This window comes from Cyprinodon tularosa, unplaced genomic scaffold (genome assembly GCF_016077235.1).
Source record: "Cyprinodon tularosa strain WSP-4 unplaced genomic scaffold, ASM1607723v1 ctg284, whole genome shotgun sequence".
NCBI classification, from domain to species: domain Eukaryota; kingdom Metazoa; phylum Chordata; class Actinopteri; order Cyprinodontiformes; family Cyprinodontidae; genus Cyprinodon; species Cyprinodon tularosa.
Genome location: NW_024038990.1, coordinates 621056 through 693144, shown reverse-complemented (window position 1 = coordinate 693144; position 72089 = coordinate 621056).

Below are 72089 nucleotides of genomic sequence, written 5' to 3'. Positions count from 1 at the left end.
TTTGTATTAGAATGACAATATCTGTAAATATTAAACTCATGATTTCCCCCACACATCCATACAGGATTTAGAAGCTTAACAATAAGGTAAGTAACATAAGGGCTAAAAGAGTTTGTCAACTGTCTCCACTAGGGATGCACGATATTGGGATTTTGGCCGATATCCGATATGCCGATATTTTAAAACTCATGTAGCCGATAACCGATATCGATACCGATGTTAAAGCTGGACAAAAATAAGTAGTCATCGAAAATAGCAGTTTTATTATCCATTTCTGACACTGTGAAAAATGATATACTCACATATGCTGATATCAAATTGATTTTTAAAACGCGGTATCGATCTATTTTACTTTCAAAATCTCGTGAAATTTCATCGTTCTGTTACAAACTCTCGCGATATTTTGCAAATTCTTGTGAGATTTTGTCAGTAAAATACATAGATACCGTGTCAATATATCAACATATAAAAATATGGCAACATTTTTTGAATTTTCGGGGGATTTCGTAGCATAACGATGACATATAGCAATATTTCATTAGTAAAAGAGATCGATATGGTGTTTTTAAATGGCAATATATCAGCATATGAAGATATTAGGATATTTTAATGTATCAATATTTTTTCCCTCTTCTTTAGAAGTTTTTAAGTCTGTAAAAAAGAAGTTTTTGAGGAAGAAGAAGAAGTAGTATTTTATTTTTTTTTTTAGACTTTAGAAACTCAGAAGCTGATCAAATATCGGGTTAAATATCGGTGGGGTGGCCGATGTCCGATATTCAGTTTTAAGGCCGATACAGGCCGATACCGATAGGGGGGCGATTATATCGTGCATCCCTAGTCCCCACATATTGGTATGTTGGAACAAGGTGCAGGGATTCTGTAATGAAAGACAGGAAACAAAGGAGCTGGCTGATATTCCGGAAGAACCAGCCTACAGCTCATTGAGCAAAGTTTGGATATGTTACTCAGTCCTCTACTTGCTCAAAAATTCTCAACACTTTTCAAACTACACTATATTGCCAAAAGTATTTGCTCACCTGCCTTGACTCACATATGAGCTTAAGTGACATCCCGTTCCTAATCCATAGGGTTCAATATGACGTCGGTCCACCCTTTGCAGCTAGAACAGCTTCAACTCTTCTGGGAAGGCTGTCCACAAGGTTTAGGAGTGTGTTTATGGGAATTTTTGACCATTCTTCCAGAAGCGCATTTGTGAGGTCGCACACTGATGTTGGACGAGAAGGCCTGGCTCTCAGTCTCCGCTCTAATTCATCCCAAAGGTGTTCTATCGGGTTGAGGTCAGGACTCTGTGCAGGCCAGTCAAGTTCATCCACACCAGACTCTGTCATCCATGTCTTTATGGACCTTGCTTTGTGCACTGGTGCACAGTCATGTTGGAAGAGGAAGGGGCCAGCTCCAAACTGTTCCCACAAAGTTGGGAGCATGGAATTGTCCAAAATGTCTTGGTATGCTGAAGCATTCAGAGTTCCTTTCACTGGAACTAAGGGGCCAAGCCCAGCTCCTGAAAAACAACCCCACACCATAATCCCCCCTCCACCAAACTTTACACTTGGCACAATGCAGTCAGACAAGTACCGTTCTCCTGGCAACCGCCAAACCCAGACCCGTCCATCAGATTGCCAGATGGAGAAGCGCGATTCGTCACTCCAGAGAACGCGTCTCCACTGCTCTAGAGTCCAGTGGCGGCGTGCTTTACACCACCGCATCCGACGCTTTGCATTGCACTTGGTGATGTATGGCTTGGATGCAGCTGCTCGACCATGGAAACCCATTCCATGAAGCTCTCTGCGCACTGTTCTTGAGCTAATCTGAAGGCCACATGAAGTTTGGAGGTCTGTAGTGATTGACTCTGCAGAAAGTTGGCGACCTCTTCGCACTATGCGCGTCAGCATCCGCTGACCCCGCTCCGTCAGTTTACGTGGCCTACCACTTCGTGGCTGAGTTGCTGTCGTTCCCAAACACTTCCATTTTCTTATAATACAGCTGACAGTTGACTGTGGAATATTTAGGAGCGAGGAAATTTCACGACTGGATTTGTTGCACAGGTGGCATCCTATCACAGTTCCACGCTGGAATTCACTGAGCTCCTGAGAGCGACCCATTCTTTCACAAATGTTTGTAAAAACAGTCTGCATGCCTAGGTGCTTGAATTTATACACCTGTGGCCATGGAAGTGATTGGAACACCTGATTCCAATAATTTGGATGGGTGAGCAAATACTTTTGGCAATATAGTGTATTTTCATATTAGACAGAAATAATCTTATTATTGTGATCTACATGCTGAGTACTACTAAAAAGGTTGTCTTAAGAAAATAAGGATAAATGTCCTTTGAGTATACATTACAAAAAAGTAGTTATTGCAATGTAAAAAAAATATTATACTACATAAAAAGAGGGAATATGTAGTATAAGGATGATAGATAGATGAAGATTTAGGCAGCTACATTTGCACTCCAAAAATATTTCACACATTTTATTTGGCGATCCAGCAACAGCGTTTGATTTTTCTGGTTTTCAGAAGACTGCCTCAGTACAACAGTGGGAGTGTGAAGCTGCATCTATTACAGCATAATATGCAGAATCCATTTCTCAGGTTAAGATGAAGATGAATACTTATGAATAACCTTGTAACTCTGCAACAGAGAAAAGAACATTGCATATTTTTTCTTTGAGGAAGGAAATGAGGGAAATACTTATATCCAGCAAATAACTGTTGGCTGATGGTTTACTCTCATTTTAGAAAATTGCCATGAAAGCTAAAAATAAGTAAACCAAGCCATATAGGTGTTAAATATTTATAGGTAAGATGTAATAAAGGTACCCTTTGAGGGTATAAAGTGAATAAACTGTGACTGGAAAGCTTAAAAACCTTTTTTAAAATAGTTTGTGTTGTTTTAGTTTGCCTTTAAATGGATACAGTGAGAAAAAATTTAAATTGCTAGCCTAAAGTTCACCAAAAGCAGTAGTAGGTGTGACATACAGGCAGCACATTTGAGCAGAAAAATAAAAAATAAAAAAACTGACAGAATCTGAAAAGATTATCCAATGAGCTGCTGTCAGTCTGGGTTGCTGCTGCTGCTACTTTTAGACACAGCAGGATAACCTGTTGCAAGCCGGGCGATGGGAAAGAAGGAGAAGATGATGAGAAAAAGAGAGCAGAGAAAGTGTGGACTGCTGGAAGAACTGTGGTGAACTGGTGAAATGGTGCTCAAAGATGACCCTGAACATTTAGAGGATGTTTGGCTCAACCTGCTGCTGTGAAGCAGGATTCTCCACCATGAACAGAATCAAAAATAAATATGGATCCAGGCTCAAAATGAGCTCCTTGATATGTGCTTTAGAATGACTTTGTCTCCATTCAAACCCAGGTTTAAAGCCTTGCAGAGCAGCATAAAGCCCACTGCTCTCATTAAGCCAGAAAAAAAAGAAGAAGAAAAAAGTCAGGAAATTGTCTATATACCAAACTGAAAGAACAATTAAGTTCTATTTTTTTTATTAAAAAAGTCAATGTATAACATGGATGCATAAACACCTCATTTTATTTCAGTGTTACATTCTGTTTAAAGTAATGGATTTTAATTAAAAATGTGTCTGGAACTTTACTGGTTGTTGATTTTTTTTATCCGGACTGCAATGATTTCTAATTGCTGTAAAGGTACAGTATAGTGGAGGATTTTCGTGAATTTTTCACCCGCTCTCTCCACTTAAAAAAAAAATATATATGTATATACATACACAACCTTGTACCTGCTTCATAGAGGGAATGCCTTCTAAACGTGTGCCAGAGCGTGCAAAAGGCCATTTCACCCCGTTCTGTTTAAAATTTGCTGTTTGCATTGGTCATACAAGCTTACTTTCCAAAAGCAGATTTGCAATCTTTCCTCTATGTCAGACTCACCATGGTAAATGAAAATGAGGACAAGCACGTAGGACGGCCTTACATAAACATTGTACACGAATGATTGAAAATTGGGAGGACCACTAATTTTGATGATCCACCATGAAAAAGAACATCCTTCACTAAACCTTTAACTCTCCTCTCTTCACATCTAGCGATAGGACTACAAAGTCAGTCATCAATTTCCACTCTTGGGTGTCCTGGTGCCAAATGCATCGATGGATATCCTTATGCTTGGGCTGCAGCTCAACCCTATTAGACCGAGTTTCAAATAAAGACTGCTGTTCCAGTCTGCAATCATAAAAACTTTCCCAAGGATAAAAAAAAAAACAATCTGGCTTGATTGACAATAATTAGACCAATAATGTTGAGTAAGTGCAATCTGAAAACCTTAACACGTTTTCAAAGCCCATATATGTATTGCTTTGGCATACAGCGAAGCATCCTTCTAAAAGGGGAGGAATATTCATTGCAAGTTTATTTTCAGCTATACTTAGCCTTCATGTTTATGGATTTGTCTAGATTTAATTCATAAAATGATCATAAAATGTTATTCAGTTTAATGAAAATGAGAAAATGAAAGAAAAGACTGCTTGATATGAAATTAAAACCACACAATCACTTCCACTCACAAGTGTTCATTGCAAGACAAAGCAGTATGATACAAAGGTATTGAATGATGAAGGACGATGAAGATGGAGCAGAAATGTGAAATGTTTTTATTATATTTTAGATCACTCTAAAAAGTGTTAATTAGCTGTTTGTTTAGTCAGAAAATCTACTATTCGGATCACCAACAGTTATGCACTCTAAATCTGACCTTGTTAGAAGATAAGTAAAAGAAAGTAGTTGAGGAAATGGTTGATAGTTTTTTGTCAGTCGAGATGATTCAGAGATGGTGACTTGAGTTTGATATTCTCACTGGAATATCAATCAAGTCATAGAAATAAAAGCAACACTTAAAATTGAAACTGACTCATGAATATCTCTGAGAAAACATTATAATAATGTGGAAGCATGTAGTCTGTTAAAAATGGACGAAACTGAAGTATTATCCTTCCCCTCTGCTAAATAAGGTGGTGGCAGCATCATGCTGTGGGACTGTGTTTATTTATTTGATTTATTTTTTTGTTTTAATCCTGGGTCACAGTTCATAGGAAGATGAATAAACCTAAATAAATCAAGACCTAAATCCAATTGAGGCTTTTAGGCAGAGTGTTAAATGCTGATGGTCATCTTATTCAAACTAGGAGAACAATGTCTATGTTCTTCTATAAGAAAACAAATGGCAAAATGTGGATTTCTAGATGTGCAAAGCCACTCCAAAAACATGCAACTATTACTACATTGATATGTTTTTTGGGTTTTTTTTTATGTTGACTTATTCTCTCCTCCTATATATATATGATGAAATCACTTTTCTTCTAAAAGGCTTAAGACATTATTTACAGAAACTGGATATAATGCTAACAAACATACTTCCTCCTTTAAAAAGAAAGTGTCACTTTCACTATCTCCAAACATTCAATCTACGATTTCTAACCCCATTTAGTTCTTGAGCTGATTTGTGATGAAAAGAAGTTATTTGTTTTTTTTTCTTTCACAGGGAATACAGTTCAGATAAACATCCTAAATAATGTACTCAAACGTCTGTTCGATGCAACGATCAGTGAAGAAAACGAAATAAGCATCAAAGCAAAAAGGAAAGAAAAAAAATTAACATGGCTTTTTTTTAACCCACAGAATTCAGTGTAAACATTAGTGCAGTTTTGACCTAAATCAGGAGATTTTAAGATACAGACTGTAGAGTCTTTTTAAAGACAGACAAGCTTGCTGCTCAGTTGATTTTGGATTATTCCTGTGATGCAGAGGGATCAAAGTTGGCCTCTTTCTCTGCTTGAAGTCTTCCCATATAATGTCCTTAGCTTAGCAAAGACAATGTGCTTCAAAGACGGTCCGGCTTTGACCAGAACTAATTTTCTGTTTCCTAATCTTTAGCTGTTAATGGTGTTAGTCGCTACTTTTGCCATTTGACTGTGGGAGAAATTTATAAGTACAGCAGAATGCTTCACTTAAGGAAAAAATCTTTATCCTTTTTAGACTAGTATTTATGTCACAATTTCTGATAACATTTCAGGCTTCATAGTTTGGCTTTAAAGATATTTATATGCTTGTGGCTGGTGGAAAGTTTCAATCTATATTAGACCCTTTTCAAATGCAGCAAGAAGAAACCAGAAAAGAGATATTTTCTGATAAATTCTCAAGCATTTTTTTTATCATTAACCTAAATAGAAACTAAACTGGTTTTAGCCTTTTAAACTTTGTATTAACAGAATAAAAGCAGAAATAGAACTAGAATAAAATTCTGAATATTAATATTTAAATTGGCAAGGACAGAGGAAGTCTCATATTAATCCTAATTAAATAAATAAAAACTTACCCCAACTTTTTCTGATTGTTGCTGAACCTTAACTAAATCTGACCCCAAAGCGCCTTTCACACCTTGACAGTTCAGACCAGCGTATGTCTGTCGTACGGAAAATATGGCAAAAATGCTCGCATATGTAGGATAAGTTATGGGTACGTTTTTTAGGGACAGAACAGTTTATGAAAACCGTCCGAACCGTTCGACTGTCTCGGTTCGGTTCGCGTGTGTTTCGTTCGGTTCATGCACTGCTCCTTTTTCTCATAGGCGAAGCGTTTACACTCCAGAGCAGAAGGTGGCGGTACTGCGACCAAAGCCAACCACCAGTAGTAAACAAGAAGAAGAAGAAGCGAAGCAGCTTAGCCGGGTGTAGCAGGGGAAAAAATCAGTTGTTGTGGAGAATTGTGTGGGTATGGCGAGTGGGAAAGAAGAGGAGTTGGAAAACGCGCCAGCAGCACTTTATAGGTCTGCTGTATGGGAGCGCTTTGCATTTAGAGTGACCTACAATGACGGTGAAGTTGTGGATAAAAGTGCAACAGTGTGCAAGCATTGTGCAACACGTGTTGTTTATGCTAACAGTAACATGACCAACATGTCATGCTAACCCCGAAATCCCACATGCTCCATCAGCGCTCTGCTTTGCTCCGCCCCGCTGCGCTACAGACCCCCTGCTCAAAGCAAAGCCTACAGCCCCCACTGCGGCTCCCTTCCGCTCCGCTCTGAGTTCCTTGGAGATCGTAGAGGGCATGCGCGAGATGATTAAATTCAAAGCAGCTAAACATGCAGAAATGATCCATGGTTTCCGCGGATCATTAAAAATAATTACAATTCATGAATTTTTTTTGATTTTTTCATTAATTTCATACAAAAAAAAAACTTTTCATACATTTTTATAATTTTTATTATTTTGTTTATATTTCAGTGTGAAAATAATCATGTACCGAACCGAACAGTGACCACGAAACCGTGAACTGAACCGAACCGTGGATTTTGTGAACCGTTCCACCCCTAACGTTTTGTATAAGTTATGAGCACGCTGGCACACGTCGACATACGTACTAGAGGTGGGTATTGGCAAAGAGGTCATGATTCGATTCGAATCACGATTCACATGCATCATGATACTTGAAATATTGCAATGCATTGCGATATTTTCACTGAACACTAAGGAAAATATACAGCCCTTACCAGTGGCTGACCGGCTGGGTATGATCTGGATAGTGTCTTCAATTGATACATAACTGAAAGCAACTGAATTCATACATAGCTGTATTTATTGAAATGACTTTTGGAGGTGTTGCCATGAAAACAAATACTAGACATAAATATTACTATTACTGGTGTGGACACACTGACCAAAATATCTTAGGATTCATCAAACTTAAAATAACAAAATAAGGATAATCAGTGCCGTTTACATGGCCTCAGTGGTCCTTTAAACCAATGAAATAAAAACATTCAAATCTATATTTCACCTTTTGCAAATGACGTGCATCATATCAATTTCATTTTTACCTTCTTTGTTTTTAAAGCCAAAATGCATCCAAGCATCTGACTTGAAATGTGATGGAGCCGCGGGGCGAATTTTCATAGTGTCCTCCATGTTTTATTTCATATGACTCGTCACAGTATCCCACGGCCGGAAATGCTTGTGACACAAAGCAGCAAGCGTCAACACATCCGCAGCAACATCTGCTGGACTGGAAGTTGTATTCCACTTGATTTGGCTGATGTGCGCCAACCATTCACGTATTTTATTTGCTCATTTTTTTTTTTTTATAATCGATTCTTGCCTTCAAGAATCGATGCAGTAGATCACAAAAATTAGAATCGCGATGCATCGATATGACGATTATTTTGCACACCCTTAATACGTACGTAGGCTGAGCGGTATACCAGCGCTTGCGTCAGTTTGTTATTAAACAAGGCACATATATCTATATTTACCATAACAAGACATGCTTGTACATCCATCAGATAGAGAGAAGGGATCTGAAGTGATGTGCAGGCGGCAGTCGCGTGGATGACTAGGTCAAATATTTGCTAATACTAACCTCCGTTGATCTGGCAACTAGCTGGAAAACAATAAAATTGAGATTTGGAATGAGAACTGGCAGTGTGAATGTGCCAAGAACTGGCCATGAAGAGTTAATCGTAGCTATCTCCTTTAAAGGTCAAATAGGAAGGAGTATGTCAAGAGCAGTTTTATCATGTGTGATGGTAGATTAGCCTTTCTTTTCTCTATGTGGCTGGTCTAAATCGTGCTGAAAATGCTCCAAGTAATAAAAATGGAGAGAATTACACTGATCTATTATACTGCGGCCAATTGTAGGAATGCCTTTGGAATGGGAAAAGCAATGTTTAATTATCTGAAGGACATGGTTTTGCGTCAAATTTCGATCCAGAAAGTCAAAAAATTAACAGGACAATCTGTGGCGTCCAGCTGATACAGCAAACTATGTTCAGATCACTTTACGGCAGATTATTTTATCATCAATCCTGCTCTTGCAGAACCAGTTGGTTTCAATATGTCAAAGTTGCAACTGCTTGTTTTCTCTGTTGTATAGCTTTAATAAAGTGCCTGATAGAAATAAAGCTGATTCAAAGCATTTTTTTTTTAATGAAATATCTTATTTTATAAAACAAGAAACCCAAGCTAGTTGCACAGTTTAGTATAGCCGCAGCTCCAGATGGATTTCCATATCATTATGATCCGGGCTCCAGAACACTAAGAACTGTGATGGATAGCAGTTACTGCAGGCGGAGACTCACAGCTCCAACCCCACAGGCCAGGAGCCGTGAGCTGAACCGGGAAAAAACCACATCCAAAGTGCAATGTTTCCCATCCTGACAGCAGAAAGGACCCGGTGCTAATGAGGGACCACCTTCCCTGTCCAGGCACAGCAGCGGAGCACAGCCTGCTATCCAGAGCTGCCAGCATCGCTCACAGGTTTAAACTAATTAAAACACAGCAGCATCTAGAAAATGTTCTGAAAGATAATTAACTTCCACCTGCTCTGTATAAGATCAAAGAACATTTAGCAGTGGTTATTAAACCAGCAAGCATTAATAAAACCAGTAAGACTCTCATTGCTTTGTATTTGTCCTGATTAAAGTATTAAAAACTCAATCATAAAGGTGAATAAATATTAACTCGCTATGTTAAATGACTACTTCCTGACTAAACTGTCGTCACGGTATCCTAGTGGGTCACGTGACCGAATGAGGAATTTAACAAAATGCTATAAAATTTTTCACTTGTGATGTATTTAGTTGTGTACATACTATCGAATGAGTTTGTTTTCTATTTGAACTTTAAGTTGAGTTAACATGCTGATCCAGAAAAGACCAGCAATGTTTTGTATAAATTAATTTAGTGCTGCATGGTAGAAGAAAGAAATCAACATTATACCTATATGAAAACTATGCTTTTACCGCCCCAGGATTAGGATCAATCTTCCCGGGCCGTTATAGACACTCTAAGGTGCATCTAGTTTTCATGGAAGGAGTCATTAAAATGTTTGAAAGAACTAAGGTATTTTCTTGTGACATAGGCTGACTTGGATCCTGTGTCTTTATGGCCTTTCCAGTTGTCACCAACGCTCTCCATGCTGCAGCTACCCAGAAGTGTTGGTTGACACTGTAAACATATGAGTAGATGGATCTTGAAGCTAGAACATTAGCAGAATCTGTTCAGGCTACGCAGACCTTAAACACATCCTCAACGTTCTCTAGCAAACAGTAAGAAAGTTACGCAAGCTTACCCACTGTCCTCCATAGCTGTGTTTTCTGTTGACTAGGAACAGTTGGAACCACATGTGAGCAGGCCTCAAAATATAGTAACGGATCCCTGCAATGGTTAGTGATGAAAACCTCAAAAAATCAACATGAAAAATAAAATTGATCTGTAATGTATCGTTCTGGGTTGGTACTAGTGGAAAGGGGTACTATTGACCTCTGCTGCTCCTCCACAGTTACCATGTTCCTCTTACTAATGCTCTGCTACATACTGACATCAAATCACACACTCCTTTTCAGATGTTCCCAACGTTTTGGGATTCTGACCTGCATATATAATATATATTACCAAAATGGACACATGAGCAAAGCAATTGTTTTGAATACAAACATTTAAAGTTTAAAATTTTAAATATATAGAAACACTATCAAAATCACATGTATTTCAAAGTGCAGTTTCCATGTCTTTCAACACATAAATATGATTTTATGATTATAATAATATGTTATTGTGATTATCATCTCAAAAGTCCGTACATATATATCTGTGACAAGTTGGTCCACTGCTGCAACATTGGGAATCACTTCTCTATTTAAGATATAGTTGACCTGCAAAGGAAACATGTTCGATTTTAGTCACCTTAACCTTTGCTTCTTTTTCAAAATAACGTGGAAATTGTTAAACTTTGTGTGATTTGATATGAAATTTTATTGAAATGAAAAAAAAAAAAGGTTTTGGCACATATTGTATTTTTTTTCATCATTATGCTTCATTCTATCTCTATTCTCCCACTCTGCAGAATCTGTTAGTTCAATCTCTAACGTTCTGCTCTCTCTGCTTTTTCTCGTATTAGCAACACCTCATCTGTTCCTGTTCGGCTGTGACTTTATCCTGGAGAGAAATATCAGCTGTGCTGCTTCCATCAATACCTTTGTTTATGGATGTTGGAGATCTGCCTGTTTTTCAGTGTAGTCCTGTTTCTCTGACTGTGATTGACTGGATGTACTCTCATCCTCCTCTGACATGGGAGCTGGCTTGCAGCCTGTCTGCCTTGCTGTGGAGCTGGTTTACAGTTGCCTTTTGTATCTCTGCTTCTGTCTCCTTGAACCCCAGTCGGCCTCAGCAGATGGCCGCTCACACTGAGCCTGGTTCTGCTGGAGGTCTTCTTCCTGTTAAAAGGGAGTTTTTCCTCTCCACTGTTGCTACAAGCATGCTTAGTGTGAGGGATTGCCTTTGAGTCAGGGTCGATGCAATCAACTGGTTTTCCTTAGATAGAAAACTTTGAATCAATTTGGCTGGATGATCTGGTTGAATTGTAAAGTGACTTGAGATGACATGTGTTGTGAATTGGAACTATATAAATAAACTGAATTGAATTGTTTTTAATCCAAAGTTATATTGACCCAATTTTAAAATCTAATTTTATTTCTGCTTTGTCTGATTTATAAAGCATGGATTTTTCTATGGATATTATATATGTTGAATCATTTCATTGTAACATTTAGTGTGGTTCTCCGCTGCCTTTATCAGTGGAAAAGGAACAAAACGAAGTGGCATGACACCAATTTGTGTCTGAGCTGTATGTCCTGATTCTCCATTATTCCGTCTCACTTTGAGCAAGGTTCAGTCACAGCAAGTCTGGCCTCACAAGGAGCCAGCAAATCCTACAGCCACAGCTAGCGTCTTTTAGCATTCATGTATTCACTCAGAACTCCGTCAAAAAGGCAAACGCTGTGAGCACAGCCAAGTGGGGATCTTCAGGAAAAAGGTCCCATCCCATTTCATCCTTTATAAATCAAAGCACACTCCAGGCCTTTGGAATGAGAACAATGTCCCTGGAATGGGCCACCATCCATCACGCCGCTTAATGCAAATGGTGCGCTCTTGTTTGTATGGGTTTAAATGCATGACTTCGAAGTGTACGCGGGGCTGCTGTGGCGGTGTAAAATGTGGTTTTGCAGGGTGACAGCCTCTCTGCTCATTACGGCAGAGATTTAGCTGGAGAAGTCAGCGATGGTGAGTATTACCAAGAGGATGGAGCTTTGTCCTTCCTCCCACACTCAGCATCCCTCACCCGGATTCCCCGCTATTGTTCTCTAATAAGCCCGGCTCCTCGCTGTTGCTCACATGCCTGTTTGTGTGTGTAACATCCATCCATAACAACATCATTATCAGGTTTTGTTTGAAGCTCCTCTTCTCCCCTCTCCAGCCTGCCTTCTCCCCACTCCCCTGCCCCTCCTCTGCCTCATCTGCTCGTGTTGGCAGGCTCGGTATGTCAGGGGCTGAGGAGAGGAGGCTCAGGGAAGGTGAGAGAACCGGGAGATGTGGAGAAAAAAAAAAACTCAGTTTGCATTAGCATATCAGACACATGGTGAGGGCTGGAGATTGGGTGCTGGAGCAGATGTCGATTTACATATTCAAAATCGGACCAGAGGTGCCTGTGTACATAGGTGTTTGGATGAGGGTTGGTGTGTGTGGGGGTTGGTAATAGATATCATGTGATTGAAAAAGCCATGGGTGGAGGAGAAAGTGGATAGATCAGAATGAAATGAGGATGGATTCATAATGAAGAAAAGCTCTCCCAACTGGACAGGTGAAAGCTTCATTTCATTTGAAATCTCTGCTGCTCTTTTTGTTTTGTAAGGGTTCAGATTAGTTTAAAACCCCACCCCCAATGGCCGACTGACGATCGGGCGTGTTCATGCTGAATCCTGTCGCCTTTGGAAGATCAAAGACAGAAGGGTTGCTTGACGGTACTGATGGAGTTAATTAGAACAAACACAGACGCTCGCATGCTGCATGCGGTCGCATTCAAACTGTTGTTAATGCATCTTGATTAGTCGAGTAATGAGATCTTCTGTTATTAAAATGGCGAAATATTTCTCTGTCTGGCAGAACGCAGTCTAGTTCCTGTAATTATATGACTTTGGATGAGAAGGTGACCTTTTATTCCTTTTTAAGGATTATTCTGAAGTAAAAAAGGACATAGTTTTTGTCTACCCTGATGTGTGGAAGAAATCATAAAGTTGTTCAATTCAATTCAGTTTATTTATACAGCGCAGATTCACAACAAATGCCATCTGTACAGTTCACCAGGTCATCCAGTCAAATTGATTCGAGGTTTTCTATCTAAGGAAAAAAGGTTGATTGCAACGACTCATTGACTCGAAGGCAATCCCTCACACTAAGCATGCTTGTAGCGACAGTGGGGAGGAAAAACTCAGTGTGAGTGGCCATCTGCCAGAAGCAGAGACACAAAAAGCAGCTGTAAAAGGCGGCCCTGTTGTTCAAGTGCAAATCGTAAAAAAGCACTAAAAAACTTCAATCATAGTTTGACAATGGGGCGCGGGATATACATTTTGTCATAGCGACATATCGCTATTCATTAATGCTCTCTTCTTCTCTGCAGGCTGTAATTGACAGGTGCCTCTCAACAGTTGTTTCCAATGTTCTGAGTTTCTCCTACATAAAGCCTGCCCTTACCTCTCTCAGATGTCCTGGATCAGCTCCGGTTTTCTTCAAGCTCTGAGACGGACTCCATCGGATGAAGTGAGCATTAGCTTTCCTTCAAGATTGAGTTCTCTTTCTTGGAAAGCCTTGTCCTCCTCAGCTCCGTTGCTGTGAGAAAACCTGCCTGGACACCCTCCATCAGTCTGCAGATCATGGCCGAAACCTTTCCGGCCGACCTCAGCTCAATGGATAGCTCAACTCCTCTTGGCTCCCTTTTAATTGTCCAAAACCCTTAGCCAAAAACAAGACAGGAAGTCCTCTGTTAAAGAAATGTGAAAACATCCCCTTTAACTGTGATCCTGGCTGTGGGTGGGTAATATCACCATTGTATATTTTTAATAAATGTTTTGTTAAAGCCAAATTATTCTAACACGTTATATAAGATGTTCCACTGGACAGAGTTGAAGACTTTTTTTATTACAAGAAGTTAAATTAGTTTTGTAAAAGTCCAGGGTAGGAATCTGAGTATTGAGTTGAGCGGTTATTCAGATCAATGAACTAAATTGGATGTGTAAAATTAAATCCCACATTCTTAGGAGTTGGATAGTAATTGATTTTGGAGAAAAGTTTTTTTTTTTTTAACAAGGGAATGATAAAACCATCCACACAGGAAATGGATCGATATCTGTTTACAAAAAGTTATTAATGTCTGTATTAATGGGTTCTTTATTGTTTTCCTCTGTTATCATACATGCCAATTACATGCAAATGTCCAGATTATGTACAGATGTATCGATTTGCAAAATAATTGTTAGTTGCAGCCTAAATTGCCAGATTGGGAAACATCCCAACCTGGCAACAATGCGCGTAAGACGGAAAACGTTAGCCTTTAGATGCACAGCAACATATTTTTGCAAAATATTCAAACATAAATTCACCAAATATAGGAGGAACATCGTAGTTTGGTTTAAAGAAAGCCTTTCAGTTTTATTATAATTGAGTTTGTTGCAAGAATTTTACAGTTTGAAGAAATAAAAAACTACACCATATGCCAACCGTCACAAGGATGTGCAGATGTGCATACCAAGGATGGGCTATATGTACTGCATGCATCATTTAGGTAGTTAACATTGTATTACTTCTTGAGCTCCTTGAGTTATTTACTGTCACAGGTAGGAGCTTCGACCGGAGATTAAGTGTTGGGGCCGGTATGATTTAAGGAGGGCCGGCCCTCGCACGCCGAAATTAGGACCGGCCCACCAAGCAAATGCCCGGTATCACAGATTACCAGTCCGAGCAGCCACAGTGTCTCTGCTACTCGTTTCTTCTACTTTTCTTGAAGGGAGAGCTGTAAATGCAAAGGAGAATGGCAGCTGTTTTTTGGTGAATGAAGCTAAATAGCAATGAAGGAAACTGAACAAATGCTGGGTTGACATGCAGTGCACTTTTCAACACACGGTAGGCAGGGTTCAGATGCATGCGTGCGTGTCTGCGTATGTTAGATCCAGATGAATTGTGGGATTCTAAGCAAAGTAAAAAAAATAGGACAGAGGGGACGCACTAATGGGCACACACGCCTCACTTGTTAACTCAGAAGGAAACACAGCCAACCATGCACAGCACTCAGATTCATGCACATAACAACGGTATGGTACATATAGTACTCAGCCATGTGACAACAGGTTCCAGTCAGGCAGAAAACGGAGGCCAATGTGAAAGTGTCAAACTGCTGCATTTCTCATATTTCTTTTCTTTTTTATTGTTTAGTGAAAAGGTTCACTGCATGCTATTCTGCATTCCATCTTGTCTAAACATAGAGATTATATTTAAGTGTTGAAAAGCAAGTAAATCATAAAAAATGTGTACCGAAAACTGGAGGATTTTTAAACATAAGCAGTCATCAGATCCAATATGGTAGCTTGCAGTGTAGAAAAGCTAGCAAGGAAGTAGGTACCGCTGGGTGTGCAATCGTCTCGATACCTCACCATATGGGAGATTTAAATGCATGTATTTCAGCCAATTCTATCCACATAACTAAATAGCTAGTGCTTGGTTTAAATCACTTACCTAATTTGCTTAAAGCGTGATTCAAGCCAAACGAAGCTCCTATAAGAAGAAGCTGCAGGTTTGTTTCATCCCACATGCAGATGAGGCAGGGTGAGGTTTTACTCAAAAACAGACGGGAGTTCAAAAACAAAGTTTAATATTTAAAAAAATATCAAGCTGTCGATTTAGAGCACCTGGTGGTTAGTCTCAATTTTAAACTTCCAAATTTCGCAATAAAAGGAAAATCACACTTTTCTTAGGATTGCATTTGTTTTTGCAGTTTATTCTTGTTTTCTCTGCCAACCTGTTCCTAAATTTCATATGGCATGACATGTATTTAATTATAGTGCCGATGTCTGGTAAATATTTTGTCGTTAAGTCTTTTAAGTCATGCCACAAAATTCTTAAACATGTCCAAACAGGCTTTATAACTTAGCTGGATTTGGAAGTACCAATTGCAAAAAAAAAAAGAACAAACTTGAACTTTCTACTTCAAGTTCTATATTTTTGTAAGCCATTAAAACAAAAGGCAAACATGCAATAGTGTGGGATGAATACTTCCAAGTGGTAGTGAACACATCTTTGCTGCTTACACTGACATAATTCACTTGTAATTATAAGTCAGAGAGATGGAGCGAATATATAATACTATCTAAGGTACAGTACATTGAGAAATATACAAATTGGGAGATGCGAAAATAACATGATGTTTGGATTTGTAATGAATAACAAATTCCTGGTTCTGGACTACAACTCCCATGTCAAAGAGCATCAGATTCCGGATTTTTTTTGACACAGTCTGCCCCTCTGATGTGAAATCCTGGACCCTCCCCCACAGCTAATTTAAATCAGTCAATATATCAAACAATCCATCCATGCATTTTCTGTCATGCTTATCCCCACTGAGGTCGCGAGGGGTGCTATTGCCAATCTCCAGCTGTCAATAGGCGAGAGGCGGGTTGCACCCTGGACAGGTCGCCAGTCTATCCCAGAGCTCCTTTAAATCCACAGAATTAAACTCTTACCCTCTTGGACTGCGTCCTGGACACTTGGAGAGACCCAACAATCCCGCTGGTCATCATTATATACATGGTGCAATTCCTGGAAGCTCAGTCCATTTTTGCAGGAAGAAAATGAAAATACCTCTTTTGAAAGCTCTCAACAGAGATCCCAGCATTGCAGCAATTAAAACAAAGAGGAGGAGGTTAAATTCTTATTTACAGTGTATAATGTCTGCCTGTGTAACGTTTCTGCACTAACCCAAAGGACCACTGAGTAGACTCAGGGCAACAAGTCTGGGGTTATTAATAAATTAGCCACTGTTTAAGTGATGGAGGCTGCAGAGAAATTAAAATGTAAGACAGAAAATAATCTTGACAAATGATAAAGCGAGGAACGCTCTTATGAGTGGCTTTTAAAAAAGGCCATTTTAATTTAGCCCTAGCAGGACTGTTTCTTATCCTACCTCCAGGTAGGAGGTAGGATAAGATCAAATACGGTCCAGCTGTTGCTTCTCTCATCCCGATCCGTTGCTCATTCCGCCTGATCAACAGCAGCCCTCTGTCCATCTCTAGCAGTTAGTCTCCAGAGCCTAGCCTTGGCCTACCGTTGTCTCTTCCTGCTCTGTTGCCCTGGCGGGCTCCTTCGATGACCCGCCATCCTCCTCATTGTAAACTGCAGCAACTTTACCCTGCTTTTGGACCTCGTTTCACACGGCTGACTAATGTGATCTTCCGCCATTCTGCTTTAATCCTCAGTGGTTAGCTTTTAGTTAGGCTGCGCCAGCTGTAACCTCTTCCAGGCCATCTTCCTAGTAGGCTTCTGGGGATCCCACTGTGCTCCTTGGCTCTCTTCCTGAGCTAGCAGCAGCGACCTGCCGTCTTTGCCGCTGTGGTTCCTTATCCACAGACGGAGGCATAGCTGTCATAGCTCCATTATGCAGCTATCTCTCCCGCTTTTCTCACACTGATCCCGCCTGAGCTCAGGAACGCTGTTTCACCTTATCTCTGTCGTCCAGGTGATTCATCCCCCTGTTTTGGGCACTCTGACCAAATCAAACATAGACCGAGGTCAGGAGAAAGATGCAATTTTTCACAAATATAAACCCACTCCTATTAAATTATAAATTGCAGACTCTAAGACAAGGCAAACATAAAGATGGAGACTTTCAGTTCATAGGTGATAATAAATAACAAACATACTGATAATATATCACAATGTCAGTAAATTCCCGCAATTATTACAAAGTTTACCTTTAATGTAACAGCAAATTTAAAATCTTTCACATATCAAACAGTATATTAAACTGTAACTCATACATATACTGTAAGTAGCATTCTCTGTTATCAGAAACTTCCCTGGGGAAGTATGCATTCATGCCCATAGCTGTAGAATAATCTTGCCAGACTGACCACATCTTAAACGCCACAGTCATCAGCTGGTGTCAGTTTGTATGTTTGTGCCTGTGGCTTTGCTGTAGACTGATATTGCTGCCATCCACAAGATTGAAGCCACCTTCAGGGCTTACCTCCGTCTTTTCCATTTTCCCCTTTTTTCATTCCTTCAAACATGGCTCACAGTCTCAGACGTGTTTACCCCCTATTTGCTTTCTTGGTTCATTTTTTTTTTTCCCAGCACAGTAGTTTGTAACTCAGCTGCCTATTTTCTTTTCTCTCTTCCTGTCTTCCCTCTGCATCAGACTTCGGCCATTCTCAGACTCAATATGGTATTGATTGGTTTCCCTACGCGTTTCCTGACCTTGCTGTAATCGCGGCTGGGAGGTCACAGCTGATAGATTTCACTGAAAAAGATACTGTCATGTTCGGTAATCTATGGCTGCAGCATGCCAATTAATAACAAATAGACCACGGACAAACTCTGTAAGCTTCTCTCTATTCTAAATGGCCCCAGAAAAAAAAGAAGTTTATTTAGCAAGTTGCAATACCTTGTAAAAATATAAAGACCTGCTGTTTATTTAATTTTTTCCACTGACAGGGATCCTGTACTTGTTATTAGTATAAGTTTCTGACATAATTGTGAAAAAGGAGGAAAATCATCTACATTGTTTTCAAACTTTTGACAAAAAAATTAGTGTGCATGTATAGCCAACAGCTTATTGTTATTATTGTAGTTCAGCAAAAACCTGTTATCAGCTGTCAATGGAAATCCAATGTGCTAAAGCAGAGAAACCTGTAAACCCTGCAGGACAGCAGCCCTGGAGGGCTGACTTTGGGCAGGCCTCCTTTAAAGGGAGCGGCTGCATCATCCGAAGGCCAGATTTATCGGCCGATTAAGTCATAGCGTGGCACCGAGGTCTGTTCGGATTGGAAGACTCCTCATTATGCGGCTAAAAAATGCATCCTTCTTTTTGCCTGTTTTGAAGGACGGGTCCAGTGTATCCTATGTAGCCTTGGATTCCCCATGATTCATTGCGAGTCCAAGCAAGCCAGCTTCTCCTTGCTCAGAGGAAAAAGGGAAATGGAGCTGAACAGTGGTGATAACTGTCAGTGCAGTTTAAAATAATACAAGTATGTCTTATTGAGTATGTATTATCTGAACTTAATGATTTTTTTTTGTTTTTAAATGGTTATTGAGTCAGATATGTGGCGGATAATGTTTGGTTTATTGGTTTGGTTTATTTGGTTGGTTTATTACAAACCAAGAAAATCAATATATATGCCAATGTATCCTCTAGTATACTATGCAGCGTTACATTAGTCTGGCTATCTTGGACAGACTCCAAGATATTGACTAAATTTGCCATTGAAATTGTGTCTAACATTAGAAAATAGATAGCACAGTAAATAGAAAGTAATTCACTGTGAAATGTCAATGTAGTAATTCTATATTAAGTGCATGACGCTGTCATTTTTGTAGTGTTATGTAAAAAATTAATGTGCTGAAATATATTGCATGTTATGTAGGAGTCAAATATTTGAGCTGCTTTTTGTCCGACTATATATATATATATATATGCTCCATTAACACATACATCTTATTGTGATTGATTTGTATATGTTATATTACATGATTTATAGACTTCATTGACTTCATAATGACTATGCAATGTGATCTTCCTGTGTATTTATTAAATAATCTAACTATGCAATGGAACAGCCAGTATGTGTCAATGTGATGAATTTATATTTATTTTAAAAGTCTTAAGCCCCCCTGAAAATGAGAACATCATCCTTGTTCGAGGCTGTAGCGCACATATTGTATACATTGAGACCGGTCTAACTAGGGAGTACCAATATGGCGGCGGGTGGCTTCACTTCAACCCCATACTACCAACGGGCAATCAGCAATCCAGTGAATTTATGTCAGTTTTTAAATGTCAGTCTTGTATATTTCTTGTATATTTGTATATTGCAGAGAGTAAACGTAATTTCATTTCCCTTGTATGTCTTGTACATATGTAGAAAATGACAATAAAAGCTGACTTGACTTGATCTCTACAAGGAGAATAGAAGTATTTTAACCATCCTTGACATGTCAGCTAAAATAAATTATGAAACAATGGAAAATATCCTGCGATAGACCGGCGACCTATCCAGAGTGTACCCCGCCTCTCGCCTTTAGACAGCTTAAAAGAGGCACCAGCGCCCCTCGCAACCCCAACTGGGATAAAGCGTGATGGAAAATGGATGGATGGAAAATCTATTTGAAAAAAGAGCTGAAAGGAGCTTATGGTTGGTCGCTGGTATGAAATGTGTGAAGCATAACAACAGCTTCAACAACAACAGCTGATTACGGTTACAGCCCATCCAGTGTAGGATAACTAGGGTGACCAAACGTCCGTATTTCCCGGGACATATCCCTATTTCACGTCCCATCCCGGGTTTTTTTTAGAAATTGAGGAAATGTCCTGATTTTTTAAATTACCTTTATTGGACCATTAAATTTACAGGCACTAGGGCACTGTGCACGACGCTGCGTGTGACGTAATCCCTGAGCCGTGTCAGTGCGGGCAGCCCTGTTCGTAATCAGAATGTAGATTGCGTGGCTGTCAGTACGCCAACAACATGCAAAAGCGCAAATGTATGTTTACCGACGATTTACAAAAGAGTTTCCCTGCTTTCAGGCGGGGCCGAGACAAATGGGAGGCCTTGTGCACATATGTCTCGGTGTCCAATGGAGGGGCAAGGGATCTGAAAAGCCACCTGGTCTCCGAAAGTAAAGATAGTCTATTGATATGTTTGTTCGTTTTTGGTACATTTTGAATAATTTTTGCTACACAAGAGGTATTTTTTGTTAATTAGCCCATTTGTTAATTTTTTTTTCCAATAGTCTGCAGAACAGACATTATTTAATTCATTACTGAGGCTGAGTATCATCTGTTATTGGGAGTTGAGAGTTATTGTTAACTTTTGTTAATTGAGGGATGTTTAGATGAGACATTATTTCTTTCATTGTGCTATTCATTCATTACAGGAATTGTTAAGCATTTTAAATAAATACATTTTGAATGAAATTATGGTTTGTTATTGCTGTTGACTTTTACCGAAAAGCATTTTTTACTAAATCAACTGTAGATATCATGTTATTGTAGGATTACGTAGGTCTATGTTAAGTGAGTGCATGCCACAGACATCTCTATGCATGGGAACAGAAGTCCCCCCCACCCCGCCCGCTCCAAGGTGTCCTGGTTTTCCCAAATAAAAATATGGTCACCCTAGGATAACAAACAAACCAGCCATCTCTGCCTTTGGAACAGACTACAGTAGTTGCTGAGCTACAATGTCCTGATTTTAACATAATACCTGAAATAAACTTCACTATTGTATTAAATAAACTCCAGCATATAGCCTGAAACTTCCGTTTTGAAGCCCTGCTCCATCTGAAATTCTCTCTACCTGATAAAAGCTGTATGAATGTTTAATTTTTTAGTGGTTAAAAACTCTAAAACCAAGTATTATTTTTCTTTTCACCATTATTTGCTATTTAATGATGGTCCATCATGTAAATCCTAATAAATGACTGAAGTTTTGGGTTATATCGACACAAAATACAAAAAAAAAAAACTTTAAAGCTGTGTAGCACTTTTTCATAGGACTGTAGGTAAAGGTGAAGGCAAAGAGATCCTACAGCTGCTGTGGATTTTGCTTTACAATAACACGAAATAAGAAACGAGGTTTTACAAGGTGAAATGTATTGCAGAGCTTCAGGACATGAATTATGCTGTAGGAGCGGGAATACTTTCTGTCTAGTTCTCTCTGCTTTTCTTCAATTTCTGTCTCCTTTTCCCCCCTCTGAATTCAATGTTGATATGTGAATTACTGAGAGCAAGCTACCGGTCCAGACAGACGTCCTGTCCTCCAGTCCCCAGAACACACAAACCTCCATTGCACACCAATGCACACAAGCTTTGCACCAGCTGCCCCAGAGGAATCCCTCTAATCCAGTGCCTCCATTGTGATGAAAATAAAAACTTCACCCCATCTTCCCGCCCTTCTTTTCTCTATTGCTTACTCTTACAACTAGCTTGTTCTTGTTTCTTTTTCAGTGTCCATGTCGCCCCTCCCCACACACCACCTCCTTCACCAGTTTCCAGCTCCCAAACTCGTCTTCTTTAATTTAACCACCCTTCCTTCCCTCAGGCTGCTTTTTCCTTTCCTCTACTTTTTCCATGCATATTAAGGTCAGACAACTCTCTGTCGTTCTGATACATTCTTCCTACATCTTCGGTTCCTTTCTCCCAACTCTTTTTTTTTTTGGGCACAGTACTGTCACTAAGTCACGACTCTCTCGAGGCAAGAACCGGTTTGCAGCCATGCCACTGCAACTTATTCATTCTAATGGGCTCAGCAACCGCTTTCCTTTTGTGCATAAACCCAGGCTTTTCATCATAGATTGCAGAAAGCACCATTAATGCAGCCATGAATCAGGAGAGCAACTGATTTCTTCTGCAATTTATGTTGAATGTGAGACATCTCTGGTGGAGATAAAGGCCTAATCTGTGTGCCTGCGTGGGCTGAATGGCAGTACATTAGTGGACCTTTATTTTTTTGCTGCCCGGGACAAGCAGCTAATCCATTCCGAACTTTGCAAACCGAGAATAAGGGAATCCGGATTTTGTCGATATAAAGTAAGGTTCATCTTTGTAGCATCTGCACCTGGACAGTCAGATAACCACAGTTAAACACATTTCTACCTTCAATAAGTTCAAACTACAGCTGAAACAAAACACAATAGAGCCATGCATCCTAACATAGTCATGTTCTTAAAGACTTTCTTATCTCTCTTATCAGTTACTATATCCCAAAAACTGTTTGGCAATATTTTAAATTTTTTGTTTGTTTGTTTTTTTGTGTGTAATTACCATACTAAATCCTTTCCTTTCTCTTCATTGTGTTTAAGTCAGTCATTTTACCCCTGTGCTTCTCACATTCCTCAAATATTATTTGATTTTATTTCTTGTAACAGAAACTGATTATTTTCTGTTTTTTTTTGTTTTGTGTTTATTCTTTTTTTTTCAGCTATTCCTTGCTGGTTTCCATTGTTTTTAGTTGTTTCTGGTACCATCTCTGCCCTTCTCTGAACTTATTTCATCTTAGCATCTTCTAGATTCCTGAATAAATCACTACCAGTATGACTCTGCCTCTCTCTAAATCAATCGATGAACACTAGCAAATAACATTTGACGTATACCAGTTTTGCATATCTGCCTTGGGCCTTATAGATGTTGGGAGACATCTAGCTATAAGTAAATCACATTCGATAAAGTGAATTTGTTTCTGTTTAGGGGTGCACTGATTGATCAGCCAGCCGATTTATCAGCCTCATTGTTTCCTTAATTTTGGGAGATCAATGATCGGCCGACACTTAGATGTGAAACTGATCTTTTCCAAAGATCTTATCTGTCTCTGTAAAGGTCTGAAAATGAATGCTCTAAACTTAGATTTTTATTTGAGTGCAGTAATTTTAAAAGTTTTTATCGTTTCACAGGTACTGATTGCCTTTTGGTGAGATACGATTCATATATTTAAGGGTTTTTTGTGATCTTATAACAACTGACAGTTTTGATTATTAAAAAAATGAATCTGTACTGATCAAAATCGGAATTGACATTTCAAAAAATGAATAAATAAATAAATATCCAATAAAGATATGAAACTAAGAAAATAATATTTCGTATTTTACTTTTACAATTTTTTCAAATTTAGGACTTTTTAATTTTTCCGATTTCTTGAAACATTTTGCATTCTTTTCAAGTTGCATTTTGCAGATCACTCTCTATTCATTTAAGAGTTTCCTCTGGAGCATAAAGGCATTTTTATTGGTCTGCATGGCATTAGCAATTTTTTTATTGGCCAAGATGTGATTGTTTGTTTGGGGATTGAAGTGAGGAGAAGTGATCTGGAAAACACCATAAAAAAAGGTAAACTGTAAAACTCAATTAAAAGACATTGTAAAAAAAATTAAATAGATACCACTTTAAATAAGACAATACAGAAAGGACTTGAATAAGGAGTTTTTCTAATATGCACTTCTGATTTTTCATTTAAATTTTTTTCCTCAAAACATGTTTTCTTTGCTTGCAACAATGATGAAACAAATTTCACTCCATAACATTCCAGCACCTTCCTTGCCTTTACGCTCTAATATTTTTCAGCAGCTATTGTGGTTTACCAAACCATCTATATTCATGCCATTTGACCATATAATTCATCCTCAGCTTGAATATTGGTCAGTGGCGGTTCTAGACCAAATGTACCAGGGGGCCAGGAGGGGGCCAGCATTGATTTCATGGGGGCCCAGAAAAGCATGAAATAAAAAACAGGGCAAGGGATTCAAATTTATGAAGAGAGCTGCATGAAGATATTTTTTTTTTATTCAATTAGGTTTAATTAAAATTCTATGTCTTATTAGGTCAATATATATTCATAATTTAGGAAGTTTACATATTTTTGACTTAATATAAGTAAAAATGACGTTTTCTGTAAAATCTGAATTAGAACTCAAGAACAACTGATAAATTCAGCTGCAAAAATTTGTTTTGTTTTTTTATTTGTTTTGAAAAAAATCGTTTAGCAGATGAAAACTTGGATTCTATTTCAACGCCATTGAAGCTATTGCCTTGTTGTTTTTAAATAATTAGTAAAGCAGAATTTGTAAAATAAAAATAAATTTTAGAAAAAAGAAAAGAAATAGATCCAAAGGACCCTGTGTGTTCCAGCCCAGATCCAGTATTATGTCTTCGGTACAGGGGCCAAGACATGAGCTACAGGGGAACAGGCCCCTGTTGGTCCCTGTCTAGAACCGCCCATGCCTTGGTCCAATCAACACAAAGACAAGTTCAGACCTAAAGGCAAAAGCACTTTACCAAACCAGACCATCATCCACAAGGAGGCCACAAGTTGTGGGGCTTCCTGCGAATTAAAGTATGTTCCTCAGTGAAAGTATTTCAAAACTGTTTATGTTTCCCTGGTTACTGCCTCTCTGCCTCTTTGCAACTTTAACTAAGATGCACTGAAAAAAAACAATGCAACTTCTTTTTCGGCATCTACTTAAACATATTTAGTTACTTTAAGACAATGGATTTATGAGCAACCCTGCTAACCTGAAAAAATATGTTAGCTCTCACCTAAATTTAAGTAATCCTGACATTTTTTGCATACCCAAATAAATATGCAAATAACTAAGGAACTATAATCCCAAATTACATGTGTGATACATAATTTGAAAACTTAAATCTAGTTACTGAAAATATAAAAGAAAATGGTGAGACTAAAACACAGCAGTTAAAACATGACTCATATTTGGTTTTTGTTCTTTTTTTGAATAGCAGTAACAAAGACATGCTTGAAAATAGGTATTTGTCAGTATTTTACATTTATTCTGCATTCTAGGTCAAAAACAATTGCAGATCATTTCAAACCTCTACTGTAGGTAGAACACTTCCAGAGCTATGGGACTTTTAACTTCTGGTGTCAGCAGCCTCTCCAAACATGTCCAAATCTGCTAATTGCTTTTAAACCATAATTTCACCCCAAAAAACAGTTATTTTGCCTCTTGATGGTCACAAAAAATTTTTTAGGCAAATATTTTTATTTATTTATTTTTTTTATTCCATCTAATTATCTAACAGTTTGCAATGATTCAGGATTGAATCCGCCTCTGTTCCATTTATGCCTAGCAATCAGGGCTGCATAAATCAAATTACAAATACTTACTCTTGTGTTAAAGATAATTTCATTGGCTAAAGAGCCAAACATTGAGTGCAGACTTAAGCAGTAGCAAACAGACTTTATGAGGAACGATATGAGGGGAAGTATGCATAAAGAGGGCAGCTGAGAGGGAGCGCTTGTGTAGGACTTTCCCCTCAAGGCCGCGGGAAGTAGGGGTGCTTTGTTCTTATGAAAATTTTGGGACACATGTTCACAGAAGTCACGTTGTCAAGGCAACGTCAACCAAGTTAGTGGTCGCCTAATAAAGATCCCGAGATATCCCACTCGTGGCAGCAGTCTAGTTTGTTTTGTAGGCTGGAAGGTGAGGAAAACAAACCCACCCAACATTGACCCGAAATAATTGTGTAAGCTATGGTAATAAGCAAGACAGTTAGGATTGGCTTTAAGGATCGAACTTCTCTGATGGTAAAAAACTGACTTTATGTAGCGATTTTTTCATCATGGAATGTTTTTTATTACGAATATGCTGAGTTACTTATTACCTACGGAGCCTTACGGACAAATGAAATATAAACAGCCTCTTAAAATACAGCCTCAGGAATGCTTCAAAGTAGGAAGTTGAAGCTTTATTAAAAAAAAAAAAATCTGATTTCACATGCTGCCATATCTTTATTAATTATATTTTGGTGCTCATGGCTTACATGAAATGAAATTGGCAGTTGAATTGTGGAGAATCAAAGCTTTCTAAAGATGTATAACATGTCTTTAAGTTAAACTAGTGTTACTTTCCAGCATTTTTTATGCAAATATACAAAAGGGTGAATGTTAAAATAACTTATTATGAGTAAACATAGGTAAATGCCAAATAAATTTTGCACCATGTTTTTCATTGTGCCCACATCATCAGCCTACCTCTAGACAAATATGAATGCTTGACACTTAACAAATTACAGAAACAAAGATACTGTCAGTGTTCAGCACATGCCGAGTTCCATTTTTAGCTTGTTAGAGCGCCACCAATAGGTCGGGCATTATTTCATAACCTTTTCAGGCGTATTGGGTCTATTTATGCCCCAGTAGACATTAAGTGGGCTGGCTTTGTGCTTACAGAAAAAATAAGTATTAGTATTAGTTAGTATTAAGGTAAGTTAATATATAAACTGCTGAAACCGTATAGAGTAGTGATTCCAAATACACTGGAATTAGCCAAAAAGAAATAAAACAAAAACAAACGGTTTGTTTCATAAAAATGACAGAACTTGATCAAATAACGTGGTTTACTCTTTACAGAAAAGATTGTAAAATTCAGCTCTCAAAGAAGAAAAGTTTATTGTTTTTTGTTCTCAGCCCTTATTTGCGCTTCTAATATTAATTGATTTATTTTTCCTTCGTCAAAATTTTAACAGAAAAAGCTGAAACATATAAAAATGCATAGTTATTCGCTTTTTTTAATTAATGTGGTTAACGTTGTTTATGAGCATTTTTTTTTAGCAGATCAAATGACTTTTTGAAACTTGGAACTAGAACACAGTTTATCAAGGTATGATGCCATTTCTCCAAGTATGGAGGACCAAGAGAGTCTCAAAAAAAAAAAAAAACGCCATTTCAAATTAAATCAGGCAATTAAAATATAACCCAATTTGTAAAGCATTTTCTTATTGCTCTTTTTTAACTGAACTATTAAAGAGTAATTGTTAATTGTATTTATAAACCCATTATTGAATACGGGAAAATGTATTTTCTAAATGGAGATTTAAAAGCCAAAATTCTATCGTATTATAAATACCTTTCCTATAGGATTTCCTCTTTAAAAAGGCTAACAAAGCTTGCCAGATACCAGTGTTAAAGTGCCAACAGAAATAAGTCACAATGTTTACAGGCTAAAAAGGGGTTGCATTTGATATTAATTCTACCAAATACATTAACATCAAATTAAAAGTCACAAAATTTTACCGAGCTAAATATACTGCAGAAATGAAATTATTGTATGACAAAAAAACTAAGAATTGTTCACTACGAGTTCTCACTCCTTTTTATGCTTTGTAAATATAATTTACTGACTTCTATCCCCATTCCCATATCTGCTTTCCCTTGTTAATACAAAATCCTGATTCTGCTGTAGGAGTGCGCTCTTGCAGGGGTGCGTCCGTTTCACATAAATAAAGATCGTTGTTATTAAATATAGAAGAAAGAATTAATTTCTTGTGCTCCACTCATCTGGTACAAACTCCCAGAACTCTGTAAAAATGCTTTTATCTTGTATTTATATGAACTTCCTTTTATCCTGCTTTTTTTTTCATCTATTTTACTGTTTAATTAATCTGAAGCAGTTTTAACTTTCTTCTGTACTAAATTGTGCAATGGATGCATTTCAGAAGTGTGACGTTATGAAGCATTCCACCTTAAGACCACCATATTGAGTAGTGAATGCTTAGCTTTGCTCTGTGGCTGCTAAATAAAACTATTAAATCTGTAACAAAATCTTCAGATCTTAATATAAAAAGGCACTTCTTTCTCAAGGTATTTAATCGGTAATCACTAAATTTTCTGCAAAAAGAATTGCACAATACATTACAGTTGGCAACAGCCTAAGCTAAATCTCCAGACTTGTTTCGAAACTCACCTGATACTAAATGTACACCGCACACAGACTACCCGCTGTCAGCATCCAGTCAGCCCTTCTGATCGCCACCTTTGATGACATTCATTCTCTTTTAGTAAGCAGTAAAAATAAATACTTGGGTCACCTTTTTTATAGTCGCTCTCAATTGTTCAACATACAGAAGTACCCATTAAAATTTTCCCCACTTTCCTTGGCTGGTCCCCTACAATTCCTTTTTAAACATCAATCTTTGTTCTAAAATATTCTTTCTGTTATGATTTGTCGACATTAATATCTAAAGAGAAGCACTATCTCTGGTCAGACCCTGTAATTCAGTTAAATGGTGCAGTTGGATAAAAAAAAAAAGCATGCCTAGGAGAAGGCCGGTGGCTGGAAGTTGGAGGGGATTTTGCTGGAAGTCGCAGGGAAGTGGGGGTTTGACTGGTAAGGGCCATCTTGAAAGGCAGCTACTGAACATATCTCATATGCAGGAGACTGGAGCAGTTACGCAATGTGGCCACGGCTAGATTTGAATGTCTGTGACATCACCTGCAAGGCATCTTTATAAATAAACTTGCCTTTCCTGATTGGTCAGTGCTGATAAGCCTCTATGATTGATTGACAGGTGGATCCACACCAACATATTATCACTCAGGTTTTAGTAGTTTTGGCATCATAATGACAGAAGTAAAACTAAAGCGTCTTTGTGAAATAGAATTTTTTTCTGGTCTTTAGTTATATAAGTGGACACCTTCGTCTTCAGCTTTAAACCACAGTTCTATTCTGAAGCACATATCATTGATTTTGTCAATACCATGGAAACGACCCTTCTTTTAACAGCTGACATATAAAGATATGAAAATTCACAGACTTGGGGTGACAAACCACACGTGTGAAAATGTGCATTATTTTCATATTTAAGGACACATTGTCATTTTATCACTTACTCCCTCACCAATCTGCCACGCACAGGGATTTTTAAGGCAGAGAGAAACCTTATATGCTGATCTGATCTTGACTTATTTGAACAATCTAAAATCTCCTGCTCAGCCCGATGGGTCACAGAAAGCAAAAGGGCAGAAGATGGGGTAAAAGGTGGGAATACATTTGAGACGGTGCTTTCTTTTCACACAGTTCAAACGCAACCATCTAAAGGGGTTTGCATTTGGACAGCTGGTGAGGGAGGCAGCTCAGCTCGATGAACGAGGTGCCGCATTAACCTGGCACTGAGAGCCTCTATGTCTTCAGAAATGCCCCCACCAACTGGCAAGGTTAGGGACGGGAGCATATTAGAGCAGGCCTTAGACAAATCTTTTAGAGCCAGATCCACAAGTGATGACATTACACAAAAGGAAGACGGATGGGTGCATTGTACGTGGTCGGCAGGGATTACTACATTAGGGCTGAAATGTTTCCAGCATTGGAGCTGGAAACCTCTTAGAGCCATTTACTTTCTCCACTTTACACTGCGTTCAGGGCATCTGCATAAATTGTTCCTCCCTGTGTGTGCCAGCATCAATAAGCCACACAGGTGTAGAAATAAACCCATTAGGAAAGAGGAAAATGTCTGTGGGCTGCTGTAGCCGTCGGAAAGAAAAAGAGGAATATGTTGTGCTAAAATAGATAGGGCGGCGCAGAAACCTTCATTTAAGCTCGTATTAGAAGGCCTGTTTAGTGTGCACATGTACCCCTGCATACCATGAATGTGTACTTTGATCTATTTAATTTTTTGTCCCGTCTTAATCTTAGTGGAAGGCTGTTAATTAACCCTGCCGTCAGGCTGGCAGACAGCTAAACCATGAGCCGTCACTTCTCCAGGGTCTTGTTACCGCTGTAATTAGTGGGTGATGAGAAATTACAAAAGCCCCACCCCACCCCCACCCCCCTACTGGTAAGATGGCAACACCTTGTTGTTTGTCATTGTGATGCACGATTGAAACAGCCACACGTTTGTATGCGATAGACTGATGATGGATGTCAATTTAAAGGGAAGCCTAATTACCCCACCGCATTAAGTCTTCCTACTGGCAAAAGTTCTTCATTTGTAAATTCTCCCCCCTTGATGCAAACACTTTGCCGGTTTTGCAACTCAGAGGTATAATCAGCATTGCCACAAACACTATGAAAGTATAGCAGCTTTGCTACTACTGTACATACATTACATGTGTTCCAAATTATATGATGAGTCATATACATGAATTAAATGAGTCATAACCCTCCAAATACACCTTTATACAGGCAGCCAAGGTTTCCCCATTCACAAAGCAAGGAAGAATTATACTTATCCTGATTGTGTCTTATTTGTGACATGGAATTTTTAAAATGTTTGGAAATAAGTATTCCTACTATTTGAAAATTGTCTAAAATAAAGAAGTAGATAGACGTGGAGGGGAAGGGGAAGTAGTATAACAAATTACATTAAGCATTATTTTACATTAGGTGGAGTATTTTCTACAAGTAGAAACATTCTAAGGGAGCATTTATTTCTAACTCCTAAACTGTGATACTTCTGGATACAATGCAATACAAATCATTGTCGGGTCACACAATTAGTGAAAATCCATCCTCAGTAAAAATACTGCTGACCTTGGAAGGCCTCAGAGGTATTTTATACATATTAGTGAGCAACCAGATATTAACAAAAATGATATCAAGAGAACCAGTGAAGGCCTTGATCTGGTCAGAATAAAAAGGTACTACAGTATACAGGTGCTGGTCATAAAATTAGAATATCATGAAAAAGTAGATTGATTTCAGTAATTCCATTTAAAAAGTGAAACTTGTATATTATATTCATACATTACATACAAACTCATATATTTCAGATGTTTATTTTGTTTAATTTTGATGATTACAAATGACAACAAATGAAAATCTCAAATTCATCATATCAGAAAATTAGAATATTACTGAAGACCAATAAAAACAAAGGATTTATAGAAATGTTGGCCAACTGAAAAGTATGAACATGAAAAGTATGAGCATGTACAGCACTCAGTATTTAGGTGGGCCTCCTTTGGCCTGTATTACTGCAGCAATGCGGCGTGGCATGGAGTCGATCAGTCTGTGGCACTGCTCAGGTGTTATGATAGCCCAGGTTGCTCTAATAGTGGCTTTTAGCTCTTCTGAATTGTTGGGTCTGGTGTATTGCATCTTCTTCTTCACAATACCCCATAGATTTTCTATGGGGTTAAGGTCAGGAGAGTTTGCTGGCCAATTAAGAACAGGGATACCATGGTCCTTCAACCAGGTACTGGTAGCTTTGGCACTGTGTGCAGGTGCCAAGTCCTGTTGGAAAATGAAATCTGCATCTCCAAAAAGTTGGTCAGCTGCAGGAAGCATGAAGTGCTCTAAAACTTCCTGGTATGTGGCTGCGTTGACCCTGGACCTCAGAAAACACAATGGACCAACACCAGCAGATGACATGGCACCCCAAACCATCACTGACTGTGGAAACTTTACACTGGACTTCAAGCAACGTGGATGAAGTGCCTCTCTTCTTTTCCTCCAGACTCTGGGACCTTGATTTCCAAAGGAAATGCAAAATTTACTTTCATCAGAGAACATGACTTTGGACCACTCACCAGCAGTCCAGTCCTGTTTCTCTTTAGCCCAGGCAAGACGCTTCTGACGCTGTCTGTGGTTCAAGAGTGGCTTGACACAAGGAATGCGACAGCAGAAACCCATGTCTTTCATACGTCTGTGTGTGGTGGTTCTTGAAGCACTCACTCCAGCTGCAGTCCACTCTTTGTGAATCTCCCCCACATTTTTGAAGGGGTTTTGTTTCACAATCCTCTCCAGGGTGCGGTTATCTCTCTTGCTTGTACACTTTTTTCGACCACATCTTTTCCTTCCCTTCGCCTCTCTATTAATGTGCTTGGACACTGAGCTCTGTGAACAGCCAGCCTCTTTAGCGATGACCTTTTGTGTCTTGCCCTCCTTGTGCAAGGTGTCGATGGTCGTCTTTTGGACAACTGTCAAGTCAGCAGTCTTCCCCATGATTGTGTAGCCTATAGAACTAGACTGAAAGACCATTTAAAGGCTTTTGCAGGTGGTTTGAGTTAATTAGCTGATTAGAGTGTGGCACCAGGGGCCATCAATTTTGAACCTTTTCACAATATTCTAATTTTCTGATATGATGAATTTGAGATTTTCATTTGTTGTCATTTGTAATCATCAAAATTAAACAAAATAAACATCTGAAATATATGAGTTTGTATGTAATGTATGAATATAATATACAAGTTTCACTTTTTAAATGGAATTACTGAAATCAATCTACTTTTTCATGATATTCTAATTTTATGACCAGCACCTGTAAATAGCACCAATTCACAACACATGTATTATAAAAGTGCTTAAAAGAAACAATAAAATCAAATCATGAAACCTGATTGGTTGAAAGTCTTCTATGTAAGAAACACCAGCAGATTGTCTTTGACTTTGCAGAATTTGCTCCTTCTGGATGAGCATGTAGCTACAGTAGACATTTGCTTGCATTTCTTTCTTGACTCTACAGCAATCCTTCACACCTAGCAAGCATGGAGTGACAGTGGAGAGGAAAAACTCCCTCTTAACAGGAAAAAAACAGGAAAAGACAGAAACAGACATACAGAAGAAATAGAGATGGGCCCATGCATACTTGTAGAGTATCTTTGAAAAGATAACAGTAAACAAGCTCCAGAAGAAAGAAACAGTTATAAGCAGAAAAGTTTGAATTCAGTTTTCATGCTAAAAAAGATGAATCAAACACATGTAGTTGGTCACACAAAAAGCTGAGATTCATAAATATCTAGAAAAGAAATTGGATGAAACACTGGAAAACAGACCTTGATGGCTGAAGCTCAGTTTATATTTCTCTCCAGGATGGAGTGACAGCCAAGCAGGAACAGACCAGATGAAGGTAGTATGACAAGGAAAAGCAGAGCGAACATAAAGTTAGGGGGTGAACTAACTACCACTGCAGAATTGGTGAATATAGAAAGAATGAAGAAGAATGATGGAAAGGCGTCCCTACGTCCTCCAGCAGAATAAGCCTATAGCAGCATAACTGTAGAGATAGCTTAGGATAACCTGAGCCACTTTAACTATAAGCTTTATAGAAACTGGAAATTTAAAGCCTAGACTTTGAAGTAAGCGGCGTGTCTGCCTCATTGACTTAAACGGGGAACAGGTTCCACAGAAGAGTAGCCTCATAACTAAAAAAAAAGCCCACCATTCTGATTTTAGAAATTCTAGAAAACACCACTAAACCTGCATATTGGCAGTGAAGTGTTCAGTTAGGAACACGTGAAACAATCCAACTACTTATATAAGATGGGGATTGGTTATTTAAGGCTTTAAATGTGAGAAGGAGGATGTTAAAACAGGAAGCCAATGGAGGGAAGCTAAAATAGGAGAAATATAATCAAGCTTTATGTTATTTTTATCAGAACTCTCTCTGCAGCATATTGGATGAGATGAAGGTTTTCAACTACAGTTTGCACCAATTCCCAACACATCATCTAAAGGCTTTTTACAGAGAAAACTAAATCATATCATACAGTCAGACTGATACTTCTACTTCCTGATAATAAATAAATACAAACAGTCACCACATGTCAGCATTGGGGGAATAAACAAGGAAAAACTTAACTTATTAATGGGATTAAATACTTTTCTGACCAATCATTTTGACATTTAAACCAAGAAAAGTCAAATTCAATAAATCTTGAATTGAAATGAATAAAATTAAACTACCCTTTAAATGACAAATCTTTACCATTACAAACCTTGTAATAGCTGTGTGATTACTTTGTTTAACTTTTTTGATTGTACAGCAATCACTTCTTAAACTACCTCTCAAAATTGACCAATTATTCACTTAATTTCAACCATCTCCCACCTGCAATTACAAAGAGCCCCCCGCTTTGGGAATCTACAGGTGCTGGTCATAAAATTAGAATATCATGAAAAAGTAGATTGATTTCAGTAATTCCATTTAAAAAGTGAAACTTGTATATTATATTCATACATTACATACAAACTCATATATTTCAGATGTTTATTTTGTTTAATTTTGATGATTACAAATGACAACAAATGAAAATCTCAAATTCATCATATCAGAAAATTAGAATATTACTGAAGACCAATAAAAACAAAGGATTTATAGAAATGTTGGCCAACTGAAAAGTATGAACATGAAAAGTATGAGCATGTACAGCACTCAGTATTTAGTTGGGCCTCCTTTGGCCTGTATTACTGCAGCAATGCGGCGTGGCATGGAGTCGATCAGTCTGTGGCACTGCTCAGGTGTTATGATAGCCCAGGTTGCTCTAATAGTGGCTTTTAGCTCTTCTGAATTGTTGGGTCTGGTGTATTGCATCTTCTTCTTCACAATACCCCATAGATTTTCTATGGGGTTAAGGTCAGGAGAGTTTGCTGGCCAATTAAGAACAGGGATACCATGGTCCTTCAACCAGGTACTGGTAGCTTTGGCACTGTGTGCAGGTGCCAAGTCCTGTTGGAAAATGAAATCTGCATCTCCAAAAAGTTGGTCAGCTGCAGGAAGCATGAAGTGCTCTAAAACTTCCTGGTATGTGGCTGCGTTGACCCTGGACCTCAGAAAACACAATGGACCAACACCAGCAGATGACATGGCACCCCAAACCATCACTGACTGTGGAAACTTTACACTGGACTTCAAGCAACGTGGATGAAGTGCCTCTCTTCTTTTCCTCCAGACTCTGGGACCTTGATTTCCAAAGGAAATGCAAAATTTACTTTCATCAGAGAACATGACTTTGGACCACTCACCAGCAGTCCAGTCCTGTTTCTCTTTAGCCCAGGCAAGACGCTTCTGACGCTGTCTGTGGTTCAAGAGTGGCTTGACACAAGGAATGCGACAGCAGAAACCCATGTCTTTCATACGTCTGTGTGTGGTGGTTCTTGAAGCACTCACTCCAGCTGCAGTCCACTCTTTGTGAATCTCCCCCACATTTTTGAATGGGTTTTGTTTCACAATCCTCTCCAGGGTGCGGTTATCTCTCTTGCTTGTACACTTTTTTCGACCACATCTTTTCCTTCCCTTCGCCTCTCTATTAATGTGCTTGGACACTGAGCTCTGTGAACAGCCAGCCTCTTTAGCGATGACCTTTTGTGTCTTGCCCTCCTTGTGCAAGGTGTCGATGGTCGTCTTTTGGACAACTGTCAAGTCAGCAGTCTTCCCCATGATTGTGTAGCCTATAGAACTAGACTGAAAGACCATTTAAAGGCTTTTGCAGGTGGTTTGAGTTAATTAGCTGATTAGAGTGTGGCACCAGGGGCCATCAATTTTGAACCTTTTCACAATATTCTAATTTTCTGATATGATGAATTTGAGATTTTCATTTGTTGTCATTTTTAATCATCAAAATTAAACAAAATAAACATCTGAAATATATGAGTTTGTATGTAATGTATGAATATAATATACAAGTTTCACTTTTTAAATGGAATTACTGAAATCAATCAACTTTTTCATGATATTCTAATTTTATGACCAGCACCTGTAAGTGTTAAGACTAAAGGACATACAGTATTTTACTTAAGGTGGCCAGATGGAGTCCGGTTGGTGGGTGGCATGGGAACACAATCTTTGGTTCAGTTAAACCTTCTTTTCTTCTTTTTAAGTGCTAACAATGGTTTACAGTGACATTTAATTCAATTAATCTTTTAAAAATGTTATATTTAAAAATATCAAACAAAGGTTTTGTGAATAACTATACAGTTTGTTTCATATTTTGCATTTTTTTTATATTTGTTATTTGTCATTTTATTTGGTCAAATCTTAACTTTTAAAACTTTTATTTATAGATTTACACTTTTAAACTTGAATTTTTTTTATTTTGTTCTTCCTTTAATACATTTTTTATAATTTTTTTTTGTTTTCATATAGTTTTTAATTGCATTCTTTTAAAATTGCGCTTTACAGATTACATTCAGTTCCCTCTCTAGGGAGGAGAGAAGATGCATCTCTTTTGGTCGGCATGGGATTGGCAGCAACATTGTTATTGGTTACTGTATTGACCCTGAAGTGAACACAATGTGACTTGCAAAAAAGAAAATAATATTTCCTGAAAAAAAAACAAAAAAACTTTTTCCGATCACAACTTAATCAAAGCATCATTTCTTTTATTTGTTTTTTTATTCAAATTTCAATTACACATTTACAAAATTGGTACAAAAAAACTCCATACAGATGGATTAGAACTTAGAAGCAGAACTTTCTTAGCACTTCTTATGATTTCTAAAGCAATCAGAGCCTATGTGAGATGTGAATTATTCTGGCTCCAATACGACGGCTTGCCTCAAACCTGCCAAACCAGTGAATCATGCATTTTGATGCCGATCAATAATACAAGCGAAGAAAACACATCAATAAGTCAGCATTTCTAAAACATGCTCGCAGAGTTTTGCGTTCTAGAAGTACAAGCGAACATTTTTAATCACCAGACAATATGAAAGTTGATGTAGAAGAAGAAAGACGGGTTTGCATGTTAGGCTCCATTTTAATTACTCTCCTCACAGTCTTGTTTGCCTTAAATATTTTATTAGAGTAAAAAATGTTGAAAAGAAATGCTTTAATTTGCTTCAAACAGAATGACATTAGGAAGTACGCTGAAGTCCTCAGTTGGCTTCTGCCTCCATTCCGCTTACTTCCACATGGGGGGATAAAACAAACAAAACCCATGCTGGCCCATCATCCAGCTTGATGGCTCGGTAAGGACATGTTGAAATGTGTCATGCCTTACAATTAAAAGGCTTCGCTAATAGGAGAAGAATAAGGAGAGAGTCTGAGTTTGATGCTGACTTCATTAAAACATTTCTTCTCAGGATTTCTATCAAAGGACATGTAGAGGAAAGATTCCAGATGCAAAGTTTGTGTGCATCAGTCAATTCCTTGGACTGGTACTGAAAGAGAAAACTGATTTTTTTTCCTCATCACAGTTTTTTTTTTACTTTGGTAGAAACTCCTCTGGTAGGATGAAAATGTAAGCTCCTTCTCCAGGTTTGTTTCAGTCAAACTGAATCCCTCTCAGCGAGATCATTTCACCTCTGATTCTCACAGAGGGAAAAGACGAGAAGTAAGTCGAACCTCAGAGGTGTTTGTCTTCCCTTGATCATTTGCAGGCAAGGAAATGACATTTTCCATCCTTTCAGGTGTGACAGCAGCTGACAGGTTAAGGCAGTAGAAGAAAAAAAAAAGGAGAAACCCTTTTTCGTCTAGCAAAGGAGGTTACAGTCACCTAATATAAAGCAGGCTGCTTTACCTTTTTTAGTGTTTTCTGACTTATAGGAATCTAAGGCTATGTTCACACAGCAGCCTGAAGGACCCCAAATCTGATTTTTTTTTTGTCCATATGTGACCTGGATCTGATCTTTTTTAATGACAGTGTGAACATCACAGATCCCATTTTTTCCAATGCGACCCAGGCCACTTGGCTATGTGGCCCTTAATCCGATACAAATCTGATCTTTTCAAACGCGACCTGTGTTCAGGTCGCATTCATTCGACCTGAACATCATTAATACTTGACAAAGCTCACTATTCTGCGTCTTGCTACACTGAAGCGGGAAGAAAAACAACCATGGCGGATGATGATGCGGAGAGCAGTATTTATTTTCAACCCTCTCGAAAAGATTGTATTAATGCACTGGATGAGGTTGGGAAAAAAAAAGATTGCAAGATGTGCTCCAGCACTACATCCATGTATACTTCAATAAACACAGAGCACCCTCGCTTGTGGCGTCATTGCGTCCTATGATGCACATACGGGACATTTAGGTTGTGTGAATGCAGTTCACACAGAAGATCATATACAAGTTGCATATATTTGTTAATGTGAACAGCCACACAAAAGAATAAGATTTCGCAAAAAAAATTGGAACTGAGCAGTAACGCCTGCAGCGCGAACATAGCAAAAGATTGAGTTTAAAGTCGTAGGGAAACGGCCGTTCCAAGCGTTGCAGATCGGATTTCTCGCGGATTTCTTGCACGACTATAAATGAGTGAATAAAGTGAATTTGATTGGTTGTTTATCAAGGGGGTGGGATTGTTGTGGCGGAAGGTAGTGTTGCGCCGATGCCATTTTTTGGCCCCGATACCGATACCTGGCTGTGCAGTATCGGCCAATACCGATACATAATAATGCAAAATAATTGCCATCGTGGCTTTGTCAAGCTGCTGCCTACCTTTTTGAAGCAGGAAAAAATCTAATACAAAGTGAAACAAGTAGAACTTTTTATTGCCTACCAGGAGTAGGTGACAATAGTTGAATAAACTTATGGCTCTCAAAATGGTATTGGTGCCCTATTTGTTGGTACTTGCCGATACCGATACCACCATTTTAGGGCAGTATCGGGGCCCCGTCTGATACTGGTATCGGTATCGGTGCAACACTAGCGGAAGGTTGCAAGCAAGTTTGATTGTGGCCGGTTTCTCAGAAGCATCTTGCTAACCAGGTAGCAACTTAGTGCTAGTAGGTTCCCAATGGGAAATTCCACTGGGACCAAGTAGCACTAAATTGGTGACTTAGAAACGACACTGTCAAGAAACTCTATGAACAGCGGAAACATGCAAGAGGAGGAGAATTTTGTGCCGGAGGTCGTGGATAAGTCTCCTCCGTCCCCATTTTTTATGTAAAGCAGGGACGAAGATGTTGTGGAAGAGGACGCCAGGGCAGCAGAAGCTTGGTTTTGTGTAGAAGGCTTACAGCCGTACATGTTTGAGCCCTTGCTTTGCAACACTGCCAGTTCTGTTAGCTCTACGTCTGCCGAAGACATAGACGTCCATCCCCGTGGACACTGGGACAGAACTCAATGGGAAAGGAAATTATTCTTATTTCTTTTTTCAACTGTTTCGTATATTAGCTGCAAATTATGAATCAAGATGCTATGACCAAAAAAAATAGATTGACAGATGACCGTTGATATATGATTGGCCGAATTTAGGTTTTCAGGCTGACGTATAACTAACTGGCCTGTATAAGATAACGAGAAAAAACACAGATTTTAAGTCAGCATTTTCTCTTAAACTAGAAACTTTCTAAATTTTGGGACAGTATCGTCTGATAAAGAGTACATTTCATGGGCGTAGGTTTGCATAGGGACCATAGGGACATGTCCCTACCAAAATTTTGAACCGACCTAATTGTCCCGACCAATAATTGGATGTGAGCAACATGTTTATCATTTACAGCAGTAGTTGTTGCAGCAGTGGCTTCTTTTCCTCTCGCAGCTCCTCTGCCTGCTCTCTCCTGTCCCTTTCACGTAGCAGCGCATGGAACTGTGCTGCGCTGTTTAACTCCACTCTCATTGGTTGTTCTGCCTTAAGTTCCGCCTTCTCTCTCTCTGATTGGCTGTTTACTAGTCCGCGTGTGCTTGGAGCACAACATTGAAAATTTATTCACAATAGAATGCAGCGGTTACAACAATTAATATTAGGCTACAAAACTAGTCCCAATAAAAAAATGAATATCATGTACACTAAAAAACAAAAACCTTTTTTTTCTTTTATAAAACGAAATATTCTGAGTCAGCCAGGAGTTCTGAAGACTGCTGGAAAAATGGGCAAATAAAGGCTGTAAGCCATCAACATTTCTGATTCTTAGCCACAGCCAACTAAAAAAGAAAATGTGAGGGTTTCCTTTTTATTGATATTTAGTTGATATTACTGTTTTCATTTTTTTGTTTTTATTTTTACAATTTTGCTTCATTACCAGTAAAGAGCGAGTATCCTATCAAATGTGTTGTGGAGTGGGAGCTGAGAGATAAAGACAACAAAGACCTGTTCTGCATCCGATTCCCAGTTCAGATTGTGAGCTAAACCACCATAATAGAAGAACCTCAGATGAGCTGCTTTTAAGAAGGGATTCAGCTTTGAGTAAAAAAAATAAAAAATCTAATATCCCTGGTTCTTGAGACTTTTATCTAAGTGGGTTGCTCTGTGGGGAAAGACACATTTTACATTTATATTACTGTATGTTTTAAAGTCTCTATACTCCAGTTAATGATGAATCACTTACTAAATTAGTTGACGATTATTGAAATAATCAATTAATATGATTAATTTTTTTCAGCCCCAGATGAAATACATGAAATTGGCTACACAGAGTAACTACAGCCCAGATGTTAAACTTTTATAGTGAAGTTAATATTTTAATGAATGTATTATTTTGCTTGATACAGAGAGAGAATAGTAGGTACAAATATAAGAGTGGGGTTTAACTCTGCACAATTCTATATCTTCAAAAGAAAATACTGTATTTACCTTCTCTCTTAGTCGTTCAAATGAAACCGTTTTCAAAGTGGAAAACAGTCCTAATTCCACATTCATCAGAGCCGGTGATACTTCAAACATTGATAAACAGCATCTAATGAGTGTAGAGCTTATAACATTTTTATTAATGGAGCAAAATGTTGCTTTTCTCTTTTAACAATGAATTCCTCTTATCAGTACGGATGCTCACATCGAGCATAAAAAAGGGCATGCATATTGCATAGCACCAATGACACCCGACTAATAGTGTCCCTACCAAAGTTCAAATCAAACCTACGCCCTTGGTACATTTATATACATGTTTAAGCCAGAATGATTTGACATTTAAACGATTTCCGTACGACCTTAATAATACTGTTCATGCATATCCTCTAACCTTATATGCTTGGTCATAAAATTAAGCAGGACTCACAAATTCCAGGAAAAAAACAACAACAAAAGAAAAATACAAATGAATGTGAAAATTATACACATATTTTGTGTGTTTCATTCTTTAGTTTAAAAATAAATATAACACCAAAGACATAATGCAATGCATTAGAAAAGCATCCACTTGTCATTGTTGTTTATGAGGGAGACAATGTGAAGTGCCTGATTACATTAGAGCAGTTTGAAACTGATGTAAATAAAGTAATTGTTTCTGAAGTGGTACTGAGAGAATCACTGGAATATTTATTTATCTCAAATGTTTTCCAGTATAGGAAAGCTATCATTGAATCCGCAGGCTCTCAACCATCACTTTATCTCTGTCCTCTCAATGTGTAGTTGAATCCACGTTACTGCTCCTCAGCCCACATTATCCAGGCCTCAAGCTCAGCTCTAGGCTATGTTCACACAGCTGGTCTTAAAGCTCAATTAGGTCTTTAAGACTACTGATTAAATGCTACCGCTGCCTGACTTCAGTGTACGATTCAGGATATCAAATCTTGTTGGGTTGTTCGATTGAACGAATCATTATCATCAACTAATTCATTAATTTCTTATATTTTTTATACAAATCTATAACTAGGAGTTTACGATTGAAGTTAGCCTGGAATACCTCAAGTTACTAAAGTTGACTAAAGCTTCACCAGCCTAACCTCCTAAACACAGGGAAATACTGCAGAGGAGTGAGTTCTCAGTTAGTATTCTTCAGAAATTATGAGTCTTTCTTTATTTTCTTTATATCAGACGTCAACTTTTATGGCGGGTCAGACAACTGCCAATTTATATAAATATAATCTCAATTAACCCTAATAAATGTAACATTTGTATTTGTTACTTGAAGTCAATTAATGGAAACATGTGACATCAGATATTTAATCTGTGATAATACAACTTTAGTTACAAATTTGCAACCAAAAAAATTTAAATCAAAAATGTACATGTAGGAATCTAGAAACCCCTGACGAAGCTTTTAAAATCAGTGTTTCCATCCTACTGAAATGTGAATTTTAAATGAACTTTTTAAAGTTTTAAACAAGAAAAACAAATTTGTGATGTTTCAATTTGGTTTAAAGCGAATTAAGCTGGTCATATGTCATCCACATTATGTCATCATATATTATGTAGAGGCTGCAATCTAGCGCTGACCAAAGATCACATACGGAGAAAAGTTTTAAGAATGTACTGCTATCAGATAGCAGCTATCAGGCAAGCTGATCTTATGATAAGATGTCAGTTAGTAATGGCAATGTTGCTTTAAGCCATGTCTAAGGGGTGTAATAGGAACATCTGGGGAGATGCAGTGAGCAGAAACAGCTGAATCAGTGATGTGAGGTAAAAGTTCACTCCATCATACCTTTGAAAAAGGTATTTCCACCTACCTTTTTGTACCTTAACACTTTTTCTCAAAAACTCCTTCAAGCAAACATAAAAAAAGGTATTTCCCGAATTTGAGGGCGTTTTTTTTTTCAAATTATGCCTTTTCCATCGAACATTTCTGCTGCGATAATTTGAATCAGAAAAAGCTGATGGAAACACACCTACAATCCTTGCTAGTTCATCGCAGTAATGCACCTGGTGGTTGTTAGCCAACCACCTTTAAAGAAGATGAATAGGAGGAGGAAAAGCAACACTGTGCAATGCATGCAGTTTAACGTTTCTCCACTTCCTCTCCTTTAAAGCTACTGTAGTTTGCCAACAACTTTCAGCTGCATTACTGCCACCAGCTGATAGGAATTTTAACAGTTTCATCAAGGGTTGCAGAATTATGCTTGTGTATTTGTGATTTATTAGTTTGTTCTCAACCAAATCAGAACATAGTGCTGTCTCTAAAAGTCAACTAAAGCGGCAACTGGAGAGACTGAATCATAATAAGTCACCAGGTCCTGATGGTGTCAGCCCCAGAGTCCTGAAGGCCTGCGCAGAGCAGCTCTGTGGGATTCTACTGCACCTCTTCACCCTTAGTCTAACCCAGGAGATGGTTCTAGTGATGTGGAAGACCTCCCGTCTTGTTCCAGTGCCAAAGAAGACTCAACCACCAGTCCGTGGTGACTATTGGCCTATTGCTTTGACATCCCACATCATGAAGAGCCTAGACAGACTTGTGTTGGTTCTAGGGTTGTCAAAAGTATTGATACTCAAAAAAGTATCGATACTGAAATGTTGTATCCGGATACAATACTCGTTTTTAAAAGTATCGATACAGAGCTACCACCAGTGGCACCTAAGCAGTCATTCATCTAAAGTGCAGAATAGAGGAAAATGCACTTTCAGAACACTGTGTGGTTAAATAATTCTGTCCACTTTTCAGTTTTCAGACTTTTTTCTGTAACAGGTGCAGCTGCTGAGAATTATTTTTGTTTCTTAACCGGTTTGGCTAGCGTTATTGTTATGTGTGCAAAGCATAGCCAAGGAAGGAACACTTGGAGTCTTTGTTTTTATCCTTGTGGTATTGAACATGGTATCGAGTATTGAATATTTTCCTTAGTATCTGTATCGAGTTGGAAAGTTTAGTATCGTGAAAACCCTAGTTGGTTCACCTAAGCAAGCAAAAAAGCAGCTATCAGGACACCCTGCAGTTGCTTAGCTGTGGAGTTGGAGTTGAAGATTACAATGTACAATATATATACACCTGCTTAAAAAAAAACACACAAAAAAAACACTGTCATTTAGACATGGCAGACAGTACTGTCAGGATCATATTCTTTGATTTCTCCAGTGCTTTTAACACTATTCAGCCTGATTTACTTTGTGACAAACTTCAGAAGACTAAAGTGGAGGCATCAACAATCGCTTGGATCAAAGACTACCTGACAAACAGACTGAAGTGGTCATCAGTACAGGAGCACCACAGGGGACGGTACTCTCTCCATTCCTTTTTACTCTGTACACTTCCAGCACTAGACAGAGTCCCTTCTGTCATCAAACAACAAATGTGTCCATGAGTTTATGTCAAACAGAATGTTTACTCTGTACCAGCAGCTTTCTGGAGCAAAGTCTCTTTACTTTAGGTTCTTATAGATTGTTGTAAAAAGCAATACACCTGATGGAACACGAGTTAGGTTTTCACTTTGATGAAAGTAGCAGAACTAAAGAAAACGTTGGATGTTCATAACCCCTTATTATCCCAGAACAGAGGTTTTCAACCCCTAGGGGTCCACAGAGGTACTGCATGTGGGTCATGAAAGTCTTGGTTGATTAGACCTTTTTTGATATTCCCCACTGCAATTTTTTCCACTAATGGAAATGTCTTTAAATCCACATTAACATGAATTCAACACACTGTAGTAAACAGATAAATGGAGGCAGAAGATGTCTTTCAGTCATCAATGCACACATTCAGTGACACACAGGAGCTCTTTCAAGCTGGGCACCGTTTCATTCACAACACCTGTCCCATCAACCAGGAATCAGAATCAGAAATACTTTTATAATCCCAGGGAGAAATGACTTTTATTACATTACTCCATCTGTTTTAGAGTGACTATAGAACCAGTTTGATATAACACAATTTCCTTCAAAATATATATAATTGGGGGGTCCCCGCTCCATCTTGCCATCAGTTTGGCGGTCTTTGGCCTCGAGAATGTTGAAGATCCCTGTCCTAGAAATACACCAAACATAAGACACAAGTGACTTTTCTGCATAAGAGGAGAGTGGAAACTGATGGAAAATGTCATTGGTCAACTCTGCCTGGACCTCTTTGCCCCCTGCCTTTATTATGGGACTTCAAAGAGACGTTGGGGAGGTGGGTCAGAAGATGGGTGCAGATTTATTGTCGGTGTTGATCAGTCACCTGCAACCGCACAGCTGGATAAGGCACATTACTATTCCTGGGAGAAACATTTGTTCTCCCCGTTTTAAGTTAAAACAACACAACATTGCTAGCAGGCCAAATGCCTAGAACTTAGTACAAATAAAATGATGACATTTACATTTTTCAGACAAAGATACTCCTGAAAACAGGTCTTAGGAGTTAGAGACAATATCAAGCACTAAATCTGCCATTTAAAGTCCTTACATATGGCAAATGAATTTCTTCTGGAAGACAAAAAAAAAATGCATTAAAAAACCTTCCCAGACAGCGAGTTATGTTCTAATCGACATAAGAAACCAGAAAGAGCAACCAGTGTGTTTATTTATTTTTTCTTAAATGGCAGTGATGAAGACCATGCAGCAGAGATAAAGGTTGAAGCTGGCGCATTGATTTCTCCTCGGATGCGTGACCAGTTAGCCGCAGCAAATTAACGTGACGCAGCGCGATCCGGCCTTCCTGTCTCCCGTTACAGAAGTCAGGCAACCTGACAAGCCGCAAGCTGATAGATAATGCATGAGGGGAGTAAGAGCCAGATTAAAGGGGTGTGGGGTGGGGGGGTACCCATAGGGGAGTGGTAGTGGGATGAAATAGATGAGCGAAAATGAATTACCTGAGCTAAACCAGGAACAAAAAGTGTCATAAAAGCAGGAGGAAACATAGAAACAAAGCTGGAGAGGAAAAGAGCAATAAAGCTGTAGTGAAGAGATACAGGAGGTGAAAGAGGCCTGAGGGCACTCAGACAGGTCGATCGACATTTACCACAGACATGAAAAGCACTGGATAAGAAACCAGAAGATACCCCGCTCTAAGTCAAGTTTAGACATTAATGATACACATAAATATGCAACATAACACCTCACATGCACCCAAATACTTCAAGCTGAAATTGACTGTGCTAATACATGGATCACATCATCATGATTAATGGCTCTTTACTCCATGGTCTGACCTACAGGGGGGAGGGGCAGAACTCCAGCGGCTGAACACAATTTATTAGGTAACACTTCATGTTATGTGTGGTTATTATGTGTGCATGTCATGGCTGTTCCACGAGGCTTTGGACAATCTGCAGGTGGAAGGCCATCAAATGTGTGTGTGATGGAGACAGTGGATAGATGTGTGTTTCTATGGGGATATGTGTCTTAGTTCTGTAAGGAAACTCTGTCCCACATGGATGGGTTGGTAGAAAAAAATCCCAAAAAAAGGAGCAACAGCCACCTGCCTCACCTGGAGATGAAGTCTACACGGAGAACAGACAGAGAGAGAGAGTGAAAGGAGAGACGTCACCTGTGACACGTCTCATTGCAGACGAAGAAGCCCTGCAGCTGCTCTGCTGCCAGGCTGCAGACACATCTGACCCTCTCCTTCTGAGAAAAAGGCGGAGGACTAAAGGTTGGAGATGACAGCGAGAAGCTAATTTCAGATGCATGTCCTGAAGGGAGAAGGTTGCTTTGTTTTATCAGTAACATGAATATAAACAGGTGTAAATTAGGTTATTAACACCTCTGATGTGATTTAATTTTTCTAAGCACATATTTTCATGTTTTTCTCCCTCCATCCTTTCATGGCGCTGAATATTTTCTAACAGTATGGAGGGATTATTTTCCCCATTGTTACTGCAGACAAATTTTTGTAAGGGAAAAAAATGGGATTTAATTTTATTTATAATTTTTTTTTCATCATACTTAATATTTTTAAGTTTTATTCATTTTCAAACTTAATTTTTTGTTGTATTTCTCTTTTCTACTTTGAGCTTTATGAAAAACACTCTTTTTAAAAAGTTTTTTTCTTAGATCACCTTCTCTGTTGTTAATATCCATGCAGACCAATAAAAATGCGTCTTCTTTGCTCCAGATGAAACCCCGCCAACAAAAGAGAATGTAATCTATAAAAAACTATTTAAAAGATGCAATTTGTAAAACTCTGTAAAACAGGGAATTCTGCAATATGAAACCTGAAAAAAGCAAAAAAAAACTAAAAGATGTGGTGATTTTGTCAAGAGCTCTGACCCACATGCAGATAAACCAGTTCAGAGAGACAAGGGGAAAAGTTTAAGAGGTTTATTGATAAGTTTTGTGGAGATTCCAGTGTTGCTCTGAACACTGCTCAACCGGAACTGAAAGGTGAGGGGAAGACACTGCGGTTAGTTCAGGTTCAGTGGGAAAATTGATTCTCGAACTTGAAGAGGAGGAAAGGTAGGCAGACTCACGTTTCCAGAGAATTGGTTGACTCTTAGAGTCCAGTAGGTGAGAAAAGTGTTCCAGTGTTTGTCTCATACGGTGGAGGGCGGACAGGGTTACCCAGAATGCGGTTGCTTGTAGATGAATGGAGAAGACTGACTGCCACTCAGTTTTCCTGCGGTACTTGAATGGACTGTGGTGCAGATGAATCACTTGCTCACTGTGAAGTAGAGACTGACATTTTTTCCCACGGGTCAAGGGATTCCCGTGGGATTCCCGTGGGATGGGAGTCAGTATTAGTAACGATCACGTGATTGGGACGGTACAGGATTAAACATTAACGGGAGCAGACGGGAGCGGGAGCAAACCATTAGTAACTAAAAAAAAACCAGGATCGATGCCAAAAAATAAAATAAAATAGAAAGAAAAAAAATGGCGCGGCCATTTTGTAGTTTTTTTCCTTGAAGCATACACTACAATGCGAGTCAAAAAAAACTACACGACCCAAAAACCAACAGTGCTTCCGCTCTGAGTTTTTCACCTGCGCTCAAAAACAACAAGAATGGGAGTGGTGCAGGAGCAATTTCACCAGGAGTGGGACGGGACAGGATTTAGATTTCTACTCTGGCCCGGGATCGGGATGGGACACAATTTTTTTCTGTGGGAGTGGGACGGGACAGGAGTGAAAATACACTCCATACTGTCAGTCTCTAGTGTGAAGCTCAAATGATTCCTCGGGGGGGAAAGTGGATCCAAACCTCCAGTTTGTTTCCTCAGCTCAGTTGAAGCTCAGTAGATCCTTCCAGGGAGAGAAGGTCCGAAAAATCCACGTTAAGACTCAGGTTGACAAAAACTCAGTTTGACTAAACAAAACTCTGCTTGGCTAGAGTACCCAAAACTGGCAAACACTCTGGCGTCAAGGTAGTGGTAGTCAGCAGCTTAAGAGCACTCCGTTAACGAGGTAACCTCTTGCAGGTGTGTGAGGAGGAGGAGGACAAAGGACCAGGCGCCGCTTGGTGGAGGAAGGAAGACAAACACACAAAAACACAGACCACACAGACTGGAGTCCTAACAAAAGATATTAAAAAAACAGAAACAAATTTGATATGACAAAAAGGTAAAAAAAAAAAAAAATTAAGGAAACAGCAAAGTAAATTTGTACATTTTTTTTTATAAAAAATTTTTTTGTTTTGTTTTTTAGAGTTCCATTTTTTGAAAACATGCTTTTTAATATTAACAATCGAAGAACATTCTCTCCATATAACAGATACACTATATTGCCAAAAGTATTTGCTCACCTGCCTTGACTCACATATGAGCTTAAGTGACATCCCGTTCCTAATCCATAGGGTTCAATATGACGTCGGTCCACCCTTTGCAGCTAGAACAGCTTCAACTCTTCTGGGAAGGCTGTCCACAAGGTTTAGGAGTGTGTTTATGGGAATTTTTGACCATTCTTCCAGAAGCGCATTTGTGAGGTCGCACACTGATGTTGGACGAGAAGGCCTGGCTCTCAGTCTCCGCTCTAATTCATCCCAAAGGTGTTCTATCGGGTTGAGGTCAGGACTCTGTGCAGGCCAGTCAAGTTCATCCACACCAGACTCTGTCATCCATGTCTTTATGGACCTTGCTTTGTGCACTGGTGCACAGTCATGTTGGAAGAGGAAGGGGCCAGCTCCAAACTGTTCCCACAAAGTTGGGAGCATGGAATTGTCCAAAATGTCTTGGTATGCTGAAGCATTCAGAGTTCCTTTCACTGGAACTAAGGGGCCAAGCCCAGCTCCTGAAAAACAACCTCACACCATAATCCCCCCTCCACCAAACTTTACACTTGGCACAATGCAGTCAGACAAGTACCGTTCTCCTGGCAACCGCCAAACCCAGACCCGTCCATCAGATTGCCAGATGGAGAAGCGCGATTCGTCACTCCAGAGAACGCGTCTCCACTGCTCTAGAGTCCAGTGGCGGCGTGCTTTACACCACCGCATCCGACGCTTTGCATTGCACTTGGTGATGTATGGCTTGGATGCAGCTGCTCGACCATGGAAACCCATTCCATGAAGCTCTCTGCGCACTGTTCTTGAGCTAATCTGAAGGCCACATGAAGTTTGGAGGTCTGTAGTGATTGACTCTGCAGAAAGTTGGCGACCTCTTCGCACTATGCGCGTCAGCATCCGCTGACCCCGCTCCGTCAGTTTACGTGGCCTACCACTTCGTGGCTGAGTTGCTGTCGTTCCCAAACACTTCCATTTTCTTATAATACAGCTGACAGTTGACTGTGGAATATTTAGGAGCGAGGAAATTTCACGACTGGATTTGTTGCACAGGTGGCATCCTATCACAGTTCCACGCTGGAATTCACTGAGCTCCTGAGAGCGACCCATTCTTTCACAAATGTTTGTAAAAACAGTCTGCATGCCTAGGTGCTTGAATTTATACACCTGTGGCCATGGAAGTGATTGGAACACCTGATTCCAATAATTTGGATGGGTGAGCAAATACTTTTGGCAATATAGTGTAAGTTGATCTTTCATTTACAGTAGATTGCTAATATTTTTCGTATTATGTCACAAACTCAAACTTGTTCTGCCTTATGAAGATATCATGTGACAGAGCAACATAATTTAGAGCATAATCAGAATGAAAATGATAAGTGATTTTTAAAAAGTTCAAAGAGCGTGGAGTGTATTCATATCCCTCTAAATATGAGCCAGCAAAAACATAAAGAACTTCAGAAGGCAGTTTTGTTAGGTTGACAGAGCTTTATTCTAATTATGTACAAACCAGGTGGAAAAATATGTTTCTAAAGGGACAAGCATCTCTGAAAAGTATGTAAAAGGAGTGTCAATAAAAAATAAATAAAAATGTATGTTTTGGTATTTACATTTCTTTTAAACATCAAACATCCTTTATGCTCTTTTTAATAATCCGATGAGGAATCTTAATTGGCTTAACATCAGTCAAGCCTTTTAACATGTTTCTACTTTTTTTCATTTTTGTCACACGCTCCAATTCTTTGATGTTTGAAGCCTCAAAAGCCTCTTAATCAGATTAACGTTTGGACTGCTGTTGGACCACTTTGAAACATGAACCTTACCTTTAATTTAGAAGCAACATGTTTGGGAAACCAAAAGATGATCTTTAAAGCCAACATTGTGGTTATTAATATTCTTGGGAGAAATTCTGGAAGATATCTTCCTTGAGGCATCATAAGTGAGTTAATTTAAACAGGACAACATGTACTTTAAAAACAAATACAGAATGTGATACTGGAATGATTTAAATAAAACTATGTTAACAAAATGTAAACTATGGTTTAACAGGTCTTGTACTGCACTTCTGAATACAGCACTTACGCTGTAATCAGACTGAGGAGCTTCTGACATTGCAGTGTCTAATTCAACTGCACTGAACTTATGAAAAAGACCCTTAAATGATCTGTGAAGGCCTGATATGTATTTGCTGAAAGAATGAAACAATAGGTTAATAGGTTGCCCTTTTATTTTTTCTCTCAGTTTTAATATCCTGCATCACAACGTGATGTTTTTGATGTTGCTGCCAGTCGTGTATCTCACCAGCCTTATCATGATACGATATTATATTGATTTTTTTTGGATAGCAATACAATGTTTACCGATATCACAAAGTCTTTAACGATGCAATATCAAGGAAATTCAACAGTTGCAGGCATTAATTACTGAAATTAAAAATGGCCCTTAATAAAAAATTAAAATGTTCACATTCTGGCGTGGTACAGCTGGATCTGGCCTTTCCTATACTCCACTCTGTGGACATAAATGTAGATGAATTGTTAGTCATATAATCTATTAATATTGTTCAGCGTATGTTGCAACCCTACTATGGCACCATGACTTCCTCTGTCACTGAAATGTATTTACTAGTCAAAGTCTAGATTGGAATACATTTGAAACCCGTTCATCCATTTTCCATCATGCTTTATCCCACCTGGGGCCGCGAGGGGTGCTGGTGCCTATCTCCAGCAGTGTGCGGATGAGAGTCGGGGTACACCCTGAACAGGTCACCAATCCATTGCAGGGACTTTTGAAACCATACAAACACATTTTTTTGAATGTTGAAAAGATTTTTTTTTATAAGTATTCAGAATATTTTTGGTTGAAGAAATCAAAAAACTTTTACAAGCTAAAAGACCTTTGTAAAAAGCTTTAGTTATGATACTACAGTCAGGATATGATGGTAGAAACGAGCACAATGTATAAATCCATCTCTTTAGTTTCTCCTGCTTTAAAGGAATAGTACACCCAAAACATGATTAGCCTTCATTTTCTACTCACCCCCATGCTGAACAACACTCTGGAGCAAGGGCGTAGGAATATGTTTACAATTGGGGGGGACACATGTCGGAAATCTGAGATTCGTAAATATTCAACAGAAACATATCTTAAGTACGCTACTTAAAAAAAAGGCTATTTAATCTTTTACTTTATTCCTTTATAAATGTGTTTGCAAAAATAATGCATTTAAAATTAACATAATGCATTTGTTCATAAGATGTGAGCATATCACCAAACAAAATGACTGGAGTCTTTTATTAAGCAAAGGGAGATGTCTTTCAAGGGCTTCAGCCCTTGGCATATTCAGTGTCCGCATACGCACTAGAAAATCAAATATTTCAGTTTGATTAAAAACAATTCAGTAGGCCACAGAAGTGCAAAGTTTGATGTTTTATTTTGTCAAACTTGCAATAATGGTCAAAAATGAATTTATATAGGTTGACTGACAGAGGGAGCTGACAGTGTGGTGAAGAATTATGGACAGGGCGCTTTGAAGCATCTGGTTCAAAAACGCATTATCAACCTTTGGTAGAAATCCATCCATCCTTCCATTTTCTGTACACCCTGTCCCTTAGTGGGGTCGGGAGGTGCTGGTGCGCCAGTCTGTCCCGACCTTTGGTAGAAATGGCGCCTTTAATTCCAATTTGCAGTACAGAACAGAGAAAACTACAGAGTTTTCAATGTTGTGTTAATCTGTTTATAGTGTAAAAAGAGGAGCCAGCAGTTTATTTGAGGAAATAAAGATGCAGAAGTTAATTAGTTGGTTAATTAGTGGTTGTGCAGCAGTCCGCTGCACGACCAATGCGGCCGCCGCTGCTAAGAATTAGAATTAATTCTCCCTGTGGTTTTAACTAACGATCAGGAGCGCGGCAGGTATAACATCTGTCCATTTCGGCGAATCAAAACCATGCAAAAAATAAAAAATCCTTGTAAAACGCATGCCCAGACCGGGCTAATTTCAACACAAGTTGTGTTCGGTGACTGTAACTCACACTGACGTTTCTCTTTTTAAAAAAATCTGAGTAAGTCCTACTGCTGTTTCAGCCTTTTAATTGGTGGTGGCATTGTACTGAAATGAGATATAAAAAAAAATATATAAAAAAAACATTTTGGCTAGCGTGGCAAACGTCTAGAGAAAGTTAGCAGTTAAATATTGGATGAGTGATCAGCCCAAGACTACGGAAGAGGATTACGGCCACTGGAAAAAAAAAAAGTTAAGTGATTTTTACATTTTATTTCAGTTTAATACGGGAAAAAAGTTAGAATTCTGACTTTTTTTTTCAGAATTAAGACTTTTTTTTCTCAGAATTCTGACTTTAATCTTAGAATTCTGACTTTTTTCTCAGAATTCTGACTTTTTTTCTCAGAATTTTGGATCTTAATGTAGATGGGCACCATGAAGGCAAAGATGTGGAGCATTCAGCTTCACTGACAAAGATGTGAGTTGTTTGAGATGGCCAGTGACACATTGGTGGAAAATGACGGATTTAGGCAACTTTTTACGTGCCCGAGGGGTCCCCTCATTAATGGAGGAGCAGAAGGTCATTAAAACAAGAGAGCTAGTCTCTAAAACAGACAAGGCTATGGCTTGATGCTAACATGTTTGTTGTTAAACATACTTATGTTATATTACATTTGTGTTGTGTTTTCCAAATAGTGTAGAAAATTAATGGTGGGTTTATAATGTTTACCTTTTATGAGCAGGACAGTAAGCAGAGAAGTGTAGCATTACCTCCAAGTAGTTAAACTCATAATTATGAAGTTATTCAACAAATTCCTCAAGTAAAAAAGTGCAACTTTTATTTTTTATTTATTTTTATTTTTTTTACCAGATTTGTGGATTAATTTCAGAATTATGTATTCCTTCCACATTTCCAAATCTGAAGAATTTTTTAAACCAATATCTACATTATTTAACATTTAGTTTGTTTTAGCAGTACTTCCTGTTATATTTTTCTTTATACGTATATTTTACATTTTCTTTCACAGCAAGCTCAGCAGATTTGAAATTGTGTGCTTGTGTAAACACAAGTAGTCAATCTTTACTTTAAACATATATTCTGGTTATTTTTTAGTTAGACCTTCTTGTTTTTATATATCTGTATAGTACCCCCCCCCCCCCCCCCCCCCAACCACCAAAAAAAACCTCTAAATTGATTAGAAATATTAACGATCTGTCAGATTTCTGAGAAAAAAATCTGAATTCTGAGATTAAAGTCAGAAATCTGAGAAAAAAGTCAGAAGAAAAAAGTCAGAATTCTGAGATTAAAGTCAGAATTCTGACTTTTCCCCCCATGTTAAACTAAAAAAAAAATTAAAACTCAGTTAACTTTTTTCAGTGGCCCTAATCCTCTTCCTACAAGTCTAAGATGCCTAAACCAAAAAGATTCAGTTTCTATATATGAAAGTGAACTGACAACAAGACGTTATAAATAAGCACTATTCATAGCAGCATTGCCGACAGACCATTTTACCTCATTAACAAGTTTCTGACTTTCTGTATCGCTGTTTACCTCCCGTCTGAGTGCTCAAACACTCAACAGTTCACAGAGGGGAGGGGGAGTACAGTGACGTAACGCTATGCTGCGCCTTCAAAATAAAAGCACGATAGTTAAAAAATTGTCAAAATCTAATATTTTGCTGTACAATTTTTGGGGGGGACATATCCACCTGGCTTTTATATTGGGGGGGACATGTCCCCCCCGTCCCCCCCGCTTCCTACGCCGCTGCTCTGGAGTACTTTTTTGATATCTCAAATGCATCTGGAGATCTGGGAGGCTTCTTGCTATCTGCTGACATTCAAATAATGGAGGTCTACGGTGCCCGAGACAGAAAGGTCCATAAAAGTCCACAAAAAACGTGTCAATATTCCTCCATACTGCTCGTCCAATGTATTCCAAGTGTCCTGAGTGGGTAGCGTCCAGAATTTACTCAAAACAAAGTCATTTAGAATGTTTTTAGAGCATAAACAGTAGTGTATAGGATTTCCTAAAAGTGTGTTCACGAGTCTACGGAAGCCGGCAGACCAAACCAGATGAAAGTGCGCATTCAGCGTCTGCTCTGCCAATAATAATCAGACATTTTTCTTTCGTTGTTCTTTCTTTGCACAGGTAAACAGCACATTTCTTCTTCTACGATTGCATTATTGGCAGAGCAGATGCTGAATGCGCACTTTCATCTGGTTTGGTCTGCCGGCTTCCGTAGCGTCCTGAACGCGCTGGCGCGCGCTTTCAGGAAATCCTATACACTACTGTTTATGCTCTAAAAACATTCTAAATGACTTCGTTTCGAGTAAATTCTGGATGCTACCCACTCAGGACACTTGGAATACATTGGACGAGCAGTATGGAGGAATATTGACATGTTTTTTGTGGACTTTTATGGACCTTTCTGCCTCGGTCACCATAGACCTCCATTATTTGAATGTCAGCAGACAGCAAGAAGCCTCCCAGATCTCCAGATGCATTTGAGATATCAAAAAAGTACTCCAGAGTGTTGTTCAGCATGGGGGTGATTAGAAAATGAAGGCTAATCATGTTTTGGGTGTACTATTCCTTTAAGAACGTTATGGAACATTGTAGAGTTCTTGCTTTGGCTTCCTACTGCCAGAGTCTGTGTCCCAAAGGAGCTTCCCTTGTCCTGGTTTTAGATATACATCTTCTTTAGCAAAGTTTAAAGTAATAGGTCAATAATATGACCCTGTAGAACCTCATAACAGAAGTAAAAGCTATGTTTATACAGAACAGGGCCCTAGGATGTATGTGGCAAAAGTAAGGCAGGCAGGCACCAATGACAATCCATTGGTGACTGGAGTGACCAAGTTGTGACACAAGTCTTTGCCAGAGGGTTCAAGTAGATGGGAGCCGTACCCTAAAGCACTTTGTAGGAACAGAAGTTTCACTTTGTAGAAACTTCTGGCATCACATGGGCCAGAAGTTTTAAGTAGCAAGATTTTGTTCAATGCTGTGTTGTTAATGCTAATTCATTTTCTTAAAAGGGCAAATTATAAAAGGTAGGACAACTGTTAATAAAGACATATAGGTACAAAATGCGATTGTAATATTGAATCTAGCACGGCAGCAGCAGTGGGAGCATCTGATCGGTCTTGAGGTGTTTCCAGCTCTTTGTCGATGCATCTAAGCGTTTCCAAAGCGGGCATAACATTTTTTTTTTCAAAATTCAGTATAATGATACACATTTTGCTGTTTCCATTGAGCTCCACTCATGCAGTATTTCAAAATGTGTCCAAAAAAGATTGACAAAAACATCTGTGTATTCATGCCATTGAGCTTTAGGCTGCTGCTTTGAATCTTAAGCAAATATAAATAACAAAGGGCTTGGTACAACCTAAATGATTTTATAAACTTGCAGAAGATTTTTTTAGGGTAAAGCTAAATCTGCACTTTTTGGTTCTGATTAAGTTTTCTTTGATTCATGTCTTTCTGTGTTTTCTAGTTTATTGGTTTCATTTCCATTTTGTCTCATTCTATTTCTTTTCTGGTTGTATTTGAGTTCTTAGGTGTTTCTTGTTTACCCTCTCTTGCCCCCTTGTGTCAGTCTCCTTCCCCTAGTTCCCTTCTAGATCCTTCTTACCACACCTGCTCCCAATCAGTTAATTACTCCATTCTTTGTTCTGTTTGGCATTTATACTCCTCCTCTGTGGTTGCTCAGTGCTGGATTCTCTTCATTTGTTCCTTCCCTCCTTAACCCATGTTTTCTCCTTTGTTCTGGTTGTTGTTTTCCTTGATTACCGTAAATTCCGGACTATAAAGCGCACCTGATTACAAGCCGCATGCTCTAATTTTAGAAAGAAAATCAATTTTGTACTTTTATAAGCCGCACCGGATTTTAAGTCGCAGGTTTCCCACGTTGTATGAGATATTTACAAATAAAGATATTACACGTGAGCATTTTTTAACGTTTGATTTAATCCATATGATAAAAAAACAAATACGGTACATATTATGAACGCTTTTTTTTTCAAACTACCTGTAACACATTTTAAAACACATGTGTCGTAACACGCAAATAACGCTGCATGTGCCGGGACTTTTAATTGAACAACGTATTGAACAGAACATTGCTGCCGACCAGGAAAAGTCCTTAATCATTTTCTTCTTACTCCTGCACACTAAAACCCTCAAAGTCCTCTTCCTCGGTGTCTGAATGGAACAGCTTCAGGATGCTGGCGCTGACTTCAGTCTCATCCTTGTCGCTCTCACCTGAGCACTCGCGGTCCTCTTCATCCCGCAGCAGCCCAGCCTTCCGAAACCCGCCGGTGATACTGGATGTTTTTACACGGCTCCACGCATTGGGAACCCACTGGCAGACATCGGTGAAAGATGCCCTTCGCATGCGGCCAGTTTTGGTGAAGGATTTCTCGCCACTGGTCATCCACGTCTCCCACTCACTGCGCAGTGCCACTTTAAATGCACAGTTCACACTGATGTCCAGTGGTTGCAAATACTTGGTGGTGCCCCCAGGAATCACAGCTGCAATTGAGTTTGTCCTCTTGATGGCAGCTTTTACAGAATCTGTAATATGGGCCCTCATGCTGTCCATCACGAGCAGTGCTTTTTTTTGATGAAAAAATCCCCCCGGACACTTGCCATAGCACTCCGTAAGCCATTCCTTCATTAGGCTTTCTTCCATCCAGCCTTTCTTATTAACTTTCACCACAATTTATTTTGGGATTTTTTCCTTTGGCATTGTCAGCCGCTTAAAAATCACCATGGGTGGAAGCTTTAGTCCAGATGCTGTGCAGCTCAGAACACAGGTGAAGTGCGTCCTCTCGTGACCCGTGGTTTTTACTGAGATGGACGAGTCACCTTTTTTATTAACAGTCCGCATGAGAGGCATGTCATAAGTCAAAGGTACTTCATCCGTGTTTATAATTTCATTTGGCCCGATGGAATGCTCCGCTATCTTTGTTTGGGTGAAAGTACGGAAGAGAGCGAGTTTTTCCTCACAGTCGGGAGGGAGCTGCTGACACAATGTCGTGCGCGCCCGGAACACCAGGCCTTTTCGTTTCATAAATCTGAAACACCACGATGGCCCACCTCTGAAATCTTGAATTTTCATGTCGGTGGCTATTTCTTTAGCCTTCAGCCTGATCTGCAAGGTGGATACACCGCGGCATCCCGCTCGCTGTGTGTTCACCCAGTCTTTAAGACCGGCCACCTGCTGTGATTACCTCTGAAAGCTTTCGTGGTCTTTTTGCACCGAGTCAGTTCCTCACGCTGTTGTCTCCACCGTCTCACCATCGACCCATTTATCCCAAAATGACGTGCAGCAGCTCGATTTCCGTTTTCAATCGCCAGATTTATTGCCTTTAATTTAAAAGCGGCATTGTATGCTTTTCTTCGAGTATCCATCTTGAGGGTCAGTAGGAATGACTGATTTACAAGACTGCAAATAACAGTGAAAGTGAGAATTATGTATCACACAATTTCATTTGACCTCTCTGAATATCCATCAATTTTATTGGTCTGTTTTTCGCGTCATGAAAAAAAAAATTGTATTAGCCGCACTGTATTATAGGCCGCAGTGTTCAAACAGCGGGAAAAAAGTAGCGGCTTATAGTCCAGAATTTACGGTAATTATATTTTTGGATTTACATTTCTGTTGCAACTGCTTATTAAATCAGCAAGAAACCACCTCAGCTGGCGTCTCTGCATTTGGGCTCTCTAAAAACCTCCACAAAACCTGAAAATAAAAATCAGCACCTAAAGATGCTTGTATTTATAATAGATGCTGAAACACACAATTAAGAATGAAAAGGTTAAAATGAAAGTTAGCATTTCAAAACAGTATAAAAAAGGCTTGTCATAAGAGGTACTGTACATCAGTTTGAGTGACGACTGAACCATGGAATGAGACGCTTATTGTGTTAAGAGTGCTGCAATAGACCTCCGACTACTCTCACAAACAAACAATTGGAATCAGTGAAAGAAATAAGAATTAAAGAAACAACAAAAAGAGGCTTTGAAGCTTATAATCTGAAAGTGCTGAGGACAACTTTAAATCCGTTCATCACCTCCGAGGTAAAAAAAAGAAGAGGTGTGATGCCTAGTCTTGAAGCAGCAGAGAGGACACAGAGCAGAAGATGAAACCTGTAATGGTGCGATCTGTTACACTCAAAGTGTAAGGCGAGACTTGTGAAACCTCCAGGAGGAAAACATCATGTTCTGACATGACAACTAAAAAAAAATAAAAAGTCCTTTTCAAACACAATAAAGCCATGATGACCATTAAACATGACTTTGATTTAAGAACTCCTTAGGAGTTACGTAAGTGCAGGTTTAATCAGAGCCTATTCAATCTTCTACTTAAGCTTTTTTTTATGTATTTGTGTCTAGGAACTGTCTTACTTTTTTTTTTTACTTTTTAAAATCATACAAGAGCACAGTTCCAGTGCTGATAGAACTATTGTGTTTAATACAATCGAAGATTTAAGAATGCAGAGTTTTATTACTTCTAGATATGCTTCTTACTCTTTAACATTTAAAAAAGACTTGAAATAATTACATTTAGCTTGTTTATTTCTTGAAAATGTAATTTTTTAACTAAAAGTGAAAAGAGGTGTAAGCAATACAAAAAAAATATGCACCCTGTCGTGACTGTTAGTGCTTCTGTATTTCCTTTAACGACGGCCGAGGATGAACATTTCAGCCTCCTAACCACGTTACCAACCCAAATTGCAAATGCTTTCTGCTATAATCCCGACATTTGGAGTCAGAGTGGATGTTTTGTCCTGCAAATTAGATCATTTCCATCTGCTTGATTTCGGATTAAACCTGATTGCGATGACTCGTGTCCTCCAGAACTCAGATTTAAAAGAGGCAATATCTTCTCTCTTGATCCCCCTGAGTAGGAGGATAACAAATTATTGTTATTAGAGGAACGGGAGGAGGAAATCTGGCTTTAGAGGACAGATTAGTTGTAATGCCAGGTCATTTCAGCAAGTGGCTGTAAGACCCAGTAGGAAAGTGAAAGTGCAGCATAATTACCTGAATCACTAAGAACTTCAAACCACACAGGCTACAATTAGTTTGGAGCACAGCAAAGGGCTTAGTGTTCTATCTCACTAATGACCGCAATCAATCATTTATCATATGAGGAACCAAAGAGCGGGGATGGTTGGTTTCTGTAATTTACTTGAAAAAGCTTTAGCTACCAGGAACAATTTGCGAGAAGCTGATGCGTTAAAAATTGTGAGCTGAGATGGTGTGGTAGCTGGTTTCACTGAAGAAAGCTCATTTTTCCATCTTATTTTAAATAACATATAGTAAATGGATGAGCTTATGATTCTCCCTGCTTTCAAGTCGCACTTCAAATCCTGAATTGTTTTCCGTCACTCTCATACTGTAAATACGTGCAGACCATACCATGTAAAATATAGCCAGACAGTAAAATAATAAAAGTGGATAAAGGTTTACAAAGATAGTTAGTCAGTTATCTCTTATCTCATATTTTCTAGTTTTTACTCCAATATACATGGAATAATCTTTGCGAGGGCGCTTTATAAGGGGAACTCAAAGGACACAAATATAAAAGAACAAGACTTTTCAAACTGTTTTATTTCAAAGTAATGTAATGAACAGCGTCTCCACTGTAGTCTGGTAAGGTTCTCCATTTCCAGCATGTTAGATCAGGTTTATATGTCTTTGCTGGTTTCCCAGTTTAGTTTTTAAATGTTCTCACAATAATTAATTATTATTATACCAAATGTTCCCAAAAAAACTTCTGAGGTTTTGATAAAACAGCTTGGTTTCACATAAGCTTGGTGTTTGGTGGACAGGGCCGCCTTTTACAGCTGCTTTTTGTGTCTCTGCTTCTGTCTCCTTGAACCCCAGTCGGCCTAGGCAGATGGCCGCTCACACTGAGCCTGGTTCTGCTGGAGGTTTCTTCCGGTTAAAAGGGAGTTTTTCCTCTCCACTGTCGCTACAAGCATGCTTAGTGCGAGGGATTGTATTTGAGTCAATGAGTCGATGCAATCAACTGGTTTTCCTTAGATAGAAAACTTTGTATCAATTTGATTGTATGATCTGGTTGAACTGTAAAGTGCCTTGAGATGACATGTGTTGTGAATTTGGCGCTATATAAATAAACTAAATTGAATTGAATTGAATAACAATTTCCTCTAACAATAGTCATCAAACAGCTGTTTTATCCTATTTGAACTATGGAGGTTATGTTAAAGGAATAGTACACCCAAAACATGATTAGCCTTCATTTTCTAATCACCCCCATGCTGAACAACACTCTGGAGTACTTTTTTTGATATCTCAAATGCATCTGGAGATCTGGGAGGCTTCTTGCTGTCTGCTGACATTCAAATAATGGAGGTCTATGGCGCCCGAGGCAGAAAGGTCCATAAAAGTCCACAAAAAACGTGTCAATATTCCTCCATACTGCTCGTCCAATGTATTCCAAGTGTCCTGAGTGGGTAGCGTCCAGAATTTACTCGAAACAAAGTCATTTAGAATGTTTTTAGAGCATAAACAGTAGTGTATAGGATTTCCTAAAAGTGTGTTCACGAGTCTACGGAAGCCGGCAGACCAAACCAGATGAAAGTGCGCATTCAGCGTCTGCTCTGCCAATAATGCAAGCGTAGAAGAAGAAATGTGCTGTTTACCTGTGCAAAGAAAGAAACAACGAAAGAAAAATGTCTGAGGACTTCAGTGTTGAGGAAGAGCATGAGTTCTTTGCCGAGCTGAATGCGCACTTTCGTCTGGTTTGGTCTGTCGCGGTTTCCGTAGCGTCGTGAACGCGCTTTTAGGAAGTCCTATACACTACTGTTTATGCTCTAAAAACATTCTAAATGACTTTGTTTCGAGTAAATTCTGGATGCTACCCACTCAGGACACTTGGAATACATTGGACGAGCAGTATGGAGGAATATTGACACGTTTTTTGTGGACTTTTATGGACCTTTCTCCCTCGGGCGCCATAGACCTCCATTATTTGAATGTCAGCAGACAGCAAGAAGCCTCCCAGATCTCCAGATGCATTTGAGATATCAAAAAAGTACTCCAGAGTGTTGTTCAGCATGGGGGTGATTAGAAAATGAAGGCTAATCATGTTTTGGGTGTACTATTCCTTTAAGGAGGAAGATTTGTAGACAGATGAACACATCAGAACTGTTTGTTTTTATTATAATGTTAATATTCACCGGTTTCTCCTGCTGCAGAGATGTATTCAAGCTCTTAGGTTTAAAATTCCTGTATGTATGAAAATCTTTAGTGTGAACTGTAAATATTTGATGATGGTTTTGCCCTCTGCGTCGGTTCCTTTTATATTATTCTTGTTGTTCAAAACCGTACTGACAAGCTGCAGCTATGGAAGTTGTCAAGATACGCTTCATCACTCTGAATAGCGCTGTTTAATCTGCATATGAATTAGAAGCAAGTTACACTAGGAACTGTCAACTTTGAATGAATGCGCGAAGAAGGCAGGTGGGAGTGCGCTGCATTTTCAAAAAGCCAATAGATCACAGCTTAAATGTTACAGCACCTGATTACTGTGACACCATTTAGGCCGTGTCCTAGGGCCAGGATTAAGTTCTCATTATGTTCAGAGCCGTAATTACTCATCTTAAACATCCTTCAAGAATAATACTGGCATCTGGTTTTTCTCTTACAGATGCTGAAGGCTCCATAGAGGGAGATCGATGATGTATAAAGGTCATGACTTAAACCTCATAGTGGTGCAATGACATCTTTCATTCTGCAAAGGATTGCAAAGGCATTTCTAAAGCTTTCTGACTGGAGTGAAGTACAATGAGGAGAAAAATCCACAAAGGAGGAAGACATAGAGGATTGGCTGACCTATCAATATTCCAAGACTGCATAACAAAAATCATCACAAAGAAAACCAGAACATCGTCTAAAACAAGAGTTCCCAAAATAGCGAGACGTTTTTTTGCAATCAGACCCAAAATACATGATTAAATGGATATAAGTACCATGAAATATTTAGATATATCCTAATTTATTTATTTGTATAACATATTCAATGTACAAATCCATTTTAAAATGCACAAAATGTCCTATTAAATAAATACAATTACATTTAAAATTATGCATCTAAATAATTACATTAAAATAATTAAAATAAATGTGAAGTGACATAGCTATTGTATTTTTACGGGGTATTCCAGTGAGTTTCCTAAAAGTTGATCTAAATTAGGCCTGCTTAAAGGCGGCAATCAAGGCTGCTGTCCTGAAGTTTTAATGCTACGTTCACACTGAACGCGATTTGAGCAGCAGTCCATGCAGTCTATGGTTGAAATGCATCAAGCCGCATCAGAAGGTCCTGCAGCTGGTCTCAGGCAACTCATATTGCAGCCTCTGAGCAGCTGCTGCAGTGCCTCTTCAGCATCTGAGACAGTGACGTGCTTCAAAAGCAGCTGATGCTAGAAATGGAAGATCTGAACTTTTGCTTCATTACGTGCAACATAAGCCAATCAGAGAAGCTGATCTGGGAGCTGGCAGGGAGCTGAACAGAGTGCTGCTGATACAGAGCTGTTGGCATAAAGCCATCAGAAATTATCATGAATATGTATCTATATATAAGTGGGATAATATTCTACTAGGTTTCATTAAAGAGTCACAATATGATCACTCCACTGAAAGTCTATTAATTAACATAAAAAGTTGAAACCCGCTAAATACACTCACTGGCCACTTTATTAGGTACCCCATGCTAGTAACGGGTTGGACCCCCTTTTGCCTTCAGAACTGCCTCAATTCTTCGTGGCATAGATTCAACAAGGTGCTGGAAGCATTCCTCAGGGAGTTTGGTCCATATTGACATGATGGCATCACACAGTTGCTGCAGATTTGTCGGCTGCACATCCATGATGCGAATCTCCCGTTCCACCACATCCCAAAGATGCTCTATTGGATTGTAATCTGGTGACTGTGGAGGCCATTTGAGTACAGTGAACTCATTGTCATGTTCAAGAAACCAGTCTGAGATGATTCCAGCTTTATGACATGGCGCATTATCCTGCTGAAATTAGCCATCAGAAGTTGGGTACATTGTGGTCATAAAGGGATGGACATGGTCAGCAACAATACTCAGGTAGGCTGTGGCGTTGCAACGATGCTCAGTTGGTACCAAGGCGCCCAAAGAGTGCCAAGAAAATATTCCCAACACCATGACACCACCACCACCAGCCTGAACCGTTGATACAAGGCAGGATCCATGCTTTCATGTTGTAGACGCCTAATTCTGACCCTACCATCCGAATGTCGCAGCAGAAATCGAGACTCATCAGACCAGGCAACGTTTTTCCAATCTTCTATTGTCCAATTTCGATGAGCTTGTGCAAATTGTAGCCTCAGTTTCCTGTTCTTAGCTGAAAGGAGTGGCACCCGGTGTGGTCTTCTGCTGCTGTAGCCCATCTGCCTCAAAGTTCGATGTACTGTGCGTTCAGAGATGCTCTTCTGCCCACCTTGGTTGTAACGGGTGGTTATTTGAGTCACTGTTGCCCTTCTATCAGCTCGAACCAGTCTGGCCATTCTCCTCTGACCTCTGGCATCAACAAGGCATTTCTGCCCACAGAATTGCCGCTCACTGGATGTTTTTTCTTTTTCGGACCATTCTCTGTAAACCCTAGAGATGGTTGTGCGTGAAACTCCCAGTAGATCAGCAGTTTCTGAAATACTCAGACCAGCCCTTCTGGCACCAACAATCATGCCACGTTCAAAGTCACTCAAATCACCTTTCTTCCCCATAATGATGCTAGGTTTGAACTGCAGGAGATTGTCTAAATGCACTGAGTTGCCGCCATGTGATTGGCTGCTTAGAAATTAAGTGTTAACGAGCAGTTGGACAGGTGTAATAAAGTGGCCGGTGAGTGTAGAATAGCTTATTATAGGTATTTATATCTATCCCTGAGTTTAGGTTATACAATCTAAACTGTAAAACTTAACAAGTACTGCCTAGAATATATCTCATATTACTTCCTTTACTTCCTTGCTTTTAATTGTCACTCACCAGTGAAAATGTACAAAGACAAAGTTATCCCTTCTTTAATTATGTCTTATTAATCCAACACATTACATGTGGACTCTAATCAAATTGCAAAAGTATTTCAAGGACGGCTGGTTGATAAATGATTCACCAGACCTCAACTTTGTATGTCACAACAAAAGCTCTGAGGATGTATTAAAATGTCCAAAAGTTAATTTTTTTCAATTTAATTAGGGAAATCTTTTGAAATTATGTTTTAAATTTTTAATTAGCAAAAACTGATAAGAGAAAAGTAATTTCTAGTCCATCAAAGTCAAATGTGGAACATTCTTTGGAGCTGAATGGTTCTGAAGGCATTGCGTTTCCTGCTTGCTAAAATATAGATAAGAGATGTGGATTACATGGAGATAAAATGAAGCAGATGTGTAACTAAATAGTGTTAATATGTGTGGAAAAAAGGTTTTCCTAAGCTGTAGAATAAAGTTTCCAAGCAAAAATTTCCTTCTGTGTTTGATATGGAAAGTAAAATAGAAAATAACAGGAATTATAAAAAGGAATTATGAATTTTTCCACTTAAAAACGTGAAGTTTTCCCACTTTTTGTTTTACTTCACAAACTTATTAAGTAAATACGAAAGACAGTTTTTGTTGTATCCTTAATTTAAAAAAGATATAGGAAAGTAAATTCTGATTAGCTTTTTTCACTGTGGAGAAAAAAGTATTGAAAAAAAATTATTTTTTCACTGTTGGTCCACAGTTTGTTTTGTCACAATTGTTATAATACAGACTTATTTAAGATTTTTCCAACATAAATAGTCTTTTTAATGTCATTCATCACCTAGCAATTAGATTCAGGTCTTTGACTAGGCCACTTCAAACCTTATTTTGTGCAGGGCATGAATACATTTCCTTGTAGCCTATTCTGATTATTGTTTTTTTTTTACATACCTCTGGATGGTTTGATCTTAAGTTTGCGAATTGATGGGCTGGAAATTCTTGATTTCACAAGACACCAAGTGGGGAAACGCCAAACAGTTTTTGACAATTAATATGATGTGGGACGCATGGAGAATGAGATTGATTGCTGGAGGGAGGTGAATCAGGGGGCAAAGCTCTTGATTTACCGACAGATCTACGTTCCCACCCTCACCTATGGTCATGAGATCTAGGTAATGACTGAAAGGACAAGAATACAAGCATCCAAAATGGTTTCAATTTGCAGATTGTCTTTGAGATCAGATGAGGAGCTCAGTTACCGAGGAGGAGCTCGGAGTAGAGCCGTTGCTCCTCCATATTGAAAGGAGCCAGCTGAGGTGGGAATCAGAGGGAGGCGACCAGGAATAGGACATCCAGGCATGTCCTATTCCTATCAACACCTTTGTTTATAGATGTTGGAGTTCGGCCTGTTTTTCAGTGTAGTCCTGTTTCTCTGACTGTGACTGGCTGGATATGCTCTCTTCTGACATGGGAGCTGGCTTGGAGCTCGTCTGCCTGGCTGTGTGTTTCCTGGACAGGACGCCTTTTACACTTGCCTTTTGTATCTTTGCTTCTGTCTCCTTGAACCCCGGTCGGCTTTGGCAGATGGCCACACACTGAGCCTGGTTCTGCTGGAGTTTTTCTCTCCACTGTCGCTATAAGCATGCTTAGTGTGAGAAGAGTCAACAAGTCGATGCAATCAACTGGTTTTCCTTTGATAGAAATCTTTGAATCAATTTGACTGTATGATCTGGTGAACTGTAAAGTGCCTTGAGATGATGTGTGTTGTGAATCGGCGCTATATAAATAATAAGATGAAACTGAAACTATTGGGAGGAGGCCCAGTGGAAGGCCCAGGAAACACTGGAGGGACTGTGTCTCTGAGCTGGCCTGGTGTCGCCTTGAATTCCCCCCAAAGCAGCTGGAGTAGGTGTGTATGGAATGGAAAGTCTGGGCATTTCTTCTTAAACTGCTGCCTCCACGACCCGGCCCTGGATAAAGCGGAAGAAAATGTATTTTTAGGCACTTGTACCCTTAAGTTTCAATTTGTTAGACATACATGGAATGGAAGTAGAGATAGGTGAAAAATTGCATCAAAGGTCTTCAGGCTGGGAATCGAACCTGTGACAATAATGTTGAGGAACAAAGCCTGGGTCATGCCTTTAACCCCTGCAACACCGCTGCACCCCAGAATATGTATCAAATACATAAATACCCATGTCCCATGGAAAACAAATAGGTATATATTGAATATACCATTTATTTGTAAAATGCACAATTAAAGGATTAAATGCCCCGTTAAATAATTAAGCTGTCATGTTTGGTTTTAGGTTCCTAACCCACATGCAGAACACACGGAAACAGGAGAAAAAGTTCAAAGGATTATTGAACAACCCAGTTGAATAAAGAACTGATCCAAGGGATTATCAGATCCAGGACTGGTCTCGACTGGGTTCACTGCAGAGGGGGACATAGTGGTGAGCTGAAGTCCAGGTAATTTGCAGGGTGAGAGAGTGCAGGTCTGTACCTGAACTGGAGTTTGAGCTGAGCGGCAGAGGGGGGGAACCAGGAGGGTCCAGAGGCTGTCGGCAGGCTGAGGGCTTGGCGGAGGCAGAGCTTGGTTTGAGAGTTTGCAGACAACAGGTTTGAGTTTCCCTTTCTGATTCTTCAGAGAGCGGGCAGGCAGGTCATTGACAGGTTTGATTCTCCAGGGTTCTTCAGAGATCAGACTGACAGATTTCCAACAGAGAAACTCTTCAAGGTTTCAGGTTTCAGGCAGGTTCAACCACGGAAGCAGAGAGGACAAAACAGATTGGGTTCAGGTTCAGGTTTTCTGGGAGTCAGAGATTCAGACAGGCTGGTTGGCTCAGGCTTGCTAACCATAACTGGCAAACACTCTGGCGCCGGGGTGTAGCTCTCCGCCTGCTTAAGTACTGGTCTCCTGATGAGCAAACGAGCCGCAGGTGGTGCAATCAGCTCCAGCTCCAGGAGACCTAGAACGTGCTCTGGTGGAGAAAAGTGGACAGACCTCCAGATCCCAAAATAAGCATATGTTTAAAATGATAAATTAAGTAATTGAATACTATTTTTAAAGAAAATTTAAAAAATGAATATTATTACTTTACTTTTGATGGCTAAAAGTGTGGGAACCCCTGGTCTAAAGGATCATTTGGCTGTTTTTAGACAATTTAAGATTGTTTTTTGTTTGTTTTGTTTTTTTCCTTTTGACTAGTGGTGGTTTTTACCATTGAAATCTTCCATCAATACCATATTGCCCAAAGACTTAAAAAAATGCTAAAAAAAATCCCAAAAACTTTACCGAGGGAAGTGAGGCCAGCAACGGTTTAGGGTGTCTGTGACACATTTATTCTATAATGGGGTTTTACTTATGCTCAGAAAGAACTGAACGAACACTATCAGGATGGACACATGTACTTAGTTTGTCATAATGAACAAAATTTTGGTTTGACCTTTTAACAATGACTCCAGTCTTTCATTGGTTAATCTCTAAAAGATGTGATACCGTCTTTTAGGTCTGCATGAATGATTTATTCACATATCCATATATATTATTCACCACCTCCAAAGACTGCTTGTTCTTATTGACAGAATGGATTTAGCTTTGGTTGGGTTTGACTTTGTGCCTGCTGCCGGGACTAAATCCCCAAGCTCGCCTTAGCCTCCTCATGAGGCAGCGTCTAATGAAACATTTAAATATTTATGTGTTGAAAAGTTGTTTACCTCCTATTCTGTGGTGTACTGCAGGAGATAGGTGGGGGGGTGTAACACTCTCTCTGTTCACTTTGAGCAATGCCCTTATTCTCTTGTTTCACTCCTTCCTTCACTTATCAGTGTTGGTGAATTAATGAAGGTGAAGACGAAAGAGAGGAACTTCTTCAAAGGACTGGCGATGAAACGGCATTGTTTCTTTTATTATTACTTTATCCCTGCTTCACCCTTCACCTTTTGCCTTTGGAATCCCGAACCAACTGCGGGAATAAAAGCTAAGTCCTTTACTATCCTGAGGGGTGTTTATCACACGGGAAAAAAGGACGTTTCCAGCAATGTGTCGGCTTAAAAACCTTACAATGTTTTCAACAAAAAAACACAGGGTTTGATAAAGATCCTTAGAGATTGTTGTCCTTATTTTTAGACGTTCATAAAGTCTCATGCAAAAGTTTTATACTTCTTGAACCTTGTCATACTTTAAGTTTCCAAAACAAATTTCAGGGATATGTGCACTATTTTTAAATTGCTTTCCTTTTCTGCTACACTGTTTACATTCTGATCACTGCTGTACTTCATAATGGTAATGTTCATTTCACTATTCCACTGTTATAAGATGTAAGAAACATAATTTTGTTTTAAATACACCCTACGTATACAAAAAAACAATAAAGTTTGTTGTTTAAAAAAAAAAAAAAAAATTTTTAACTCAAAGTTTTAAGGCAACAAACCTCAGAAAAATCTTAAGTTTAGGACTTGAAACTAACCATTCAGGTTTTGCTTTATGAATCCAGAATTATTACAATTTATGTTAACATATTAGAAATTTAGAAAATGTTAAGACCAAACTACAAATCTTAAATTTCTTAATTAAGATTTTTTTAACCCCTTATTGAAATTTGGTCATCTCCAATTTTAACCCCCCCCCCCCCCCCCCCCCTTTTTTTTTTTTTTTTACAGGGGCAGTAACAGTCTGAGTTGCCGACCTCTACCCGATGGTCTGATTTATATAGCTGGGCCCTGACAATTGTGGTAGCCGCCTTCCAGTCAAAGGTTTCCCCCCGAAAATCCTGAAGTCATTTAGCTGTTGGTTTTTAGGCTAAATGTGGTCTTTCCATCACAGTCTTGATTTAGTCCAGAAAATAATTGTAATTGTATGATCGGGTTAAACTGTAAAGTGCCTTGATATGACGTGTTGTGATTTTGGCGCTATATAAATAAACTGAATTGAATTGAAAATGTTGTTGAAAACTGGGCTGTTTTGGTTGGTCTGATTTTTTCCCACTTTATTCCAATAAAAAGGATGTTTCAAACCCAGTTTTCAACGTCTTTTCAAAAATCTGAAAATGACGGCTTTTCAACTCTCACTTTTTACCCAATATAGACGTCATTTGTATGTAAATCATGTTGTCTTTTCAATGTCTTTTCAACCAGTTTTTGCTCGGAGGGATTTATCTATAAAACGGAATTGCTCCTAAATTGTACGGTTCCTCACACAAATTCCAGCCTATCTATAAAGCTAAGCATGTGAGAAAGGAAACTCGTAGCACAGATGGTTACTGATGTGGGGACTGAAGCCAGATTGCATCATATTTTCTTCCAGACATTTAATTTCACTTCATGTGAAATTTTAATCATACATCCACTTTTATCAATTCAATCTCATTTCATTTGTTTATAAAATGCCAGTTTAACTTCCCAAAACTAACAAGCATTTACAAATAATAACTCAGAATGCATGAAAATTACATTGGTAAAATGTTTATCAATATAGAGATCTATAGACATCTATAGATCTATAGACACATAGATTTCTTTGGAACGCTTAGATTCTCCACAATTCAACCACCTAGTGCATTTTATGGACATAGCGAGCACCAAAGCACAATTAACACAGATATAGCAGCATGTCAAAATGTTCCCAAAGATGCTCTATTGGATTGAGATCTGGTGACTGTGGAGGCCATTTGAGAACAGTGAACTCATTGTCATGTTTAAGAAACCAGTCTGAGATGATTCCAGCTTTATGACATGGCGCATTATCCTGCTGAAAGTAGCCATCAGAAGTTGGGTACATTGTGGTCATAAAGGGATGGACATGGTCAGCAGCAATACTCAGGTAGGCTGTGGTGTTGCAACGATGCTCAATTGGTACCAAGGGGCCCAAAGAGTGCCAAGAAAATATTCCCCACACCATGACACCACCACCACCAGCCTGAACCGTTGATACAAGGCAGGATGGATCCATGCTTTCATGTTGTAGACGCCAAATTCTGACCCTACCATCCGAATGTCGCAGCAGAAATCGAGACTCATCAGACCAGGCAACGTTTTTCCAATCTTCTATTGTCCAATTTCGATGAGCTTGTGCAAATTGTAGCCTCAGTTTCCTGTTCTTAGCTGAAAGGAGTGGCACCCGGTGTGGTCTTCTGCTGCTGTAGCCCATCTGCCTCAAAGTTTGACGTACTGTGCGTTCAGAGATGCTCTTCTGCCCACCTTGGTTGTAACGGGTGGTTATTTGAGTCACTGTTGCCCTTCTATCAGCTCGAACCAGTCTGGCCATTCTCCTCTGACCTCTGGCATCAACAAGGCATTTCCGCCCACAGAACTGCCGCTCACTGGATGTTTTTTCTTTTTCGGACCATTCTCTGTAAACCCTAGAGATGGTTGTGCGTGAAAATCCCAGTAGATCAGCAGTTTCTGAAATACTCAGACCAGCCCTTCTGGCACCAACAATCATGCCACGTTCAAAGTCACTCAAATCACCTTTCTTTCCCATACTGATGTTCGGTTTGAACTGCAGGAGATTGTCTTGACCATGTCTACATGCCTAAATGCACTGAGTTGCCGCCATGTAATTGGCTGCTTAGAAATTAAGTGTTAACGAGTTGGACAGGTGTACCTAATAAAGTGGCCGGTGAGTGTATGTTTGTTATCTGAACTAAGATTATTATATTATGATATTAGATTATATTATTGTACATATATTTAACACCTTCATAGGAAATCAGTGTTTTACTATTGAGAACACTTTTCTAGTAAGGAATAAGTTTTTTTTTACTGTGATTTTCCTACAGTTTTGCAGTCCAAAATGCATGGAGTTGCATTATGTTACCTCTGTATAAAATTCTGCATAAGAATGGAGGATGGGATGAAGGGTAAACCTTGAGTTATATCCTTGTTGATGGGCAGTTGCACATATTTTAACATTCTAGTGAATGCATATAAGTTTGTGGTTGTAAACTGACAGAATTTGACAGTCAGATAAAAACAGACCAATGATGCAACACGTGTCTGTTTAAAAGGGTGTTATCTTGCATTTATGCACTTTACAGAAGAAAAAGTTAACTTGTGATCCAGACAGTCAGTGCAATGGGGATGGAAAAACGGGTTCAGAAAAAACCCACAGCTCATCCACTCTGGCAGCTGATATTCCTGTCTGTATGAAGTGGGATTCATGCACCGCTTTTTCCTTACTTTTTAATTAGGTTTCTGCCTCTACACAACGTGATATGAAGCACGCTCCTCACATCAAAATCCACCTAGAAATTCAGGCTCATCTGAAGCTATAAATACGTCCCCAATTTGTTATGAAGGCTCCGTATCGGAGCGGCAAAGAGAATAAAAGTGTCAATCAAGCTGAAAAATGAACAGAACAGAAAAATGTCCCTTTATTAATGGTAACTTAATTGAGGCAGAAAAGCACAGCATAGACCCTTTTTGTCATAAAGCACAATTTACCACTGAGAACACACGCTGCTGCAACTGAGTACAGCGCTGAATGTGTACTTGATTGGATTTCTGCCTATAATGAGAGCAACTTGTCAGGCAATGCGTGTGCAAAGCAAGAATTCATGTAAGCTCGCAGAAACACGTGGGTGGCTACAGCTGAGATGAACTCAGGGGCCTCTATATTTTCTTGACTTATAAAGGAAACACACTGTCTATAAGTCAGCTCACTTTTTATGGAGTCATCACAAGGTACTTTATTTAGAGAAAATCATGCATCAAAGCTTCAATAAGCAACCAACTGAAGATATATGGCTATAAATTGGGAAAA